Source organism: Neovison vison, chromosome 4, assembly GCF_020171115.1.
Source record: "Neovison vison isolate M4711 chromosome 4, ASM_NN_V1, whole genome shotgun sequence".
NCBI lineage: Eukaryota > Metazoa > Chordata > Mammalia > Carnivora > Mustelidae > Neogale > Neogale vison.
The window spans coordinates 213,183,428-213,255,516 of record NC_058094.1 but is presented as its reverse complement, the minus strand read 5'-3'; the positions used below and the strand labels follow the sequence as shown (position 1 = coordinate 213,255,516).

The 72,089-nt window shown below is 41.7% G+C and overlaps 1 protein-coding gene and 1 long non-coding RNA gene across 3 annotated transcripts; one reads left to right on the top strand and one right to left on the bottom strand.

Moving 5' to 3' along the window:
• Nucleotides 1-21,863: 21,863 nt before the first annotated feature.
• On the bottom strand, nucleotides 21,864-49,363 carry BPGM (bisphosphoglycerate mutase). 2 transcript variants are annotated; one of them, XM_044246598.1, is made up of 3 exons: nucleotides 49,282-49,363; nucleotides 35,555-36,217; nucleotides 21,864-23,860 (listed from the first exon to the last, which is right to left on the bottom strand). In XM_044246598.1, the coding sequence occupies exons 2-3, from the start codon at nucleotides 36,153-36,155 to the stop codon at nucleotides 23,679-23,681; spliced, it is 783 nt and encodes a 260-aa protein (XP_044102533.1). In that variant the 5' UTR covers nucleotides 36,156-36,217; nucleotides 49,282-49,363; the 3' UTR covers nucleotides 21,864-23,678. The 2 variants fall into 2 exon arrangements, with proteins under 2 accessions (XP_044102533.1, XP_044102534.1); XM_044246599.1 differs by lacking the exon at nucleotides 49,282-49,363 and adding an exon at nucleotides 36,888-36,955.
• A 272-nt stretch (nucleotides 49,364-49,635) lies between these two features.
• LOC122905088 lies at nucleotides 49,636-63,912 on the top strand. The gene is made up of 4 exons (XR_006384315.1): nucleotides 49,636-49,767; nucleotides 52,337-52,510; nucleotides 53,129-53,272; nucleotides 62,573-63,912. It is a non-coding gene; the product is annotated as an uncharacterized LOC122905088 (long non-coding RNA).
• Nucleotides 63,913-72,089: the final 8,177 nt, after the last annotated feature.

Here is a 72,089-nt window from a genome sequence, read left to right as displayed (position 1 = left end):
CAAAGGAATAGAGGCAACAGGATGGAAGAAAGACAGTTTCTTCAGCAAATTGTTCTGGAAAAACCACACATCCCCATGTGAAAGAATGACTCTAGACACAGACCTTACATCCTTCACAAAAATGCCTTACATTCAAAAAGGATCATAGAAGTACAGGTAAAATGCAAGACCATAAAACTCCCACAAGGCAGCAGAGGAGAAAAACCTAGATGACCTTGGTGGTGCCTTTCTAGACACAACTTCAAAGTCATGGCCCACAAAAGAAATTATCGATAAGCCGGACTTCATGAAAATCAAAAACTTCTGCTCCGTGAAAGACCCTGTGAAGTGAATTAGAAGACAAGCCACAGATGGAGAGAAAATATTTATAAAAGACACATCTGATAAAGAACTATTATCCAAAACAGACAACGAACTCTTTTAAAAATCAAGTATAAGAATACAAACAACCCAGTTTAAAAATGGGCCAAAGACCTGACCAGTCACCTCGCCAAAGAAGATATACAGACAGCAAATAAGCATATGGAAAGATGCCCCACCTCATATGTCCTCCGGGAAATGGAAATGAGATACCACTATACACCTATTAAATTGACCAAAACCCAGAACACTGACACCACCTTATGCTGGTGAAGGTGCGGAGCATTGGGATCTCTCATTCATCACTGGTGGGAATGCGACTTGGCACAGCCCCTTTGGAAGACAACTTGGCGGTTTCTTATAAAACTAAATATACTCTCACCATGTGCTTCAGCAATCACTCTTCTTGGAATTTACCCAAAGGAGTTGAAAACACGTCCACATGAAAACCTGCACACAGATTTTTATAGCGGCTTTATTCATAAATGCCAAGACTCGGGCAACCAAGAGGTCCTTCAGTAGGTGAAGGGGGAAATAAATTGCGGTACGTCCAGACTGTGAACCGTTAAAAAGCCATGAGCTAGCAAGCCATGAAAGGGCATGGTGGAAACTTAAATGCTTATTACTAAGTGAAAGAAGCCAACTTGAAAAGGCCACATGATCTGTGATTCCAACCATATGACATTCTGGAAAAAGCAAAACTATGGAGATGGTAAAATGATCTGTGGTTGCCAGGGGTTGTGGGGGGTGGCGGTAGGGAAGAAGGGATGGTTAGGTAGAGCACAGAAGATTTTTAAGCCAGTGAAAATACCCCATGTGCTATTTATACTAGTGGACATAGGTCATTAAACATTGTCCAAACCTATAGAATATATGATACCAAGAGTGAAGCGTAAGACTTTGCGTTCTTAGATGTTGGGTGGTAATGATAATAATAATGTAGGTCCATCCTTGGAAACAAATTTATCTCTGTGGTGAATGATGTGGATAATGAGGGGCATGTGTGGGGTCAGGGTATATAAGGGAAATCTCTGCACCTTCCTCTCATTTTTGTTATGAGCCTAAAACTGCCCTTAAATATTAGTCTTTTTTAAAAAACAGCCTAGAGGGCTGAAGGCAGGGATGTCTAAAGGCCCTTCCTGGGGTTGGCCCGCTGCCTGCGATAGATCAAGCCAGCAGAGGCAGAGGTGTCCCGTGCAGGCCTGGCCCAGCGCCTTGGGCTGCCGATCACATCTCCTTGTCTCATTTCGGCTTAAACTCTGCCTCTAGCACTAGCTTGCCCGGCTTCCATCCTTGATGCAGCCCTTCAGAAGCAGCTGGAAACCCTTTCTGCCAGGTGTATTTTGTCTGATCATGCATGATCCATGCAGAGGTAAGAACAGAACTAAAAGGCCCTCTGTCTTGGGGAGCAGTGAAAATCTGGGGCCGGGCAGGTGGGGTCTGAGCAGAATTTCCAGAAATAGCAACAGTGGGATTCTTTACAAAGTTTGGTGTTTTGCTTTTGATTTAATACTCTCTTTGCTTCCAGAAGTTCTGTTCTGGGCACAGAGACGTCCCTGTCTTTGTTATATAATGGTTAATCCGAACCAGGGCACACCTCTTGACTGCTCTGTGCCTTGGTTTACCCATCTTTGTAAATAACGCCTATTTTGCCGGAAGCCTGTCATTTATACAGTGGGGAGGGAGAAGCTGGGAGGGAAATAGAAATGGAATGAAGGGCTTCTTCTCCCCCAGTTTACTCCATGGCCAGAATGTAAATAGCAGCCCATTTGGAAAACTCAGCTGCCGGAAGAAAACCAGCGAGCCTGTCAACCCAAACAGAAACAACTGATGTGGTTCTGTTTGGGTCCCTCACAGGGAGCTGCCCCTCAAGTCCAGGCCTCCTGGGCCGTCCTGGGCGTCAGCTGGGAATGATTTGGGCACATCCGGTATGGGCCAAATCTGATCCTTTGGGTAAGGTCTGAAAAAGCAGAGAGGGAGAAGAAAGAAGGCAAATCTATTCCCTTAAAAACTATGCATACCGAAAGCTTGATACTTCACGCTCACCCCTCAAAGCTGCTCGCCTAACTCTGGGTTTGTAAGACACAACATGTTTTTTTCCCCTAATCCTTTCCAAAAATGCGTTCCATAAATTGTTAGCATCCCTGCCAGCGGCCCTAGTAAGCTCACATACCAGATTTAAAGTCAACCCCTTTTAAACCAATGCATCAGTCCTTTGAGTTAAGGGGATATTATTTCCAGATTCCTGTAGCTGCTAGCTCCTTCGTAAAGTGGCAAATGATCATGTCTCTTTGTTGCTATTAATTCTAGAGAGAAGCAGATACAGTGGCAGCAGTGTATGTCTACACTAACTGTGACATCCTCCAAAGCCCCTTAGCACACTCGGAGATGTCCCGAGGGGCCCCCCCACCACCTCCCTCCTGGTTGCACTGGCTCTCTTCTCAGGGCTCAAAACTTCCCTTGTTCAGCATGGTCAAGAAGTTCCCATATACGTTACTATGTCACTGCTATTATGGTATGTTTTATAAGGGAGAGGTAGTGAAGGCGGTGTTTAACACATGGGCTCCAGAGCCCAGCTGCTTGGGTTTAAAGTCCAGCTCTACCACTTAACAGCTGTGTGACCTTGAGCAACTCACTTAACTGCTCTGTTCCTTGGATTCCTTACCTATAAAATCAGAAGAATAATAGTAGTTACTTCCTATACAAATACAAAAAGCAAACTGAGCAGGGCTTGCCAGAGCAAGTTCCGCACAAATGTTGGTTACTGTTCCATAATTTTTCTAGGTGGCACTTCCAGCCATCAACATGGAAGGTGTCTAGAAGGATCTGGGGACAAGCTAAGGTACATGCATAGAATGCAGGGAGACATGCCTAGCGAGTGTGGCCTTTCTGAGCCACAAAGGCTGACAAAGGCTGTAGCCATAGACTATATAGTGCAGAGAGGTCCTCATAGACTCTGGGGATACCCACCCCCCCTTGTTTTAAAAGCCTCTCATTGACAAGGTGAGGGCAGGACTGGTGGCAACCCTGCCCCTAGATTCCCCATCTCCAATCCCAGACCAAGTTCTCCACACTGCCCCGGGGCCGCTCTCAGAAGGGAGAGCTGTCATTCCCAGCACAGAACTGCCCCACACCCAGGGTCTGGATTCATGCCGCCATCATTCTCCCTGTTTTGAATTTTCCCTGCTCTGATCCCTTCACCATCTCTTTGCCAGAGTAGTTTCTCTCAGATACAATTTTCTCTCCCCCCACTCCAATGTTCAAGGATCTGCAGGGCTTCTTTCCTGTATGTGATGTGGCATGGGACGTGCCTTTGATTTTCAGGGAGAAGTAAAGAACCAGTTCCATCGCTTCTCATTTTTTATGTCATTTCTTATTTCCTCCAGTGCTTCATAATTTTCAGGACAAGAGCACAGAACTCCTCTCTGCTTCCTCTGGGTCTGGTGGGAGTGGGGTGTGTGGATGGATGGTAACTTGGTCAGGGAAGACAGGAAGTGTGTCGTTCGAACCGTGTAAATTATCCATGACACGTGGTGGGACATTTGTCATCAGGACCCAGCAGGATGGCAGACATGAAAAAGGACAAGAGGCAGCCTAGGCTAGCAAGGAGGGGCTGACCTGGAAGGCAGATTACAGAATTGTTCATAGAAGATGTAATGGGTAGAGCAGTTCCAAACAAAAGAATTATTAGTAAGAAAGTCCTAGACCTTCCATATATTCTGGCAGCCTGAGCAGCTAAGGAAGACATTTTCTACCTTTTGCGGGGGCATCCCAAGGCCCACAGCACCTTCCTCTGACTCCCATGAGCAGAAAAATGCTCATAGACTATGTGACTTATTCTAGAACAGGATTGCCAGATTCTCTGTAACAGTCCTCCAGCAGAAGATTCTCTTTGACAAACTTCTAGAGATGTTAGTGGCTGTCTCAGGCAGGGCAGTTCAAACTCTCTGGGGTTCTGATGAGGTGCTTCAGGGGGCAGGAGGTGGGGGGCAGGTACTGGGAGCTGGGTGGGCAGGCTTCTGGGACTCCTCCTCTACTTCCACAAGGGCAGCTCTGCATTCAAAGAAAGCATCCCAACTTGGAAGGAAGGAAACCCTAATCCGGGACACTTACTGAGAAAATGAAGCATCAGGGAGGAAGTGACTGGTCCCAGGTTGGTCATTCAGTTAGTTGGTGGCAAGGGCCTGGGGTAGATCACAAATCTTGGGCTTCCAGTGCCAGGCCCTTTGCATCTCACTGTGCTGGGCCACCAACTGTCTCCTGTACATATTGTATCTCAAGTAATGATGCTACGGAATGCTCAAATAAGGCTTTTGAGAAAGCATTAAGAAAGAAAGTGCTCAAATCTCCATAAAGCATACAAAAGATTATCTATTGTCAACAGCCCCATGGGACAAGGATATATTCCCAGCCCGCTGGAAAGGGATTGTTCTCTTTCCTCCCCCCCAACTGAAGAGAAACAAGGCCAACCCTTAGTAAAATCAGCTAGTCAGTAACTTTGTTTTCTCGGTCTTTCTTCAACATAACCCCCTCTTCTTTAGCACCTCTTTCTTCTATCAAAACAGGGAAATCTGCTGCCAGTCATTTTCACCTGTCGTTCAACTTCCTGCCTACCTTTCCATGACAGATGAGTGTCTTCCATGTGCTCTGTTCCTTAGTGGTATTTGCTTTTAAAATGTTATCTTTAATGATTTCATTAAGATTTTTTTGTCCTGTATTAAAGGAATGTCAGGCATCTGGGATGGAAAAGAGGGGAAGACCCTTTTTCTTAGCGGCTAGAAAGATTTTGTGATCATATTAGGTATTCATTCAAGGTACAGCTTAAGGTGGCCTGAGGGCAAATTATATTCTGCTCTTTCAAAGGAAGAAATCCCTCCCTGGCAGTCTGGTTCTCTGAGTAAAACTTAAAGCATCCCAGGCTGATTTTTTTTTTTTTTTTCCAGCCATAGGCTATCTCAAAAGCCGTCGCATACATTTTGCCAGAATTCTGTCTGGTAGGGAGAGATACTTAGGTAGTTTCAGTGCCCTCTCTCCCTGCCCCCATTCCACCAAAAAATCTTAACTTTCTCCTGCCTCTGCCAACTCCCCTGTGGTCTCAAGTGTTCCAGGAAATGAGGAGTCATTCTTTATTTCTTGCTCGGTAGGGGGAGGGCACCATGTGACTCCCTGTGGAAGGGGCAGCAGGGTGGGGAGGGAGAGTGGCTCAGCCAGAGCTACAGAGATCCAAGCTCAGGACTTCTGGGGGGCGGGGAGGGGAGCTGGTTCTGTCCCTGGCCCCTCAAGCATCGCCAGCCTGGAGACTGGCTTCACTTGGCAGGGCTCCACAGTGCCCCTCACCCTCCCCACACATCCGCCTTCCCTAGCTCTACCCTCCCTCCGCCCCAGGGCTCCTGCTTGCATTCCTTCTATCTTCTGGCATTTTTTTTTAATGTCATTTTACTTTGTATTTAATAATAGCTCCGCATTTTCTACTTTATCAAGAAATCATGTGTTCACTTTGGGAATAAAATTTATGGCAAGGTTTGCCGTTGGACTAATTGCCTTTCATTAGCTTCATACTTCTTAATGATTACAAATTGTTTGCCTGTGCAAGAAGCAGTTCCATTCTGTTCTCCACATTTACTAGCCTTCAATTGCAACCAGAAACTGGAAGTCTTGAGTTGCTTGTACTTGGGGAATGAGGTTCCTGGCTTTTTGCATCAGGGTCTGGCCATACTGAGGGTTGGGGAGAGGGTGGGTAATCCTAGATCTTTAGACTTCAAAGCCCAGATGATGGTCCCTGGTCCAAATAAAAAGCGAAGTTAGCTTTTCTAAGCCATTGGCTGTTCTTTGTCTCAGTTCTCAAATCCATAAAGTGGAGTGAGAAAGACAGAGGGACAAGATATGTATATTTAATAACAAGCTACTTGAAAATCATTTTGAAAAACCTATACTTCATATAATGAATTGGGGTTTCAAAAGCAAGACGGAAAGAGCATACCCACCAAAGGGAGCAGCAGAATCAATCCCAATGGAAAATTTGTGCCTCTTTGTGGTCGGAGTCCTTTGGTCAAGAAATGATGACATTACACATTTCTGAAAAGGGTGTGTGTTTTGGACTTACTGAAGTCCAGGTCTCAGCATGATATTCGGGCAAGGCCAGCATTTAACTGCTCTGCAGAATAAAGAGAAGGAAGTGGTCAAGACCAACATTCTTTCCCACCACAGCAGCGCCTCCCAGGTCTGACATTGCCCATGAGTGTTTTCAGACTTGGAATTGGGCTCTCAGCAAAGCCTGTGCCCCCATTGTGCCCTGGGAGATAAGTCGTTCTTTAACTCTCTCTGGGAAGGGTTGGTAGCTGGAGGCATAGGGAACAGGGGCGGTGTGGGGCGGGGGGTGGCAGTCTGACCTGCGCAGAGGACTGGTGTATGCAGCAGCAGCCCTTGGAGCCCATGGCCCGGCCCTGGGGAGCCATGGAAGTTTCTCTCTGCAGAGGGAAGGACAGGGAGTGGGAGATGGACAGGGAGCAGTAGGGCCCCCTGATGAACGGGGAGCCAGACATGGGACTCCATCCTGAGATCACAACCCAAGCCCAAAGCAGACGTTTAACCCACTGAGCCACCCAGGGGCCTCAACAGGCAATTACTGAGTACCAACTGAATCAGCATGGGAGCTAAGCTGGTTGACAAAGAGGCATACACCACACTGACAGTGGCTTAAGAGAGCTGCTATCTGTCTTCCCTGTTACAGAAGATCATTTCCTGACTCAACTTACCTCCCTCACGTTAGTCTGTTTCCCTCTAGGGCAGTGTTGTTCAAGGTATGGCCCAGGCACGGGCGGCTGCAGCATCACCTGGAAGCTTGTTAGAGATTTCCCCACTTTAGAACTATTGAACCTGCACCCTTTTGGGTGAGGCCTGGGAATCTGTATTTTACCAAGCTCTCCCGGTCATGGGATTTTTTTTTTCCTCCCAAAAATGTATTGTGGTCAAATGGAATAGAAATTTACTATCTTAACCATTTTAAACTGTATAGTTCAGTAGAATTAAATCCATTCAGAGTGCTGAGCCGCCATCCCCAACACTCACCTCCAAATTTCTTTTCATCTTGGGAAACTGAAAATCTGTGCCCATTAAACATGAACTTGCCATTTCCCCCAGCCCCTGGAGAATGTTATTCTATTGTCTGTCTCTACGAGGTGACTACTCTGAGTTCTCATAAGTGGAATCATATAGTATTTGTCTTTTTGTGACTAGCTTATTTCACTTGGCATAGTATCTTCAAACTCTGTCCGTGTTGTAGCCTGTGTCAGAATTTCCTTCCTTCTTAAGGCTGAATAATACTGCACTGTATGTACATACCACATTTTGTTTATCCACTCATCTGTCAATGGACATTTGGGTGGTTTCCATGTTTTAGCTATTTTGAATAAGAAAATGGGTGTACAAATGCCTTTTCAGGACCCTACTTTTAATTATTTTGGCCACATGCTCAGAAATAGAATTGCAGAATCATATTGTGATGCTATTTAAAAAATTTTTTAAATCACCATACTGTTTTCTCTAGAATGGGGTTCCCAAACCATACTTGATAATGGGTACTTGGCAAAGGTAGTCTTGGTAGGTCCTAGGAAACATTGAAAGTCAGGCTTCCCCACCGCCAAAGGAGAGGAAAAAAGTGGGGTAAGGAAATTGTTTATTCTAGGAACTGAATGGTAACTTAAACTTTCTTCTGTGGCCAAGCACTCAACTAGACATGTAGACATACTATCCTATTTCATTCTCACAAAACTCTACAAGGTAGGAATCACAGCTGAGTCCATTGGCTTCCCTTTTGTGGTCCAAGGCTAGGTTTTTAACTGGTCACAGACATGCCCACAAAGATAATCTACTGATACTTCAAGCCCAACATATTCAAAATGAAATTCATCACGTTTCCCTACACCAGCTCCCTTCTTTCTTCTTTAGACTCTAAAGTAATACCTGTTTCATTGATTTCTCATTGCTAGCAAATCCTAGAACTGGTGCATTTATGAACAACTTCTCTGTTTCAGTTAAGGTTATTCTAGTCATTCCTGCTTAAAACCTACATTAGTCTATTTGGTTTTTCCCATTTTCTGAGACTCCTTTTAGCCAGTCTCCTGCCAGACTTGTCTACCTCCTTGTCCTCCATCCTTCTGCTGCAGTCCCTAGAGTCCAGCTCCAATGCCACATCCCCCATGAAAGCTTTTGTGAACCCTGCTAACGAACACCAACAGTATCTTATTATTCCCACATCATAACACTACTGTGCATATTCCTCCTAGAACCATGGCTAATAACAAACTTGAGTTAAGTTCCTTAATAGAACCAAGAGCTTGCCTTCATATTAGTACTGACCCCAAATTCCATCCTAAGATCTTTGCCTGTAACATGTTCGGTCCTCTTAGCTATGCTAGCATCTGTAAGAGCTCATCGGTAAGTAGGAGACCAGAGCAGAGCTCCACAGAGATTAAGAAATGTTGATGTCCTCCAAAGTATGCTCCTCACAGGAGATATTTCCCTGCTTATTCCCTACGATCCCCTGAAACTCTAGCCCAGTCCGGCTACTACTTGAAAGTTGCGTCTAAATGATGGAACAGATTTTGACAGAGGGATCCTCTTTTGAATTTTCAGAGTTCAGATGATAATCAGAGGAGAGAGGAATATATTAGCAGAACCATTGGCTAAGCTGAAGCCATATGGCACTACTGCTTTGCCTCAAACAGAACAGTATGGTCGATGTGTATATTTTGACTAGGGGGGTCAAGGTAACCTCTATTCTAAATCTACCTTATTTATTTATTAGCAGTTTGACATTTGGCAAGTTATTAAGCTTCTGTGAGGCTCAATTTCTTCCTCCTTGGCACATGTAGATAAGGTACCTGTTCTTTTACCTTAGAGAGTTGGGAGCAGAGAGTGAGAAAAGGTATGTGAAAGAATTTAGTAAACTAATATCAGGTACCTTTTGCTGCTGATACTTCAAACTTAATTTGTAATAACCATCATTTATTTAGCTTGTGATTTTGTGGGTTGGCCAGACTGTGTGGTCTGTGCCAGCTTCGTTGATCATGGCTGGGCTCACTCCTGTGTCCTTGGTGAACTGGCAAGCCGTTTAATAGGTGGGAGATCTAGGTCAGCGTCAAATTACATGTCTAGTGGCTGACAAGCTGTAGGTTTGGGTGGCAGAGGTGACTGTGCCATGTCTGTCTCATCATCCTGGAGGTCAGCTTGGGTTTCTCCAAGCTTCCAAAGTTTTTCCGGGTTCCAAAAGAAGACAAGCTCCATAGTGCACAGGCTTCACAAGTCTCTGCTAGCGTCACTTTCCTGACATCCCATTGGCTGAGCCCCGAAATCAGGTGGGGAGTCATTCAAAGTATCCTGGTAAAGGAGCATGGATGGATGGATACAGGAGAAAAGAAGAATTGATGGCCATTTTTGCAATGTACTAGACCAGTGCCAATTGGGATAGCAGGAGCAGATGTTCTAGAACCGTGTCCAAAGTCATGGCTGGGAGCTACAGGGTCTGTGCCCAATGGCAGGGGTATTGGAGTCCTTGCTGGAGCCCTTCCACTCTGTGCTTTGGGTGTTATTCTCAGTGGAGTGGACCTTCCAAGCTTAATTCTCTGGCTTTCCCAAGAAGTCTGCGAGGCACTTGATATCCTTTAAGAAATTTGTGTTTTGTTCAGGCTAGTGAGAATGCTTTCTCCTGTTTCTGACTGAGGATCCTGACACTGATAGTTTCCAAAGGCTGGAGCACTATGGCTTTAAATTCCCCATACTGAAGAAGGCACAATGTTTGTTTTACTTTTCGGCAACTAAAATGTTCAGCTCGCCTATTCCTATGTGTGTATTCATATAATCCAGCTAGACTTTAACACACAAGGTCCAGACTCCCCAAATATCAAAGCAGATGGTTTGAGAAAAGAAGGAAAAGTGAATTCTATTTGTCTCACGGAGAAAAGCAAACCCTGAAATTTTGTGTGAAAAAATCTAAGCTCTCTAGCTCCACTCACTGTTCTGCTGGACTTCTTGGTGGCACCATATTCGTTTGTAAGAGAATGCAAATGGGATTTGCTTCACTGGACTACCTTTGGCCAGTTTTAAACAGACCTCTCAATTAAAAAATTTTTTTCAAACTAGCAGCAGTATGGTGTAGCAGTCAAGGGCATGGGCGGTGGAGGTAGTGAGCCCTGGGTTTGAATCCTGAGGCAGTTGTATACTAATTTTGTGACTTTGGGTGAGTTCCTCAGCTTCTCTGAGGCTCCTCTGTCACATCAGAATGTTTCCTCCCACTATTGCTTCGTGGATTTAATGAGATCTAAGACCAGGCTTACTTTGCATTGGAGAATCCTTTTGGGAAGTAATTTATGACAACTGTATGATAAAATTCAAAATCCAAATTTTAAATTCGGTACTTTTGCTACTTTTGCAAGACTTTGACGATCATAAAAATAACCATCGTCCTTTTCGTTTCATGCTGATGCTTGTCATGACATCATTTCCATTCAGAAGTTTAGAAGTCTTGGGACTCCTGGGTGGCTCACCGGGTTGAGCGTCTGACTATTGATTTCAGCTCGGGTTGCGATCTCAGGGTCCCGGCATCGAGCCCCGCATTGGGAACCACACTCAGCGGGGAGTCTGCTTGATATTCTCTCCCTCTCCCTCTGCTCCTCTCCCCTACTTTAATACATACACACTCTCTCTCTAAAATAAATCTTTTAAAAAAGTGTAGAATCTTTCCCTTCATCTCTTTTTTATATTGTGCTAAAAACACATGACATTAAATTTATCGATGTAACCATTTTTAAGAGTACAGTTAAGTGTATTCACAGTGTTGTGCAGTGGGATCCCTGGAACTTTTTCAGTTTGCAAAACTGAAACTCTCATTAAATACTCATTAAAAACTCATTAAATACTAGTTCCCTTTCCCTGTAACCTTTCTAATTTCTACTTCTATGATTTTGGTTATTTTAGATACTTCATATGAATGGAATCATACAGTATTTTCCCTTTTCTTTTTTTTTTAAGATTTTATTTTATTTATTTGAGAGAGAGAGACAGTGAGAGAGAGCATGAGCGAGGAGAAGGTCAGAGGGAGAAGCAGACTCCCCATGGAGCTGGGAGCCTGATGTGGGACTCGATCCCGGGACTCCAGGATCACGCCCTGAGCCGGAGGCAGTCGTTTAACCAACTGCGCCACCCAGGCGTCCCAAGTATTTTCCCTTTTCTGACTGGCTTATTTCACTTAGCAGAATGTCCTCAAGGTTCATCCATGTTGTTGCAGGTGACAGAATTTCCTTCTTTTTTAAGTCTACATAATATTCCATTATATGTATATATCACATTCTCTTTATCCATTCATTTCTCAGTGGACATTTGGGTTGTTTCCATCTCTTGGCTGTTGTGCATAATGTAATTGACAGGTGTACAAATATCTCTTCAAGATCCTGGTTTGAATTCTTTTGGATATATACCTAGAAGTAGGATTTCTGGACCATATGGTAATGCTATTTTTAATTTTTTTTAGGAACTTCTATACTGTTTTCCATAATGGCAGTACTATTTTACACCCCTGCCAACAGTGCCAAAGAATTCTCTGCATCTTTGCCAACACTCTTTTCTGTTCTTTTGATAGTGGCCATTCTAATGGATGTGTGGTGATATTTCAGTGTAGTTTTGATTTGCAGTTTCTTTTCTTTCTTTGTTTCTGTGTGTCTGTCTTCCTTTCCTTTGCCCTTCCTTCCTTCCTTCTTTCATATAGGGGGAGAGAGGGGTTGGCAGAGGGAGACAGAGGATCACAAGCAGGTTCTATGCCCCGACACAAAGCCCAACTTGGGGATCTCAGGGTCACAACCCTGAGATCATGACCTGAGCCAAAATCAAGAGCCAGACACTTAACTGAGCCACCCAGGTGCCCCTTGATTTGCGTTTCTCTTGTAATAAGTGATGTTGAGCAACTTTTCATATGTGTTGGCCATTTGTATATTCTCTTTGGAGAATTGTCTTTTCAAGTCCCTGGCCCATTTCTAAATTGGGTTATTTGTTTTTTGTTGAGGTTGAGTTGTAGAAATTCCTTACATATTTTGGATATAACCTCTAATATATATGATTTGCAAATATTTTTTGCAACCATTTGCAACCAAATTTTGCAACCAAATATTGCAACCAAATATTTTCAACCATTCTATAGGTTGTCTTTTCACTCTGTTGAGTGTTTCCTTTGATGCACAGAAGTTTTTACATTTCATATAGTTCTGCCTATTTTTACTTTTGTTGTTTGTGCTTCTGGTGTCATACCAAAGAAATCATTGCCAAATCCAATGTTCTGAATCTTTAGCCCCACATTTCCTCTAGGAGTTTCATACTTTTAGTTCTTATAGATAGGTTTTTAAACCATTTTGAGTAGATTTTTTTTTTTTTTTAGATTTTATCTATTTATTTCAGAAACAGAGACCACAAGTAGGCAGAGAGGCAGGAAGAGAGAGAGAAGAGGAAGCAGACTCCCCGCTGCGCAGAAAGCCCAATGCAGGGCTTGATCCCAGAACCCCGGAATCATAACCTGAGCCGAAGGCAGAGGCCTCAACCCACTGAGCCACCCAGGCGTCCCTTGAGTTGATTTTTATGTGTGGTGTAAGGTAAGGTCCAACTTAATTCTTTTACACTTGGATATCCAGTTTTCCCAATACCATTTGAAGAGACTGTCCTTTCCCCATTGTGTAGTTTTGGCATGTTTATCAATAATTGTTTGACCATATCATGCAAAGCTCTCTTCCTGGGATCTCTATTCTGTTCCATTAGTGTATATACCTTTTTTTGTGGCAGTATTACAGAGTCTTGTTTCTTTGTAGTATGTTTTGAAATAAGGCAGTGCAAGGCCTCAAGATTGCTTTGGGTATTATGGGTCTCTTGAGCTTCATTTGTAGGATATTTAATTCTGTTCCTACAAAGAATGCTATTGGGATTTTGATAGGGATTGCACTGAATCTGTAGATAACTTTGCATAGTACGGACATTTTAACAATGTTAAGTCTTCCAATGCATGAGCACAAAATATCTTTCCATATATTTGTGTCTTCCTTAATTTCTTTAAGCAATGTTTTGTAGCATTCAGTGTGTAAGATTTTCATCTTGGTTAAGTTTATTCCTAAGTATTTTATTCTTTTTGATTTTATGATAAATGGGTTTGTTGTCTTAATTTTCTTTCCAGATTGGTCATTGTTAGTGTATAGAAACATAGTTGATTTTTGTGTGATTTTCTACCTATAACTTTGTTAAAATAATTTCTTAATTTTAACAGGTTTTTTTTTTGGTGGAATCTCTAGAGTTTTCTCATAGAAAATTATGTTGTCTATGAAACAGATATAATTTGACTTTTTTTCTTTCCAAATTGGGTGGCTTTTATTTCTTTTATTGGCATTAGAGTAATTTTGGCCTCATAGAATGAGTTTGAAAATGTTCCCTCATCTTCAATTCTTTGGGAAAGTTTTAGAAGGGTTGGTATTAATTCTTCTTTAAATATTTGGTAGAATTTTCCAGTGAAGCCTCTGGTCTGGACTTTCCTTTGTTGGGAGGCTTTTGATTACTGCTTCAATCTCTTTACTAGTTTTATGTCTACTCTGATTTTGTTATTTCTTATGAGTCAGTGTTTGTAGGTTGTATGTTTCTAGAAATGTATCCATTTCTTTTAAGTTATCCAATTTGTTAACATAAAATTGCTCATGGTAGTCTTTTACAATCCTTTTTACTCCCATGACATCAGTTGTAATGTCCCTTCTTTCATTTCTAATTTTAATTATTTGAGTTTCATCTCTTTTTTTCTGAGTCTAGCTAAGGATTTGCCAATTTTGTTGATATTTTCAAAACCCATTTCTTGGTCTTGTTAACTTTTCTTTTGCTTCTATTCTCTGCTCGATTTATCTGTGCTCTAATCTTTATTCTTTCTTTCTTTCTTCTTTTGGTTTAGTTTGCTCTTTCTTTTGAAGTTCCTTGAGATGCAAAATTAGGTTATTGATTTAAGATCTTTCTTCTTAATGTTAAGCATTTGTCACTATACACTTTCTTCTTAGTACTGTTTTTACTGTATTCAATATCTTTTGGTATGTTGTATTTTCATTTTACCTCCAGATTTCTTCTAAATCCCCTTGTGATTTCTTCTCTGATTTATTGTTTCAAGTAAATTGTTTATTTTCATATTTTAGATGATTTTCCCATTTTCTTTCTGCTATTGAATCCTAGTTTCATTTCAGGTGGTCAAAGAAGATACTTTGTATGATTTAAATCTTCTTAACTTTGTTAAGACTTATTTTGTGGCTTAGCATGTGATTTATGTGCACATAGAACTTGAGAAACTTGAGAACTTGAGAAAAATATGTATTCTGCTCTTTTGGGGAGCAGTGTTTTGTATATGTCTCTTAGGTCCAGTTGGTTCCATTGTGTTGTTCAAGTCCTCTGTTTCCTTATTGATCTTCTGTCTAGTTGTTCTATCCTAACTGAAGGGGAGGTATTAAAGTTTGCTAATATTAATGTATTGCTGTCCATTTCTACTTTCAGTTCTCTCAATGCTTTATATATTTGGGAGGCTTAACCTCTCTTTAAAGATGATAGGATTTATGATTCTCACAAGGATCGTATTTCACAACAGTGAAAAGTAAAACCTTGCCTTGGGGAGACTATGCTCAAATGGCTGAAGCTCTTTGTGGCCAGAAGGGCTTGGGCTGCTGGACCACTCTTCGGCTGAGAAGACCTTCCCCGTCCCTCTCTTTTTCCATCCCTCTCACCATGGCCCAATGTAGCATCTGCCTACTTCTCTAATCCTATCCCATGATGCTTCACTGCTCATTACTGTGCCCAAGCTACCTTAGCCTTAGCTTATCTACTTCTTAAATACCCCTTTCTGCCTTAGCACTCACACAGACATACGCGCATATGCACACTCTGACATATACACTGTATCATTCAAGGTTTGGTATGTAGGACATCTTTTCAGAGAAGACTTCCATAGCCATTCTTGATGTTTGCTGGGTTTCAGTCATATAAAATGTCTATGTATTTTAAAATACTTTTTGTTTTAAAGGTATAATTGTCAGGTTATATAAAACATACAAAACATTCTATGTATGTTTGTTAGCTTGATTGGTATTTTAAAATATTTAGACAAGTAGCATGTTGGCCACCACTGTGCTCTTGTACCGAAGCTCACACCCATTCAAGATGGGCCTGTTATAGAAACAGAATTATTTATTATAGTAGAACATTGAAAGCATCTAATTTTTTTCCTTGTTGGGACATTTAAGTTCTATCCAAATGATGGGACAATATTTATCCATGTATTAAGATAGTTTGAAGCCCATGAACCATGGAGAAATACTTATGATTTTAAAAAACCCACAATGGAATGTAAACTAAGAATATATCTATGTGAAAAAATGCAAATGCATATAGGATGAAATAGCTCTCAGGATGGGAGGATTAAGGGATCCTCTACTTATTTTCAGAATATTTATACTGCTACATTTAACTCTATTATTTGATTAAAGGGCAAGAACATGAGTCATTAACCTGTTTCCACACCATGATGGCAGCTGCCCATGGAGAAATGCTCAGAGCTGTCAGGCCACTTGTCTTCATTTGGCTCTCTGTCCACCAGCAGCCGGGTTTCTCCATCTGTGTGGACCGACGGGAAGACAGCCACAGAGCACGGTACAGATTAAGATCAAATATCTGCTAGACGACAAATATTTTGAACCTATAAAAATGAACAGTCCAGGACTCAAGGGGTATATGTTTTTGAAATGTTGGAGAGTAAATATTCATGACCTTGTCTGGACCTCAACTTCAGGATGCGGGGGACTTGAGATTCATTCAGTTCTCCTGACACAAAGAGAAGGGACAAGGGGACAAGTGAGGTCCGGCATAGGTAAGTCAGGGACCATAAGGGAGCCTAAGAGTCCCGAGGGATAAGCAGAGACTAGGCAGGCAAGGAGCGGGGTGATAGAGAGATGATGAGGGCAAAGGCAGATCCTTAAAAAGGTGTTGGTATCCCTGAACGCCTGCATTGTGTTTTGTGTGGCAGAACTTTTGTAAAGTCATCTGACAAATTTTTGGAGAGGACTGGTGAAGAGCAAAAGTAGAAGGAGGGAGCTCAATGTCTGAAATGTTTAAAGAGAGCAAAGCTGAGGACGTGACCCAGAGCCTGAGCGGGGAGGATACAGAAGAGATGGATTTGAAAGGAACGAGGAGAGAAAATCAACAGGACTCTGTAACTGATCAGAACTAAAGTCAGGGTGACGGTCAGGATGCTGGCTGAGCATCTGAGTGTGTTGGCAGGACCACGGTTGCCAGACACCAGCAAGACTCCAGAAACCAGCAAGGACTTGGTATTAGTTTATATTTTAGATTAAAAATCTAAGTTTGCATTTATTTATGTCTCTTTCCCAAGTTACAATCCCATGAGGGACCCTGAGGTCTCTATTTACATTTCGTGTTTACATCCGCTGAGCTCTACGCTTACATGATCAGGGAAAGAGATCCTACAATCCATTCCAGGCCTCTTTAGCCATGACCTCTTGTAAATAGAACTAGGTTTGCAGGCAAATCCAGAGGCATTTATGAGCAAATACTGACCCCCAGTGTCTGGGTGTAGAAATAAATGTTAAATAAGGATTAGAAAATCAAGATTTTAAAAATACCAAGACTCTCCCAGGAGAGTACCTGGAATTCTGCTACAAATCATGTTCCCTACTATCCAGTTCAGAATCCTAGTGTGCTTCAAAAACTAAAATGCTGACCAGCTAACCTATGGCCAGTAGCTGCCTGGAAAACTCTAATGGACATGCTATAGGACACGTGTCAGAATGGATTAAGGGCCTCAATCCAGGCGGCCAGTGGGCACTTAACTATGTGATGCACTTTACCCTCTTTGTTCCAAGGTCCAGTTTCAATCACTCCAAAGAACCTTCTCCCTAACAGGGTAGGTTTTATGCAATAATGTTACTAATAACCCTCTGATCCCTCACTGAGATCAATGTTATGTCAAATGAGGTTTCCTTGCAAGTGGACATGAGGCAGCATGGTTGATGGACATTCCCTTTGCAGTAGCTGTGTGGCTAGAGTGAGTTCATGAAAAATCCTTGAGTTAACTCTGAGGCTGCAGGTGCCTTATTGAGAAAGTGACCACTTAACATCTTGGCCAAAAGTTGCTAAAGTTAATCTTGGGCATCTATCTTCTTCAGACTGGAAATTAGGTTTAGTTCTTTGAAGGTGCGTTTGTATCACATCCTGGGCTATGCTGAAGTCTTTAAAAACTTGGCTGTTCAAAGAATTAAATGAACAGGTTGAGCAAGAAAACTGTCTTGAGGGGTAGGGCTTCCTTCATAAAAATTGGATATTTTCACGAACTTTGTTTTGTGAAACAAAGCCTTCAGTGGCCAATCACAATATAAATAAAAGGCACATCTTAAGTACCAGCACAATCCATTTGCGTGTTGTTTGGGCAGTGAGAAGTCATTGCTGGCCTCTGACCCTCAGCGGTCTTAGTAGAAGGAGGCACGGAAGAACGGTAGAAACCCAAGGCTGCTTCAGAGTCACATGGATTCAGGGCGGGGCTAGGCCACTGAGATGACTGACCCGAGGAAGACTGGTGACCTTGCTCCTGCACCAAGCTGAAGGTCAACGAAACATGGGTCCAGACAGTACGTATTGGTTTTGGAGCCAAATGGTGACAGTAAGAAGGAATGGCACCCTCAGGCAGTAAAGGAGATTAAACTAGTAGGTTTTGCATCAGGAGGGAGAAACTCCATTTACTCTTTGCTCTACTACAAGGGAATGGCAATCAACACTGTTCGTGAGTTGCTCTATCAACAGAAAGGCTAATTGTTGGTATAATGCCTAACCATAGCCCCAAACAGAATGAGGGTACTTGTTTCTTGACAATACAGACCCAAGAAGTTCCTCTCTTACCTAACAAGGCCAGAGATTTCAGGAAGAGTGAAACTGCACAGAAAGCAGGACACCTTTATCCAGTCAGTACAGAGATGGTTTTAGCTGCTCCTTTGTCCATTTTTTCCCCCCTCCTGTCACTTTAGTTTTCCTGGTTTCATTTTGAAAACTTTCAAACCTACAGAAAAGGTGGAAGAATAGTACAATAGTACATTATACATTCTTTGCTCAGTTTATGGATTGTAACATTCACTGCATTTGCTTTCTGTCGCTCTCTAAATATACAGCAACATTGTTGGCCAAACCATTTGAATGTGAGTTGCAGACATAACACATCACCCTTAAATTCTGCAGCCCCTAAATGTCCTTTATAACTTTTAATTAAAATATTCAGTTAGAGTTCAAATATTGAGGCCCTGATCCAGAACGTGATGGTATTTGGAGGGAAGGCCTTTGGGAGGTACTTAGATTTACATGAGGTCATGAAGGTTGATCTCCCCCATGCTGAGATTAATGTCTTCGTAAGAGGAAGAGACCAGCGCCCTCCCCTCCACTCTAGAGCGAAAAGATATCCGTCTGCAAACCAGGAGGGTTCTCATCAGGCACTTGATCTTTGGTGCCCAGTCTCTGGCACTGTGACATATGTCTGTCATTTAAGCCACCTTGCCTGTGGTTTTCCGTTACTGCAGTTTGAGCAGACTGAGACAAATGTCCCATAATCCATGATCATCACTCTTTTCTTTAATGGCAAATTATCCCAAATTTGGCACTTGAAGCCAATTTTTGTGTCCCCTCAGTTTTCGGGCATTTTTTTCTTTTCTGACTCAAGATGTTCTAAGCTCCCCTTCTACTTTATCTGTCTCAAACCTGGAAATGACCAGTTTCCCAAACAATCCTGGGTTCTGTGGAACAGTAAGTAGAAAGCAAGCTCGGGACTGTAGGCGTGCTCATTATTAGTATATTACTGCTTCTAGGTCATTTCAGAGGACAGGGACAGAGCTGGGGGTGAGAGGAGGTGGTGTTAGGGAGAGAAAACACACACACACACACACACACACACACACGTTCATATAAATAGCTCCAGTTCAAAACTGATAAAACAGCGTTCTTCTTTATCTGCTTCCTTGTTCTATCTCCCTTCTCCCATAGTGAGTAACCTGATTTACAAGAACAACAAACTTACTCATTTCTTAAACGTATGCAATTGGTTTCAGAATTATTTGAAATAGTTTCAGGAACATTTTCATCTTTAAAACAGTTGAATTTATCATCAGAGTCACCAAATCATCTCGCATTATTCAGCAGAAATCACACGTAACAGACTAACAGGTCTCCAGACAGCAACCAGAGGGAATACAGACTGTATGCCAGCCAAGACTCAAATTGGACAACTTAACAAAGGCTGCCGTGAGGTTTCTCTGAAGTACCGAGAAAAGGCAAAGTTCAAAACAGAATACTGATGCTTCCATTCTTACAGTGAAAAGACTACTTAAGCTGTTTTCCTTTTTGGAATCTATCCCACTCGCTTGATGTTTGGCATTTATTCCAGAATAATCCAGTGCAGGCCAGGGAAGAGGGAGGGGATCTATACAGAACAGGGGTCATAAGTGAATGAGGTGGCAGTTGGGGGCTAGACGGGCATAGGAGTGTTCTTTGTGCTATTTATAGTCTCTGTTTTTGTGGCTCTTTAAAGCTTTTTATAATAAGAAGAATTTTTAGATAACTTTTTAAAAATGTATTCCTGCCAAATCAGAGTAAGTGTAAGCTTAAATGGCCAGCTCTGACTTAAAAAGCAAGAGCTATGTGGCTGTATTATGGATACGTAGGAAGAGAGGGTGACACTCTAGCTTACCTCTAGAACATTGTCCAAGAAAGTTAAAGTTTATTTTGGCAACTTAAGATCCCAGTGTCTTAAAGGGTAGACTATACAGCCAGATAATCCTCCAGTAAATAAAACGTGACAACCTGTGGAAAAAGAGTGACTTTCATTCTCCCTATCACTTGGCCAACTAACTTTGTCATAAGAGGGAGATTGAAGGACTAAAATATTCTAATATTTTGGATGTTTCATTTTTCCTCTTGGAATCGGTGGTTTAAATTCCCTTCATAGTCCAGTGTGTTAGACTCTCAGGCCATAGCCAGATCTGCTTGTGAGATGAGCCATGATTTAATACTACAAACAGTATTATACAAGTCAGCCAAAAACTTGCAAAATTCAATTATGCAAAACACAAAAGCAGGAAACATAATCAGGAACAGCAACATTGAGGCAATCTGAGTATGTTTCTGAGGGAAGAAGAACCTAAGAAAGGCTTGTCGGGTACCAGGGAAGCTGAACTTTGAAGAGACTGTGGCTTGCAAAAGCAAGCAAATGAATTAAAAATGACACCAGGGAATGACGAAATCTCTGTCTAGGAAAAATGCTTCCCCTAGCCCATTCTGTCAAAAGCGGTGAAGGGTCAGGGGGAAAAAAAAAAAAAAGAACTGTAACTACATGAAAGAAGGAGTGGGGAAATATTTGACCTTTTTCTTCTCTCTTCCCTTGGGGCGGCAACATGGCCAGTCAGGGTTCTGCGTTTGGCCACCAAGCTGGCCAAGTGCTGCCCCCTGGGGGTTGGTTTTAACAGGCTCATGCACTGACCCCCAAATACATAAATACATAAATAAATCCCACCCATCCCTCCCACTGCCAAAAATCTTTAGAGCATAGGGAGGCTTCCCAGACCAGAGGACCAATAACCACCACCATTCCTGTGCACGTGCAGTAACAGCAGTCAAATAAAAGCGATCATGCTCCCACACGAGAAATGGCCTACAAGTCTTGGACGAAACCATCGCGTTGAGATTGCATTTAGACATCTTTCTTGCACCTCTTAGCGAAGGAAAATGTATGACGCGGATGTATTCTCCTCCAGGGATGCTTTGTTGTCGGGGCTCCAGTGTTAGATGACACGCAAACCTCCATTTTTCTGGAGAACTCCTGCTCTTTTGGAAAAAGAAATTCATGGTGTACTGGGATATGGTACTCGTCTGAGATATTTAAAAGTTAAAACTCCAGGAGGAGCACCTTGCTCCTTCCCTCATCTTACCACACTCATTCTACACTGGGACAATTATTTCAGCCTGGCAGAGGACATATGTCTCACTGGCTCCAGGACTAGCCCAACCGGGCAGCAGGACGGTGTGCCCTCTCTCATGGCCAAATTTCTAGACAGGCTATCTACCACTTTCTTTTAAAAAAAAAAAAAAAATTCCCCCTCTTTTTGTCTCAACTTCACAAAGAACAGAAGGATGCCAACATTAGGATGCAGGTTTCAGTCTTCAAGATTTCTACATCAAAAATTCTGGATATCTTGTAAACCATGTGAAGAAAACAGGTATATTAGGTGGTCTAATACAGGTGAACTGTTGGAGTTGTTAGAAATAATTGTGCATGTTTAAAAAAAAAAATCTGGCTGGCTCAGTTGGTAGACTGTGTGACTTGAGGTTGTTGAGTTCCACGGCCGTGCAGGGAGTAGAGATTACTTGAAAAATAGAATCTTTAAAAAAAATAATTTTACATGAGGTTTTCAGAAATGTCTCATTTATTTCAGCCAAGATCTCAAAAACAATAAGCCAAATTATAGCAGAAAAGTGTGGGCAAAAATAAACCCTATTGGAGGAAATTGGCAAGATTCCAAACTGCCTGGTTCTGAGTGTAGCTTTGTGTGTAGAAGTAGATCATCGGGCCAGGGGGTACCCTGGGAGTGAACATCTCACTGCAGGACAAGGAAAGACTCCAACTCTAGGGTCTTGAGCCACATTAAGATACGGTCACCGGTTGGGTTAGAAAATTCAGAGGTCAGTTCCAGAGACGAAACTGTTAAAGAATGGTATTCTAGGAAGATCTGATCTCTGAATTCACTGGTTAAGCAACTGGACTAAAATGAAGGGCTACAGTAGACACCACGAGTCGGTCAGAAATGTAAAGCATCCACAGTCCAGCTTTTCTTCCCAGCCATGTTCATTGCCAGTGCGGGAAGAGTCCTACTGTAAGGACTAAATGAAGACCAAGCAGTAGCGAGGGTTCTAAATTAGTTTTCTTCTATGGCCATTTACCATACAAACAGATTAATCTGCCAAAGGAAAAAATCATGAAAAACTGATAAATAGCTACAATTTTTCCCACATGACTTTATCACTGAAATACAGGTCACCTGCCTTGAAATAAGGCAAGAGTTTAAAGAAAGAGGACTTGCATACCCATGATGTTTAAAAATATGATCTAGAAAACAGGGTCATTGAGATTGAGAAGTAATCCTGTCTGTTCATGGCCTACCCACACTGCTCTACGCTATGTACCATAATTGTTTGCTCTCAGCTGGTGAATAATTCATGTACAGGACAAGCCCCAATGTACCATATTTTCCCTGCTCACGTGATAAAATTACGTGCACTATATTCTACCTTCCCTCAGATCCGGATGTTCAATTTGTAGAGAATTGTGAGTGTCCATGCAACTCTGTGAGTATCCCAGGAAGGTTCTGAGCCAAAGACTAGTTCAGATGCCTTTGCTTAATGTTCATCACATATATGGAGATGCTTCGGGGATATTCATTTTTTGGTCACAGACCTTTATTTTTAAACCAATTTTAAGTACCCAAAGATTGAAGTTTAACAGAACAAAACAAAAGGAGAACACAAACAGCTAGGGCTGTGTCCATGCTGCTAATTCTAGCAGCCAAAGGGCAATCCTTCCAAATGTCAAAGAAAGAATGTCTCTGGACTAGAGACAAGGCAAAGGGCCTTATAGTTTGTTGTTGGCTTTCTTGAAGAAACCCATCTATGATATCCCCCATTTAATGGGCCTCTGGTTTTAACTGGAAAAGCATCCCTTTTCCCAAAGGAGAAGTCTGATAATAAATACTTAAGTAGAGCATATTTCTAATATACCTTACTATCATCCCAGAAAGTCTTAGTAAATATGAACATGAACTACTTACTAGAATAAGTAGTGTCTCTCAATAGTGACTCAGTAATGACGTATTGAATGATGAAAACCTTAAACTTCACCTCTACTTGTTACTCTCCTATCTTGGATATTTAGGACATTGATTAAGCCCTTCTGGTTACTAATTAGCCCCACAACACTAACTCAAATAGGACTATCAGGAGAGTTCATCCTACTCATGCCTAGTGAGTACTCATGCCTACTCAGGCATCCTAAAGCCTTTATCTGAGCAACATAAGTTACGTAGTTACCTATATAAACTCTACCCCATAGCCCAGTTCTGGAAAAACAGGGGGAAAAAAAGAGAGAGAGATCAGCACCCATAAAACACTGCATGCCACTTCTTTTGCAGCCATTCCTAGCCATTCCTAGCCATCAAATGGGAAAGCCTTCATTTTTCAGCTCGTTTTTTCACTTTTCCTTGATCATCTATTTTCTTAATGGCAGCTTGGATAGCTTCTTGGTCACCCAGGAACTGGTGGGGCCCAACAGCATGCAGGTTCTCATCCAGTTCCAGGAGAATGGGGACTCCAGTGGGTAGAGTAATATTGATAATGTCTTCATCAGAGATACCTGTAGAACAGATAAGACATTGAAGGTAATGTAAGAGGAATTTCTCTTCACTTGTGTAACTGCATGGTGTTTTTTTTTTTTTAAGATTTTATTTATTTATGTATTTGGGGGGGCCAGAGGGAGATGATCTCAAGCAGACTCCACACCGAGTACAGAACCTGATGCAGAGTTTGATCCCTCAACCCTGGGGTCAAGACATGAGTTAAAATCAAGAGTCGGACGCTTAACTGACGGAGCCACCCAGGTGCCCCACTGCACATTTATTGAGTCCCATAATAGCTGCAGGTCTGGAAATATACCAGATACTGGGAGGGATTCCAGCTATAGGTCCTGGAAGGAAAAAACTTCCCAGAAATTAGATTAAAACACCTTAGACAGAGAGTTGCATCACATCAAATTGTAGTATAACAGATACCCTTCAGGGCAACCTGTTATTCCTTCATGTTTCCCATCTAACTCTTGTTGGAAAACCTTCATAATAGCATTAGTCATAACCGCCAAAAAGTGGAAGCAGCCTAAATGTTCCTCGAGGGATGAATGGAGAAATTAACTGTGGTATAGGCATATAGTGGAATATTATCTGGTAATGAAAAATAATTGAGTGTTGATACATGCTAAACATTGATGAATCTTGAAAACATTATGCTAATGAAAGAAGCCAGTCACCACCAACTGCATGTTGGATGATTGCATTTATATAGGAAAATATAGAGTGAGACAAAGAGATTAGTGGTTGCCTAGGGCTAGAAGGAATAGAGAAAGTTGGAAGTGACAGCTATGTATAGGGTTACTTTGGGAATAATGAAATTGTTCCAAAATTAACTGTGGTGATAGATGGACAATTCTGTACACATACTAAAAGTCACTGAACTGTACTCTTTAAATGGGTGAACTGTATATTATGTAAATTATATTTCAATAGAGTTGTTAAAAAATACTAAACAGAACCAGAGAAGTTAAATAAAGCTTCTCAAATCACAAGACTGTTAAAGCAATAAAATTGGACCCGGGTTTTTTAATTCCAAATCCCAGGACTTCAACCCTGGTTGTCCAAGGCTACTTCCATGACAGGTTAGGGAGAGAGGAGAATGTCTGTATCCCTGCTGTGCCCCTGTGAAGGGCTGGGTACTAACTGTAGCAGCTAGTGTTCTCCTGTTTTCAGGACTGGTAAAGGGCATGAACAGATTTCTCTGAGCTCTTTGAAACAGCTAACACAGTGGGATCGTGATGGGTGGGCCAGGTTTAGGGGTTGTGGTCTGTGACCTTAGAAAAGAGTTCTAGCTCTCTGGAAAGGGGCTGGAGCACACATGGGGCTCTCTTGTTTGACCATGGCCCCAGATCTAGCCAGATCTCAACAGGTCTTCTCTTTAGTAGCACTGCCCTCAAGCTCATGCCTATGGCTTAGATAACAATCCAGTTTTGTGTAGGACTGAATCAAAGAGCCAACTCAACAAAAGCCACGAGTACTAGAATATTTCCCCTACAAAGGAAGGAGAGCTCAACAGAAATAGAAACGTTTCCAATAAATAAAGTTGACATTCCACTTTGATGACTACTCAAATCGTTCACACGGCAGACTAATTACTTACACATATTTAAAATACCTAGACTGGTTAATAATCAGTCCATGAGACTTAAGGACTGAAATTTTAAAATAGCAAATTAGGAAAAATCACAGTGAAGCCATTACTCATTACTTGATTTTGGCATAAGCCACTCTTTGTCCTGAGAAAAAGTTAAGCAAGCAGAGGTCCTAAGGCTAGAACAATGCATCTGCACTGAATTAAGCCAAACTGAATCAGTACTATATTATGCAATACCATATTATAAATTCATTAACTGGAACATCATATGAAGTTTAAAATAAGTGGACAAACAGCACAAGCCTGTCTGATAAATGGCTTAGATTTTTTTATCTAGCATCCAAGAATGTATTGAAGGCAATCATTGGAGATCTCACTCTGCAACTACCTACCCCTCTCTGTCTCTCCCCCTCCACAACCACCCCGTCTTGAAGCCCCAACCACTGTCTTTAATTCTTTTCTTTTCTTTCTTTAAAGGGCTTGAACACAGGGCTTGAACTCATGACCCTGAGATCAAGACCTGAGCGGAGGTCAAGAATCAGACTCTTAGCCGACTGAGCCACCCAGGCATCCCTGTCTTTAATTCTTGAACCTTCACAGAGGAGCATCTAGGAGTTAACTGCAATCAGTCTACATGACTGGGACATTTCAAGTAAGAAATAATGAACATTTATGGTAAGTCAAAAGGGTAACTCAATGCCACTATGGAGAGAAAGTCAAACGATTTCATTTTCTGCATACAGGATTAACTTAAGGAAGTCAAATCTGCACCTGTGAGCCCCAGTCCTCAAGTCAACACAGCAAGAACAGGAAACACAGCCAGATATTAAGATCACTGTACATATACGACAGCACTCACACTTGACCTTCTGTTAGAGGTGGCTGTGCAAATGCTTGCTTCTCCTACCAGGGTTACAAACTTCCTCGAGAACAGGGACCATGTCTCATCCATCCCTGTGTCACCTATCATCTTAGAACAGTGCCTTGGTCACTGTGAGAATTTAGTAAATGGTTTGTTCAACTGTAAAGAACCCTATTATGTGTTGGGTGCCAGGATCCAGAAATCATTTAGCTCTATGATCCACTATTACAACTGGTTACATTATATGAATCTACTTCTTAATATATATACAAGCAATAAGGAATAAAATATTAACTAAAAACTCTACTGCATAAAGCCTATACACGAAAGCACGCTGAAGACTTTGCCAGAGGTATGGTATTGGCCGAATTTCAGAATAAGGTCAAAACGGAGACAAAATCTCCTCAAAAGTAAAGATTTCGTGTGTCCAATCCTAGAGGCTGTATCCTGCACCAAGAACCTTGGTGAAAGATTATGTTTCCTTTATAACCTTACTAAGAAAAGAAGAGAGCTGAGAAGGCTCTTAGCCTTGAAGAAAAGGTTGTTTATATTTAGAGCTAATAAACAACTCAAATTAAATTCGTCCTCCATATAATTTCTTTGATTTCCTCTAAAAGGTTTGCTTAAAACCTTTGAATCTTGGGAAATAGGAGGGAAGATGTTCAGGGAGGCAGATCTGTCACAGGATGAGAGTAAACCCCAAATACATAGTGCATATTTTTGGAATCTAGGAAAAGAGGGAAACCACTTTGATCAGCTCATTGGACCGGGAGGTGCCACCCCAGCCCCGAGGTACCTCTCCCAGGCAAGTAAGTCACAATTCAAACCCCACCAATGGGCGATTTGCAGGGAGAGGTCTGTATTCTGTTGCAAAAAATAAGAGCTGATACAAGAGACTCTCAATTTCATAGATGATCTGCCTATTTTAATTAGAATTCCTTTAGGGTTGGAGGCTATTATGTGCAACTTAAAGACAGGCTGGGGAGCAACTGGAAAGGGGTTATTTGAATATTGTAATGTGATGATAGGATCACAGCCTCTAATTTAGAATAAGGCAGAGGGCAGAACCCACTCCACATTGAGTTTTATTGTGAAAATAGCCTACAGCTTTTAAAAGTGAAGGTTTTTGTAAATCAATGATGCTTCTTCTAATAAGAGAAAGCTTAACCATACCAACAGGCAAGCATTTGCTCCACCAGAGAGAGGCCCGAATTTGCTGCTTCTGAAAATATCCTGCTAAAATGCCAAAGGTGATACACTCCTCGGCCCCGCCCCCACAGCTGGCCCCAGCTGACCTGCCCTCCCTGGTTCTCTAATTTCGCCTCAAGGCTTCTCTGCCTGGCCATGTGTACAGCTGCACACAATTCTTCAGGGATCAAGCCTGTCGTTCATGAGTCTCCTGCACGCCACTCTGATTCCAAACTTGAGACTGCCTAGCCCTGTGCTTGAACCCAGACTAAACAATCCACTTCCGCTGGCAAGAGGCAGACGACATCCAACGTTCCAGTTCAGTCCCGGGCTTTTCCTTCAGTGTGGGCCAGCAGGAAACAAACAGGAAGTGACTATGCCAACCACAGAGAAAGAAATACACGCCTGTCTGGAACTCTACAGAACAGGATGCTCTTAGATACTAAGCCTGCGTCAGGAGCTTTCCTACGGGGCTGCTCTGGGAGAAGTGGGTCTGGATGCTTTGGCCTGGACTTATTAGCCCAGCACTGATAATCGTTTACACTGCTAAAAATAGGTAAAGCCATCCCTTAGGTAGGCATTTTCTTACTATGTAATATCTCCTGAAGTCTTCTTTGTTCTGAAAGTATTAAGAGCTACTTTCAAGTTAAAGGTAATGAAATCTCCCCAGTGATCTACAATTGAAAAGCAGAGATATTAAATAAGTAATTCACAGGGTAGAGACTGTCCCGATCAGGCAAGAAGTGTATGCTGGGCACTGACCTGTGGGTCCTGGGTTTGTAATTCCTCTACGAGAGTGTTGCCTTGCTCTGAATCAGTAACCCTTGCCTCACTGTACTGTGCGTTCTCCTACGTTGACCTATTACTGGGCTGGCTGGTTATGAGAAGGATAAAAAGTCAGAAGACCCCATGATGACTAGAGAATTTGGTGGCAAGTAAGGAGAAATCATTCTGAGGCAGAAAAACCTTTACTAGAGGAACTCACAACCCTAAGTACAAAGCTTCGTGGTCCCACAGCTTATAGATAATTCATGAAGATGGGCTTTGACTGGCGATCCCCTATGCTGTCCATGGTTTGGGTGCTGAGTAAAGACAGAACCAGTTGCTCCCGAGAAAGCATACCGGTGCCCTCCAGGTTAGTTTTCAAAGGCAAAGGTAGGTGCATGTAGCAACCTTCCTTTAATTCTACTATCTGACAATCAAACTAATCTAGTCTATTATTTTGTGCACCAAAAGGCATGGTCCCCATTGGGGCAATGGTCATTTTGCTGGATAAAAGCAAGACTTTTAAACTGAGGTATAATTTATGCACAATGAAATTCACCCTCCTGGGTGTACAGAATAGTTCTACGAACCCTCCAAATTTCCTTGTACTGCTTTGCAGCCTACCCCTCTTCCACTGATCTGTTTTCTGACCCAATAGTAGTGCCTTTTCCAGAATGGCAAATAAATAGAGTCTACAATGCCTGGTTTGTTTGTTGCTTAAAAAAAAAAAAAAATAACAGATATTTATTTCCTCACAGTTGTGGTGATATCATGGTCTGAGGCCTCTCTCCTTGGTCTGTACATGGCTGCCATCTCCCTGTGTCTTTGCGTGGTCTTCCCTCTGTGTCTGTGTCCTGATCTTTTTGGGGGGACACTCATCGTGTTAGCTTTGGGGCCAGCCTAATGGCCTGTTTTACTTAATTACCCTTTAAAGACCTTATGTCCAAATACAGTCATATTCTGAACCACCAAGGGCGAAGACTTCAGCAGGAAGGTATAATACAGCCTTTTGAATTCAGCATCTTTCACTTGGCATAATACAGCTGAGACTGACCCATGAAGTTAAGATAGATCAGTAGTCTGCTCCTTTTTATTAAAGCAGTTTCTTTAAGCAAAAGACCTTAGTGATCAATGATTGGTCAAATGAAATAAAAAATATGACCTAGATACACCAAACAGCAGAGTAAAACACAGGGTTGAAACACAGCTTTCCAGCCGGGGCAAAGCCTTGTGCTAGTTCCTGTATTAAACAGGATATGAGGTAAAATGCCTAGAACTGCGCTTAGCACACGGCATGCACTCCAAATAAGGCCACCTTTATAGCTGCACTAGGGAACACCACACACAAACCACAATGTTAGGGTAACAGCAATAATAATTGGAGACTCAGTTAGTTGCATCAAATTAACTTTTAATGGTTTACCTGCCATGGATACTCTTGACTCAGCTTCTTAAAATATAGTATTCCAAACAAGAAATAGATCAAGGGAAGGGCTACTTTTCAGGAAAAAAAAAAAAAGTTGAAACAAAAAAGCCCAGGGGGTAATCATGCGTGGAGACTCAGTGAACTGGGTTTGGGTGGAGTTCAGGACTCCAACTAATTATCATGATCATGGCTAAGTCACCTGAGGTCTGTCTGGGTTTCTTTTTCCTTCAACAGCACCTGTGTTCTTCTTCACAAATGGAAGAAGTGTCAGTCAGGACTCGACTGCTTATAGGGTAAAGTTATAGCACAAAGAGCTGAGAAACAAAATAATGTCTTAACAAACGGTAAGTGACTCTTAATCTCACAAAACAAACTGAGGGTTGCTGGGGGGAGGGGGTTGGGAGAGGGGGCTGGGGTTATGGACATTGGGGACGGTATGTGCTATGGTGAGTGCTGTGAAGTGTGTAAGCCTGGCAATTCACAGACCTGTACCCCTGGGGCTAATAATACATTATACATTTATAAAAAAAATAAAATAAATTTAAAAAAATAATGTCTTAAGAACCAACACTCTTCATAATTGAGGTAGATACAATGTAGAATAGATGTGGAACACTAGGATACTTTTTAAGTAAAAGATCATAAGGCACTTAGAGGTTTCAGGGTAAACCAATATTCTAAGTGGTTATTTAATAGGATCATCATCCTTCCTACCCCGAAGTTCTAGTCTTTAAACAATAACATATTTGTGTGATATGATGGTATGCTGTCAGTTGGATTCTACCAACTACCACACTCCTCCCCAGCAGGAAGTAACAGCTTTAAGTCTGTCAAACAGTTTAAAGACAATACATAGAAACATTGCCCAGTTCCTTCAAAGGATCCTGTTTATAGAGGAGAATTTGATATAAACATATCTAGAAAGCATGACTAGGACTCCAATGAATCTACAATCACAAGCATTCTTATTTTTGTAATCAATGCAAAGAATTCAGCAACTTTTGTGTTTATAGGAAGTATGGAATCTGGGCATAGCCAATTCAAGGATTCATTCCTTTTTTGCTTTTTTTAAAAGATTTTATTTGTTTATTTGAGAGAGAAAATGAGAGAGAGAGCACGAGAGGGGGGAGGTCAGAGGGAGAAGCAAACACCCTGATGAGCAGAGTCCGATGTGGGATTTGATCCCAGAGTCCCGGGATGGTGACCTGAGCCAAAGGCAGTTGCTTAATCAAATGAGCCACCCAGGTGCCTAAAGAGTCATTCTTAATACTAGTGAAGGCTAACATATTTATAGTAAGGTGACCACATAATTTATTAATCAAGTGGGGCACTTCTGAAAGTGAAAGGAAAGGCTATTAATAATTGTACTGGGATGACAGCTATTAACCAGAAAACGGTTAATGGTGATATATATAGTCATGTAACTTTACAGTAAGAATAAATTGGCAAGCAAGATGGTAAATTTTATGATACATTTTTAACACACTAAACACATATAATCCCCAGTAAATTGCAAGTAGTCCTTACTGTCAGATAAAAATCTCTATTTTTCCCCCTTAAAGTAAAGGAGAGTCACCTAATATTTTGGAGTCTTAAAGAGTTAGCATCCAAATTCAAAGGAATATTTTCTTTTAGTTTGGGAATTTATCAGGTACCACATTATGCCCTATAGCTTGGCTTCTGAAGGTCAGACATGCGAGGTAAGAGGACTCATGTTCCTATTCCAGTGATCATGTACATTCAGAATAAACTTAAAAAAAACCTAAAATCCCATTAATAGAAATGACATGGGAGAAATAACACATGATTTCTTCTGATCTTGGGAAAGTCACTTATATGTAATTCTTAGAGCTGTGACGTGGAATACTTGCATCTTATTTTTCAGTATACACCACAGCAGATATCTCTTAGTGGAGATTGGTACTTAGAGAACTCCTAAAATAAGACGCGATAACTAACTTTCCAAGTGATCCTAAAATCTAGTTTAGTCCATTTTATATACATGAAATAATCTCTTCCATGTTAGATGCAGAAGTCATTATAGGAAGTCACAGGGACATCAAGGGGCTCCATGAATCTTAACAGCACCACCACCAGGGGGTACTACAGGCCAAAAAGGAACAAACTTGTCCTCCTACCCAGGATGGCTGAGCCAAGATTACATACCGGCCTAAGGACAGACCCCCATCTTCCCAGCCACTCCATTTGGTTCCCCACCTGTGGGCCTGGGCCAATAGTACATTCTGGATTTTCTGCATTTTTCTCCCCTGAATGTCTGCCATCCTCCCTGGTCACCTGCCTTCCCGTTTCCAGTCCCTGCCTCCCTCCTCTACACCTCCCTTGTCCTCCGCTGCAGACGTCAGCCAACTCCACACCTTTGCCGCTTTCATACTTCCGACTAGAATCTCCTCGTACCAGTTACCTCTTCCGGCATGAACACAGCTCTTTTAAATTAATTATCTCCCAAATAAACACATTTTGTCTAAGACCTGTTTATAGTGAGAGGGATAGGAATTATAATTTAAGGTTGCTTCAGTTTCAATAAGCTCTGAAAGGTGATTTAGTTCTACACATTCAACTTTAAAAAAAAAAAAAAAAAAAGACCTTCAGAAGAAAGTTAAAATGAAGCCTGAGAACCAATGTCTGCTAATTTCTCAGTAATCCCTATATCCCTATAAATCCATTTCTGCTTTAGTGGTCAAAGCTGTATTTTATTTTTATTTTTTATTCTGTACTCCACATCTATGCATGCCTACTTTGATAGCATCTCCATATATTTGCCCCGAAATCTTTTTTTCTAGGCCAATATCAAATCTTTTCATCTTTCAATCCCATTGATTAAACTATTTTTGCAGCTTTAATTAGATAAATGACATACCATACCACTTACCCCCATAAAGTATACAGGTCGATGGGTTTTAGTACATTCAGACTTGTGTGACCATGATCACAATCCATTTTAGCATATTTTCACCACCCCAACAAGAGGACCTGTACCTAACTACAGTCATTCTTCATTCCACACCCCCCACCACCTTGACCCCAGGTCTAGGAAACAGTCTGTTTTCTGTTTCTAAAGATTTGGCCACACAGACACTTCATTTAAGTAGAATTGTACAATATATGCTCCTTTGTGACTGGCTTCTTTTAGGTAACAATGATTTCAAAGTTCACCCATGTTGAGCACATAAGACCATTCCATTTGTTTTCATTGCCAAATAATAGTATATTGAATGGATATACCAAATTTAATTTATCTAGTCACTAGGTGATGGGCATTTGAGATGCTCCCATGTTTTGGCTCTTATCAATAATACTGCTATGAAGGTTTGTGTCCAAGTTTTCATGTGGACACATGTTTTCATTTCTCTTAAGTACTGTTATGGGTTGAACTGTATCCCTCCAAAAAGGTCTGTTGAAGTCCCAACCTGAGAAGAACTTATTTGGAAATAGGGACTTTATAGAGGTCATCATGTTAAGAGGAGGTCTTTGGCCCTAATGTACTATTATTTGTGTTCTTACAAAAGGGGGAAATTTGGACAAGGAAGAGAGAGACGCATGGGGAAAACACCAAGTGAAGACTGAGGGCCACAATGATGCATCTACAAGCCGGGGAATGCCAAAGATTTCCAAAGAACACAAGCAGCTAGAAGAGGCAAGAAAGGATTCTCGCCTTGAGTCTTTAGAGAGAATATGACCCTGCCAACACTTTTCTTTAGGACTTCCAGCCCCCAGAACTGTGAGAAAACGAGTATCTGTTGTTTTAAGCCATGCAGTGATTGATACTTTGTCTCGGCAGCATTAGGAAATGAATACAGGTAAATACCCAGGAGTAGAATGAGTAGATCATATGGTAACTGATGTTTAATCTATCAAGAAGCTGCCAGAAGCTGTTTTCCACAGCAGCTACCCCAAGTGATTGTTTCTTATTAGTGGTTTCAAAACCTTCCTCAAATGCAGAAAGTGAGCTTTCTGTGGATAACCTTTCCCTCCCAGGTGGTTTGGCCTCCGTCCCCACCCTGGGGATAGTCTTCCTCACCACCATCTGTAAAACTCCCTATTTTCTTTAAGAAAAGAACAGTAACAAATCGTGATGTCACCAATGCACTAATAGAATGGGGGTATCTAAGATGAGCTATGGCGGGGGATGCAGAATAATCTTAAAGACATCTAAGCCTGAAGACAGTTGAAGAATAAATGGTGTTAACAGTAAGACATCGCTTTTAAAGGGATGATTTCCTAGTTAAGACAGGAACAAAAAGAGGATCCCAAAGGAGATGATGGCGTTTTCTTTAGGGAAGGGAGCTTGGCCACGAAGAGCTCTAAGGCCCACCTTTGGAAAAAAGGAACTGGTGTCGTGGGACGGAATACATCTTTCGGCAGAAACTCTGAGACTCTCAGTTTCAGTTTGTCGCTATCCTAAGAGAAGGCTCAACTCTTCTTCAAACAATAAAGTACTATAGTCCAGTAATGATGAAGTTATTTGTCATTTAATCCAGTATCTGACTATTCTGAAAGAGGAAGAACAGAACTCTTTATAGAGTTGAGTAAATAAGATACATACACAAACATACACCAACAGACTGAGCACCATGTCTAGCCAGTAACGTTTTTAATAGCCAATAAAGTCTGTAGAATTTAGATCTCTGCACAACTAATGGATGCAGGTACAGGAGTAATGATTGATGGCTCCTGGCCATGTTACTTAAAAATCAGGGGTAAAAACATATGCTAAAAAGCTTACAATGAAATCTCATAAAGATCACTTTGTTAATAACCTATTTTCACTTATTTCACAAACAATGTCAACCTCTTCATTTCTCACCGGCTCTTAGAGAAGGGTAAAGCAGAATGGGAAGGGGATGTTGGAGAGAGGATTCTAGTATCATGGGTTAGCGGCTGAGAGTGCTAACAGACAGGAAAACGGTGGACAGAGCAGATCACTCAAAACGCACAGCTGCCTGGGATTACTTAGTGAAGGGAGAAAGGGGAAGGAGAGACCCTCCCGAAGGTGTCACAGGGCCATCACTGATGCCCAAACTGATGCCTCAAGAGTTCATTTAGTTCCTGTTGCTCAAGAGGAAGATAACAATAGTGTACATTTTGGAGTATGTTTAGAATACAACATCAAGTAGTTAAAATAAAATGGAGGCAACCGATTATCTGTAATAAGCTGTCCTTTTCTTTTCTTTTCTTTTCTTTTCTGTCTCCCTAACTTTCTCCCAAGCAATGACTCAGCCTGATCTGGAAAGAGAGGGCTGGAACAAAGGAACTGTTCAAGAAGGCCAGGTCTGGAACACCATAACTGTTTAAAGTTGGAAGAGCATGGGCAAAACCAAAGTCTAGATAATTTTATTTATCTGGAAAGACTCAAATAAATAAACTGGCTTTACATACCATTTCCACAGAAATGTATACCCTTCCTAGCCTCCCTAAAAGTTACTATAACAAAAGTCATATAATCTTTTAGATCAAGAGTCCTCCAAGTGGAGTACCCCAAGTAGCAGTATAGGCATTACTATAAATCATCTTAGAAATGCAAATTCTCCAGCCCCCCTCCAGGCCTACATATCCAAAACTCCAAGGATGGGACCAGCAATCTGTGGGAGAACAAACCCTCCCTCCAGGTAATTCAGATGCTTGTTAAAGATTTAGAATCACCGCTGTCTATAACATGAATGTGAAAGGCACAGGGGTTTTGATTTATAGAACAAAATGATTCTTAAAAGACTAAAGAGGCAAAAAGGAATAGGAAAGAAAGTCTGTCATGTCAGTTGTGTATTGCAAGTTCAGAAACCACATCTCTTCTAGGTTAAGGCTCACGTATAACACTTAGCAACCTTTAGGAAGTAGTAGCACAAAGATGGTACCTTCCAGATGCTTCAGGAGAGCTCTGCTGCTATTTCCATGAGCGGATATCAGAACGGTTTTGCCACTTAATACTTCAGGAGCAATCCTTTCGTTCCAAAAGGGAAGGAGTCTCTCCAGAACATCCTTTAAGCTTTCAGATCGGGGAAGCTGATCCACAGGGACGTCACACACTTTATACCTCCGGTCATTGTAGATTTCATGGTAGAAAGGGTGCGATTCCTCAATGGGTGGTGGGGTCACATTGTAGCTTCTTCTCCAGAGCCTCACTTGTTCTTCACCGTGATTCAAAGCCATCTGCTCCCTGTTGAGGCCGATCAGAGCTCCATAGTGACGTTCATTTAGACGCCAGGAACTTTCCACTGGAACCCACTCCTGCCCCAGCTCTTCCAGGATCAGCCAGGCCGTGTGGATGGACCGATTAAGGATGGATGTGAATACGAGATCGATCTCCAAGTTTAGCGCTTTGAGTTGCTTCCCACAGTTCCGAGCCTCCTCCATTCCTTCACTGTTGAGTTTCTGATCCACCCAGCTACAAAAACGATTCTCTTTATTCCAAGCACCCTCTCCATGTCTTAACATAATCAGTTTGTACTTGGACATCCTGATGGCGGAATTTCCCTTAGCACTTTCAGGTAGGCCAATACTCAATGACAGCAATACATCTAGAAAGAGAAAAAACAAAAAGTATATTGTTACATTCTTCATTCAACTGACTCCCGGGAACGGAAGCACAACTTTACAACAGTCGGTGTCTGAACTAAACTGAAGTCACTCCTTTGACCAGATTTGACATCAAGAGATCAGACACCTTATACGCTATGGCACATACAGGCATAATCCTACAAATAATTCATTATGGGGAACCTAGTCAACTTAAATTTTCTGATGGCGAGACAGTATGTTAATTGCATGATGTAAACCAACAGAACACATCATTGTAATGGCTTGCTGCATTTCTGCCAGATAAAATGGCCTTCCGTGCTTACAGAAGAGAGGATTTAATGGAATGAGTTATAGATGTCTAAAAGGATGACTAGTAACTGGGAGTTCCCAACTTCTAGCAGCTGACTCCAGGTCAAAGGCATCCTCCTCACTTTGTTTTTCTTCTGGTGAAAAAAAAGAAGTATTTACCAGTCTTGCTTTATTATAGAAGTTAAACACGTTCATTCAATGACTCCACCACACTGATCCGGGATATAAATCACTACTAACTGGGGGCAACTAGCTCTTCAATGCCATAAGCTCCATGACCTAGACGAAAATCTAAGGTTCAACATTCAAACAACACTAAAAGTGATTTAAAGCAACATTAACGCTGAACGCGGCACTCACCGAAATAATCTCACCGGGCTCAAGATCGAGCTTTCGGCAGGCATAAATCCGTAAGCCAAACAAGCTATCAAATGCAAGCAGCTCAGAGATGCTGCCTGTGGGAACAGATTAGCAGGAGCAGGTCTGCGGGAGTGAGAGGAAGCACGCTGATAAGGAAGCCGGGACTCCTCCTCCGTGGTCCTTAAACTGTCCCACGGAAGCCAGCCACATCTCAGTGGGAGAGTCTGGTAGAATGCCACAGACAACTTTAAAGGGTTTCGGAATTCCCTAAGTTAAGCTGCTGGCGCGAAGCTCTGCTGGTCCCACTCTGTCCCCTGGAGATTCTGCTGCCTTCGATGCTGGCGGAGCCCCGGCCGCCTCAGGCTGCCTCCACTCTCCTTGCTGTGGACATACTTATACTGACAGATGCTGCTCCCTTTCCTTGCCCACTGCCTTCCATTTCCACCCTCGGGTTTTCCACCCTGGGGAGTAGAAATGATAGGAACATCGGGGCCCGGTCCTCTGCCATTCTTGGCAAGCCCCGTTCTGTGCCACTTACCCTGTGATTCACCCACGGTTACATAACCATCAGTGACAAAGTTAACTGGAATCTAGGTATCTAGTTGCTTCCTTTCTTCAGTAATTCCTAGAGATTCTGATGGGAAAAGAGCCTTTACCATAAGGTTTCATCTTATTTCAGGTGAAGGCAACCCAGGAGGACCTCCTGAGGGAGGAAGCGGACTGAGGTAGTCTGCAAGTAGGTGAAAGATGAGGGTGGTTGGGCTTTGAACTTTCTTTCTTTTTTTTTTTTTTTTTAAGATTTTATTCTTTGTTTGACAGGGAGAGACAGTGAGAGAGGGAACACAGCAGGGAGAGTGGGAGAGAGAAAAGCAGCCCCCCCCCTCGCCAAGCAGGGAGCCCAATGTGGCAGTTGATCCCAGGACCCTGGGACCATGATCTGAGCCTAAGGCAGAGGCCCAATGACTGAACACCCTGGTGCCCCTGGACTTCCATTTCTTTTTTTTAAGATTTTATTTATTTATTTGACAGAGAGAAATCACAAGTAGGCAGAGAGGGAGGCAGAAAGAGAGGGGGAAGCAGGCTCCCTGCTGAGCAGAGAGCCTGATGCGGGGCTGGATCCCAGGACTCCAAGATCCTGAACCGAAGGCAGAGGCTTAACCCACGGAGCCACCCAGGCGCCCCTGGACTTCCATTTCTTGTCAAGCATCAGGTCTGAAGCTTTATTGCACAAAAAGCAGGAAGCTCCTGGAAGAGACTGGGCTCAGGGCTCAGGCGAAACCATCTCCCAGAGCTGAGAATTTCTGGAGGGAGGGAGAGCGATGCTTCTGCCCTCCCTCAGCACTCCTTCAGGGATGGCGGAAGAAGAAAGAACAGGATGAAAGACATCTGGGCAGCATTTTGCTGCGTGATTACTGGTGCCCTGAAGCAGAATAACCATGAAGCTAATGAAGCTCAAGCTTCAGGCTCCTTCACTTGAACAAACTCCTTCTGGGGCATTGGGAGAAACCAAATAATGAATGTGCGTGCGTGTGTGCACATGTGTATGCGTGTGTGTGTTTAATTTGCAAAAGAAAGACATTTTTTGTATTGCTTTTTTCTTTTAAGAACCCAATTCACCAAGTAGTAGAAGCTTCTGATCAGTCAAAAACTGCATTCTCCCCCTTGTAACAGTTACTGTTTTGGTTTTTGCTTCTGGTGGAGAAGGGGGATGGAGCCTTCCCCCTTCCCTCCATCCCCCTAAAGAGAAGCCCCCTCAACCCTTACTCTGTCTTGTCAAGGGGGAAGCCCCCTTATGCTAATGAAGCTATTTTCCCTTCAAATGGAAAAGGACATGTTGGACAAATTCTGTAAGCATTTCTCCATTGTCTTTGATTATGAACTATATCAAGAGAACAAAATAAAGCAAGAACACGAACACCCAGGCACTTACTGCCAAGCTTGGCAGTATTTTAAATCTGCTCTATTTGCTTGATTTGTTTGAGAAATAGAACAATTTCTCTGTTTCCAGTCTTCCCCCCAACCCAGGCCCCCAATACATACACTGGAGCAGAGAAACAATACTATAGCCAGAAAGACTACACAAATACCCTTCCCTCACTCTGGCCTCCAGGGGTGGATACAGGATAAGGTACTAGACTAGTGCATCTATCTTGGGTAAACAAAGTTACTTCCTTCTCTCCACCTTGCTGCTATCAATTGACTTCCTAGTTAATTAATGCTGAATATTTACAGAGGAGGTGTTGAGGTTTAGAGCTTGTAATCTTTAAGATTTTAATCACCATGGGAGCTGGTATACCAAGTGTTTACCAACTAATACACAGCAGCACAGTCAGTCTCATTTCAAGTTTCAGGCAGGGGCTGCAAACTCAAACGTCTGGGGCCAGACAGAGGGGAAGAGCAGTGACGCTGGGCCACGGGGGTGATGGGAACCTTAGAGAACTGTGGGGACCACACGGGCTTCTCTGATGGATGCGACTCTTGTGTAAATGGACAGAGCTTTTGCATAAGCCCGTCTCACTGAACCAAGGGTCCCATTCTTAGGATCTTTCTGGGGAACAAACAGAAGATGGAACTCCTCAAAGTAAACACTGGAGAGAATGTAAGAATGTAAGACTTCGAGTCAGACCACAGAGAACCTATGAACTCAATTTTGTCTTCCGGCTAAAAAAAAAAGTCTTCAAAAAACATAAAAAGGGCCATTTCCACTCTTAAAAGTTCATATACAGCTAAAAGGAGAAGCGACTACTTAGCTCCCCCATTTCTCTGTGAGGCTGAGGAACTGGGATTCCCGGATCTTCTAATTTTCAAGAACACCAAAAATGCAGCTTTTTAATGTGACATCTGATATTAATACTGCTGACTAATTTAAATATATTTGAAAAATATGAGCTAAAGGAAACATGTCTGGAGGCTAGATTTAGTCTGCTAACATGTGAACCGTGACTTCCAAAGAAATCTCCTCCAGGCCGCAGATGAAGGGAGAGGCCACCATACCCTGGGAGATGGTCAGACCCCCAGCCTCCAGGCTCCAATCCTGGCTTTCCCTGCTTTGTCTAACACCCTCTCACCTCCACATGTGCCGCTCTCCTTGTCTCTGGCCCTCCTTCACCAAACCCTTGGCCAGGGCCCTGCAGAGCCCAGCTCTGGAATCAAACTTCTACTCAACTTTGTACTCTTCCTGGAATGCTTCTGCCAGCTCTGAGCTTTAACCCAGCTGAAAGTGAACTGAAAGCAAAACGGCCTCTCCCAGGTGTCTGCTTCCCCATCTTGTCCGGGGTGTTTGTCCTTGGATCCTGGGGCCCAGGCAGGTGATGAGTGCGGTCCTGCTCCCTCTGGGTCCTGACCAAATGCCTCCACCCCCACCATCTTTTGGGGCGGTGGGGGAGAAGCTTGGATTCTGAGAGTCTTGCTATATTCAGATGTAGCTCTCATGCCCTCACTGATTAGCTGCAAACATCCTGAAAAGTGAGCACCCTATTTAAATTCCCCAATCAGGGGCACCTGGGTGGCTCAGTGGGTTAAAGCCCCTGCCTTCAGCTTAGGTCATGATCCCAGGGTCCTCTCTGTGCAGCAGGGAGCCTGCTTCCTCCTCTCTCTCTGCCTGCCTCTCTGCCTACTTGTGATCTCTCTGTGTGTCAAATAAATAAATAAAAGCTTTTAAAAAAAAATAAAATAAAATCCCCAATCACTTTCAGTTGATCTTAGGATAAAGTTCAAAATCCTTCATGTGACCTGTGAGGCTTTGGTTTTCTTTCATTTCCTTGAGCATGCCGTGTTCTTTCTTGCTTCAGGACCTCTGCACACACTGTACCCTATCCAGAACCCTCGCCCAGCATCCCCCCCGCCCCCACAACTGCCACCTCAGTCCCACTCAGCTTTAGGTAACTTCTAGTCTTCCTTTAGATCAGCTGTGTCCAATCAAAATACACTGTTAGCCACATACCTAATTTCAGATCTTTTAAAAGCCATGTTAAAAAGGGAAAATAAATAAAATTAACTTTAATAATATATTTTATTTAACCTTACAGTTTCAAAATATTATTCTGACCTATGAGCTCTATAAAATTCTTCATGGGGTATTTTACACTCTTTTTTTCATAGTAAGTCTTTGAAACCTGATGTGGATTTTAGCTGTAAAGCACAGCTCAACTTGGACCAGCCACATTTCAAAGGCTCATGTGACCAGTGGCTACCATGTTGACTGGAACAGCTTTAGAGCTGAGTTTTAAGGTTATTTCCTCTAGGCCAGTGGTTCTCAAACTTGAACATACATCAGAATCACCAAGAGAAGTGGTTACAAACGAGTGCTGGGCTTCCCTTCCAAGGCCTGACGGAGTACCTCTGGTATGGGCCTGAGACTCTGAGCATCTAGATTTCTAACAGGCTCCCATGCGATGCTGAGATACTGCTGGTTTGAGACCACCTCGGCTCTATGCCAACTTCTCTGCCCTTCCTTCTTACCCCCCCAGAAGTGGTCAGTCCTGCTTGGTCTACACTCTTGAAGCACCCGCTCTCTAACACTGGGTCCAGTTGTGATGGGTCACTCGTACGGATTACTTGTTCAGCATCTCCGTGCTCTGTTACACTGGCAGCTGCATCCCACGGCAGGCCTCACTCACCACCCGCTCTCCACAACCTAGTGTGACATGTGACACATGCTGGGCACTTAGTAGGAAGGTGTGTTGACGGAACCGAAGTCAACAGAAGTGATTACATTGTGCTAATGAGCCCAAGGCTTGGCAGTTATGAGTGGTAACCGCCAAAGTAAAAACACTCAGTTGGCAGGCCTGAGGGGTTAGGAGGCCTTAATCCGAGCATGGCAGCGTATTTAATGGCAAAGCCAAAGCCAGTCATGATCATCTGTTACATTCCTGGATCCTTCACGGTTTAGCGTATTCACGAATGGCCAACATCTCCACAGAGCTGTGGAGACTCCAACTGACAACATTACACTATATGTTAACTAACTAGAATTTAAATAAATACTTGAAACAAAACAAAAAACAAAAACCCAAAACCTGAAAGACAAACCAATGAAACACACGGAGCCCCTAAGTGGCCAACTGGAACTGCCATCCACATCCGCTGCCCATACCCATGCTCTTCCTCCTCACCATGGAGACTTCAGAGTCTGGGTTGGAGTATCCAGGCTCACTTGGCTTCACTTCACAGGACCATCTCCAGTCACAACTCGTTCTTCCAAACCCAGGCAGTCGTTTCATAAAATGCACATAAACAAGGTGAATGTGAAGGAGGGCTCAGCTTATGACTGCTCTGGGGCAAAACCTTAAGGCACAAAGTCAAGTGGGCAATTTACAAAGAGGTACCACACTATGAATATACACACCCCACCGCAAATTAAAAACTTTTTTTTTTTTTTTAATACAGCTTTGTTTTTTGTGTTGTTTTTGGTAAAGCTCACCGCTCTGGAGTTGATTCTCAAGATGCCTCTTTTATCCCTTGGCAAGGGGTTACCAGCACCTGAATTAAGCACTAATTTTAGTCAATGATTTACTTCATACCAGAAAAGGCCACACAGGTCACTGAATTAGCATACCCCAGGGTTTCTTCCTTTTTTAAAAAGATATATTTATATATTTGAAAGAGAGAGAGAGAGAAAGCACACTTGTAGGGAGAGGAGGGGCAGAGGGAGAGGAAGAGAATGTAGAACAGGCTCCCCTGCTAAGTGTGGAGGCCAACGCAGAACTCAATCTCATTACCCTGACATCAAAACCTGAACAGAAACCAAGAGCTGGGACACTTAACTGACTGAGCCACCCAGTACCCCAAGGTTTCTTCCTTTTTAAAGTATGGTGTTGCTCAAAGAAAAAAATTACTAAACAACATATCTTTTTTTTTTTTTTTTTTAGATTTTATTTAATTTGACAGAAATCACAAGCAGATGGAGAGGCAGGCAGAGAGAGAGAGAGAGAGGGAAGCAGGCTCCCTACTGAGCAGAGAGCCCGACGCGGGACTCGATCCCAGGACCCCGAGATCATGACCCGAGCCGAAGGCAGTGGCTCAACCCACTGAGCCACCCAGGCGCGTGACTCTGTGTCTCATCTTCTCACCCCTTCCTCTTTGTTTTCCCCTCCTTCTGGCCATTATTTTTTCAGTCCTCTGACACCTAAACTGAGCCTTAACCACTCTACTGAAATGGTCTCTCAAAAGACCACCAATTAGTTATGTCTTACTAAGTGAAGACCATCTTCTCTCAGGACTCATGCCTCTTTGATCCCTCTGAAGCTGACTAACTCAATGGAGAAGTTAGAATTATTCTAAGATTCTGGTGCTGTGTTTCTCTCTGCTCCTCTACTGTTACATCCTAGTCTTGGGTCTCAGCTCTTCCATTATTACATCCTGGTCTTGGGTCTCTGTATTTTCCTATCCACCACTAACAGTACTATCTATGATGATGAAGATAGCATATGACATCACAGCAGCCAATATTCATGGAGGGCTCACCATATGTTTGGGACTATTTGAATCCTCAACCACCATTCTATGGAGAAGGTTCTATGGTTACTCCTATTTTACAGAAGCAGAAACTTAGAAGGTAAGGTCAGCTTGACCAAGGTGACACAGAATACAAATGGCGGGAGCTGGAGTTCAGTCTCAGGCAGGCTAGACCCCCAAGCCTACCCTTTGACCTTGAACCACACTGCTACACCACCACATTGGCACCTAAGTCTCTGTCCTCAGTCCTTGGAATCTTTTCTCACTACTTTATTCACATTAAAATGGCCAATTTACAAACTGACAGCCCCAAATATTCATCAGTCTCCCCAGTCTAGTCAATTAACTCATTCTTTAGGCATGCAAACCCCATTTGAACGGGGTATAATGCAGGACTGGGAGGAGTACAGAATCCAACAACTAGTTCTTCAAGGAACTGATGGGGAAAAGGGATGTGTGTGTGTGTGTGTGTGTGTGTGTGTGTGTGTGCATGCGCGCGTCTGTATCACTAAAGCAGAAAGTAATCCATACCATGAGAAAGCACTTCATTCATAAGGGAGATGGAAAAGGGGAGATTATTTCTGAGTAAGGCTTCATGAACATGGTACTATTTAAGCTGGATTTGGAAAGATGTTCAAGACGTAGATTTATAGAAAAAGAAAAACGAATTCTAGCCTAAAGGAATACTGAGTAGAGGCAAGGGAACAGGTGCATATGGAGAATGATGAGCCATTCAAACTGTCTGGAGTATAGAAAGGGTCACCACACCTCCACGTTTGCCTAGAACAGTCTTGCTATAAGTCTGTTTCCCCAACATAATTATTATAGGGCCCCTTTCACACCTCAGTGTCCCATATGGAAAATTATATGATCTCTATCCAAAGCACAGGGTATATCAAGGAACTAGGAGGAGACAAACCTAGAAAGATAAGATTGATAGTGCCCCTACAAAAGGCCTTATGCCAAAGAAGATAGGTTCTTCTATAAGTATTGGGACATCACTGAAGATTTAATAATGTGTATTTTAGGAGGATAAGGCAGGGACGCCTGGGTGGCGCAGTTGGTTGGATGACTGCCTTCAGCTCAGGGCGTGATCCTGGAGTCCCGGGATCGAGTCCCACATCAGGCTCCCAGCTCCATGGGGAGTCTGCTTCGCTCTCTGACCTTCTCCTCACTCATGCTCTCTCTCACACTCTCTCTCTCTCAAATAAATAAATAAAATCTTTAAAAAAAAAAAAGTTTTAGGAGGATAAGGCAGCACTTACAAACACAGAATGAGATGGGGAAAACTACTGATATGAATACGTGAGAGGTTTTTGCAATGATTCTGGTAATATATAATGAAGACCTGGACCAGGATAATGGCTGATGAGATGGAATGAAGGAGACAGATATGAAAAACACTACAGCTTAGCTGAGGTGTTGGCAACTTTTTCTGTAAAAGGACAAATAGTAAATTTTTTAGGCTCTATGGTCTCTGTTACAATTGCTCAATTCTGCCACTGTAGCTGAAAGCAACTATATAAATGAATAAATGAAGTTTTATTTCAATGAAACTTTATGTATGGACACTGAAATTAGAATTTCATATAATTTTCATGCCCATGAAGTATTGTCATTCTTTGATGTATTTCAACCGGTAAAACAAAACAAAACAACAACTTAAAAACCATTCATAACTTGTGGGCCGTACAAACACAGGTAGTAGACCAGAAGGCCTTAGTTTGGCAAACCTTGGCGTAGCTGGATACCATTCTCAGACCTACTAATCACATCAGCATTTTGAACCTTTAAGCATCCTGTCATGGGATAATCTCAGAATTATTAAATCACCTGATTTTATTCTTGGCTAGAACTGCAAGTACCTTGAGTAATGGAATCCCATTCATAATTGTTTTTATTCCTCACAAAAGACAATACCAAGCACATTCAAATCAGTTGTTTACTTCTGCTTAATTGGTTTAATAATGGGTTCAAGGTAAAATTATAGAGAAAAAGTATTCATGCTGTTAACCAACTTCAAAAATATGTCATTCTGACATGCTTTACTTCTCTCAGACATCATCATCGTAAATTGTCACAGTGCCTTGCACTTCAGGAGAACGTAGGCTGGCTCAGTCAGGCATACACACTGAGAAGCTGGCTGAGCAGTAGAGAGACAGGTGATTCAAAGGAAACACACTATGCAGGTGGACTATTTTCAAAAATTTCTCACTATGTCTATGTATAGAAATTCCATCTCAATTGCCTACAGAGAAAAAGATATTCTTTCCATAAATGTCACCGTAAAACTGAAGTTAATTTTTTTTTTTTTTTTACCATCCTTTTGTCAAGGCAAGGCTAGGCTGGAGAGAGTAGGTGGGTAGGGGGACGGGGACTGGTCCAAATACACGGCATTGCATTTACTGAGGTTACTTCTACCATATTTCCAGGACCTCTAGATAGTTTCAGTAAATGTAGCACTAGACAACCTTGCTGCTGCCTCCTACTCTGTCCCTCATCAAACCATTTCCTTTCACACACCTTCCCTCCCCCCCACCGTAACTGAGGCTCATCCCATCTTTCAAACTAATGTTCCTGGGATGTTGCTGCCTCCCTTCCTTGGGTGTCTGAAAAGTAGTATCTAATACTCTAGTATAACGACTCATGAACAGGCAAGGAAAATGAAAGGATAAAGATCAGTCTAAAAATAAAAACTTTGTTTTCTGCTTCTAAAAACTGAGTAAGAAGTGTGATCAATGATAGAATGTTGAAGTAACATAAAATAGGGGATACAGAGCCAGAGTTGCTGTGATCAAAAGCTTCCACTAAATATTAGGTATTCAGATGCCACCCTTCACCAGTCAGATGTTTTCCCTAGTCCAAATCCTCATTGCATGGCTTTGAACAACTCTTAATCTAACTCTAGAGGAATCTAATTCTATAAAAGATAGGCTGGCGTATTCGAGGATGGAAAAAAAAGGTTAATCATGTTTCGGATAAATTAAAAAAGGAACAGTTCTCGGGGGAAATGAAATCCAGAGTTCAGTTCCTTAGAGTCAAAAAAGCTCAATTTTAGAAGTCTGAACATGACTGTATGTAAAAGTACCTTGTGTTCCACCACCTATTACTTTCCCTAAAGCTTTACAGTAACTTTTCCATCTGCGCTCTAAGAGCAACTCTTTCCCAGGAGGAGCAAACGCTATCACTTCCTGGTGCTTTCCAGGCACCATAGCCCTGGTCATTCGCCAATTTTACCTCTACCAGCAGCCCCTACTGATCCCTTGTTACATGGATAGCAAACCATGCATGTAGACCCCCATTCATAGGGAAGAGATCTACCTGGGTCATGTGATGAGCGCTTGCCCAGGGCATGCCGCTTGTTCCAGCCTGTGCGGCATCACCGATGAGCCCAATACCCACTCAGGACACCTCCTTCCTAACTTTGGTTACTTATTTCCCCCCAGATAATAGCTTTTGTCCACACAAGCTATTGCCACCGAATCCCAGAAGTTTGAGGTCTAGAAACCTGGACATTAGTCCCGGCTCTGCTACTTACTGATGGTGTGGTGTTGATCAATTAATTCAAACTTTCTGGACCTCAGGTTCCTTATCCATAAAGACGGGGATAATTGCTGTTCTCAAGGGACTATTAGGGAGACTAAATGAGATTATGGTGAAAAAAACAACAACAACAACACTCTGCCGAAGAGTAAGAGGCATTCTGGGTTGAATGGAGCAGACTAATGAAAACTCACCCAGACCTCTGGCCCCTGCAATTGATCCTACCTTGCTGAGGTTTGTGTGGAAGTAAAAGCTGGGAATAAAGTAAAATGAGAAGGGGGATACAGAGAAAAAACTAAATTAGGTAGTGAAAGGAGAAATACAACCAAATGTTGTTTGTGCTGGGGGTGTGGAGAGCTGATGCTAAGACACAGCTCTAGAAGCATACCAAATATTAAGCACTATTCTACAATCCAAATGCTTTAATCAAGTGGCTAAGGTTTCCTCTACATTTCATAAAGTTTTTTTTTCAGTATTTGTGGCCAAATTTCCGTGTAAGAGTTTTATTATTAAGTAATACTTTTAGTCTTATTTCTCCATGTAAACATTCTCTCACACCAGATTTCATTCCAAGGATGTTCAAGAGACCTATTGGTTCAAATATTTGTGTCCTCTGTTCTCTGAGCACCGGACCCACAAAAACTGAACGCACAGCTGAATTTAGATGTATCGGTCATTACTTAAAATGAAATATGCCACTTAATCTCAGCCAACCGTAGAAGGCAAAAGAGGAAGAGAGACTGGCAGATCTGCCCAAACCCTGGGAAGACTAATAGGTACCTCCGAGTGACAGAATAAAGGAGGACATTTTCTGCCACATTATACTCTGTATAATGGTCATTCTGTACAATGACCAAATTTTCTACAATGATCCTTTGGGTGTGGCTTAAAGAGGGGCACAAAAGAACAAGTACTACCCTTTGTAGATGGGAACGTTTATTTGCTGACAGGTTGGCCCAGAATTTACTGCTATGAGACTTTTGCTTATGTACTTGTCATGGAAAATGTCTAATCATCTTTATTTTAAAACAGACTTTTAACATAAGCATGGCCCCTCCAAAATAATTTGCTGCAACCTCCGCTTTTTTAAAGATGCAAAATTTAAGCCAGAGGGTTGAAAAGATTTAAGATTACACAAATAACAACAGCTTCCACACTAAAACCTGGGGGTCCTGACTTCTCCAACTCAGAGCTCCTTCTGCTATACCATTCGCTTGAATTACATTTCTCTAAAGTCCACCACCGTGGGGACTAAGGAGTGCACTTGTGGTGAGCACAGGGTGACGCATGGAAGTGTTGAATCACTACCTCGTACCCCTGAAACAAATATAACACTGCGTGTTAACTAACTAGAATTTTAAAAAAACCAAAACAACAACAATAAAAAAAAACATAATAAAAGAAAGTCCACCACCATATGAGGGGCATCTATGGTGGATGAGGAAAAAAAAGATGGATAAAACCAGGGGCCAGGGGAGCCTCAGGGGAGAGAGTTTTAAACCAAAGTACACGCTGACATGTGTTCTGCTTTCATTACAGAAAACTGTAGTACCTCCTGGTGAAAGATGCCATTCGATTTCCCCCACCCAGAGGCTGCATTTGGTCAGTTCGCGTTCTGGTTACCACTCACAAGCTGTAAAGCCTCCGTCATTTGGAAGGGAGGTGGTAGGGGAAGAGGAGTATAATAAGTTAGCAAACAACTAATTATCCTTTAACTTTACTTTTTCAAAGTAACTGTGAACTGTACTTCCATGATGCATTTCTCTTGTCTCTCTACTCATACAGCCCTCATCCCTTTGAATGGAGGAGAAATAGACTTACTTTTCTTTTCTTTTTTTTTTTTTTTTTTTTTAATTTTTAGTGATTCTAAGAACCTGTGATTTAGCTCGATGTGAGAGCTACGTGAAACCACTGCAGTTATTCGCCTCTTTCTCCTTCCTTGGCATGCAGGCTTTTTCTATCTACTTAGACGGTTAGGGCCAGGTCTGCCATCGCCCTAATAGAGTGGCGGTGGCCCTGAAAACACCCGAGTTTGCTTCCAGGACCCCTGCTCCGCTACCCTGTGCCTCATACGTCCGGGAGAGACCAGTTCATCCTTCCCTCCAACTCCTGTTTGTGCTCGCCGTCACGACACCACGACCAAAGCGCAGTCCTCCTTTCAGCTGACAGATCTGTGCGTCCCAGAAAGGCTTATTCTGAGGAAGGGACCTGAGAGAGACCTGGGGAGTCAGTGAGGGTGGGGGCTCGAGCGGCGGACGAGGGAGCACTAGATTCCCTCCAAAGACGGAATCGGGGGCGTCAAGAACTGGCCTTCCTGCACTCCAAATTAAAAACACCCCATCACTTAAAAACAGAAATGTTCGCAACCGCAAAATTCTGAAACAAAACCACTCACCTGCAAAGAGGCCAGCAGCAGCAGCAGCCGCTCCTCAGCGCCACCGAAGAGCCAGCTCCTCCTACAACTCATCACGGCCGCCGGCATCGACGCTCTTTTCTAGCTCGGGAGCCCAAAGGGGAGGTCCTAGCCCTCTGCGTATTGGAAGGCCCAGCTGTCACTCACTTAAGGCCCCGCCCCACTCCCGGGAACAGGTCTAGGTCTTTTCCGTTTCCCAAATCCCCGGGGTGGACGGCTAGGCTCTGATTGGTTCTCTGAGGAGACGAGCACACTCCAGGACCAGTAAGAAACTGACATCGACTGCCGGTGGGCGGGCTTGGGCCTGGGGAAGTAGAAAAAAACAAAGCCAGGAGCCTTTCTCGGTCCATAGAGGAACGTCAGGCGCTGGGAGAGTTTAAGTCGTTGAAGTGGTAGAAAGCGTTTCGGGTGGCGGAGGAGATCCCTGCCAGTGCAGAGAAGCGTCCGCGGAATCCAGGAAGTGATGAGGTGATACCTTCTTTTACTCCTGGGAAGTTTCAACCAGGGGATGTAGGCGGGAGTTCGCGCAGATGAAAGCTCTTGCTTTCCTTGTGGTTGTCAGTCTTAAATCGTCATTAAAGCGAAAGGCTTTAAAGTGTCTGATTTATGGGCAGTCACTCGACCCCCCCCCCACCGCCTTCTCTTAGTACTTTTATAGGGACTCACCTTAGGCAATTCCCTGACACTGTTTTGGTGGGGGAAGAAAAGTGATAAGTGGATTGCGCTTAAAGCTTATAGAACAATTGAAAGGAGAATGGAATGGAATGAGGAGGAGAATTGTAAAAACTTGGAGGCCACAATTACTGAACCCGAGAGACCCATGAAAATACCCAAAGCCTGGCACAAGGCCCTTTTTGCGCATCTAAGTAGGCTTGAACTCTTACCCCACAAGACTTTGAAGCAAGTTTCAGAACTCTTGGTTGGGTGAGAAAAGGAATTGTATGTTTTTCTGACCACGTGGGAGATCGCCCTTCTTGATTTCTAGAAGCTGTCCTACCTAGTGTTTAGTGTCTTCTTTTGAGTTTTTCCTGTTTCATCCCCTTAACAAGTTCAGTAGGTTTTGTGACCGCCAAGCATAAACATAAGCATAAGTTTGAAAAGATAATCTTTCCACGTTTTAAACTCTGTGACATACTGCGTATTGAATCCATTAGTGCTTAAGTGTTTGTAGTTAGTTCTTCATCTCATTTATCTGTCTTAGAGTATAACAGTTCCTCCTGGGATCTCAAAGAAACATATCTTCACTTCTGGAAGAGCACAGATCCAAGGCCCTACAGGTCCCAGCAGGTGATGGGTCCCACCTTGTGATAGTTGGAATTTTTAACTTGCACAAGATCGACTATAGTCAGGTTAGAGCAACTGGAGGAGGCAGCTTCCAGTCTCGCCGCCCAGGAATGTGGCTGCCAAATCCTATACTCTTACTCATTTGTTTTTCCTCTTCTCCCTATCAGATGGGGACAAAGTGAGGGGAAAACTTTTCTACTGTAGTGTCACCTCAGAGGTCCCTACTCAGTGCCCATCATCCCTACTCCCGAGGTAAAGACAATCATACATGTGTCAGAGTCTTGGGAGCATTTGACATTTAAGGATACTTACATAGGACTTAAGGGCACCTGCCACTGGATTTGGTTTTGTTGTTGTGGATACCCACAGAATGCTAGCTTGTCACATAGAACATTAACAATATCAGACATCACCTGCCTTTTAGAATCTCATTGTACAGGTGAGCAATTTGAAGTTTAAGAGATTTATTCACAGTTACATAGCTGGTTGGGGACAGAGCTGTGACAAGAACCCAGGGTTACCAATTCATAATTCTGAGAAAATGTCTCTTCTTCCACTGCCTCCAACCCCCCCAAAAAAAGCAATAGTTTTTTGTTTGTTTGTTTGTTTACTCAAGATTACTAGTGTTAAAATTAGTTTCCATTAAGGCCGGTCAGGAGGAATTTAATTCTGATATAGCAAACAGCATAGATAGGAAAATAACTGTGTCTCAGTTCATTACTTTACTTTCAGCAACTGTTGGTGTAATCCTACTTTCATCCAAGCAAGGAATGAAAATGCAGTAAATTATTATAGCTATGTTGTCTCTTTGTTTTTCTGTTATATGTGTGTGTTAGTGTTAACACATGTGGTAATTAAAGATTGGTAGTGGATTGTCTTATTCAGGACCTGAATAAAATACTTTTATGATAGCATACATACCTGGCCCAAATAATTTCACAGCTATTTGTACAGAGGCCCTGGCCTTTGAGGTGGGGTTGAGCTGGTTAACCAAGCATCAAAGCATCTACTGACCTAGGCTATTCTGCCTTTTTCTATCTTGGCAGAGCTATTGGTTCCCTCCCCTACACCGTCCCACTAGCAAACTCCCGAATTCTTTGGCCCTGTAGCCAATGTACAACTGTCTCTTCGTCTTCATGGTTATCAGGTCACATCATAGTCTTGTTTGCTACTAGTATCTAGTGTCCCACCACAGCCTACCTTCTTCAGATTCAGATTAAAATCTAAACAGGATGGTAGACTTATGTTTGGCTTCCACCATTGCCCTATTAAGTACAGGTGGCCTCTAGTGAAACCAAAAGCTGAAAATGCTCTCATGAATCAGTCGTGTAGACCCACCAAAGGGACTTTAAAGCCATCTGTCCCTTCATTTCACAAGTGAAAACGCAGAATCCTCCTCTCACAGAGTACTGTGAGGAACAACAGAGGCAATTTTGAAACAGTTTTGTAATCTGTGAAGCGCCTGACGTCAGCCATTTTCGAGCACTGGGAACTTGGCCATGAGGCTTGACCACAGCCTACGTCTTTATCTGTGAAATGGGGAGAAGCTCTAAGTGACTAATGTGAAGATTCAATGCCATAATACAGTGTCTACCTGGTACATAGAAGGGGCTCAATAAATGGTAGTTATCCTGAACAGTCACAGGAAATGATAAGTGTAAAGTGTTCTAACTATTCAGAAGGACTCTTATTTTAAGAACTCAAGATTAAATTTGGGCCTTGTGCTTTCTCCCCCTTTCCTGCTCTCAAGCAGAGACCTGAACTCCTGCAGAGGATACAGGAGGTGACTGTCAGGAGGCAAAGTGGAGAAGTACACACAGATCTACCGGCTTAGCCAGGAGCCACCAGTATTGGGAAGCTTGAACAATGTGCAATTTCCCTATTCTAAGTCTCGACATAGAACATCATCAGGCAGGAAGAGAGCCAGGTTGATTTTTCTTTTTTTTCCATTCTCCATTCGGGGGGGGTGGGAACCCAAAACTCTTTAAAAGGTGGGACAAGGGAGAAAGGGAGGAAACTTGTAGATAATCAAGAGGCACCTTGCCCCTATACAAATTCTTTACCTCACTGCTGAGGAAAAGGCCACATTTCTTTAAAACACTTGTTTTTCTGTGGGGATGAACAAAAAGTCACAATTTCTGCCCAGTGGAATTGTTGTTTAATAGCTGTGTCATATTTACATATTATAACTCTATGTTAAAAAAATACTACATTTATCATATAAGGCTTAGAAAAGAAAAAATTTAAAACCCCCGTAACTCTACCACTCAGAATTTATCATTGACAATTATTATTTCCTTCTGTTTTCCCCTATAAATCAATTATTTTAAAAAAAGGAATCTATAATATATATACTATTTTATAGCCACATTTAGTTCATTTATCATGAACTGTCCCCCTCCTTTTCAATATGTAGTTCCATCATGTACATGTGCCTTCCAGTATTATGTCTCACTCTTCAACTCATCTGCTACTCTTGGACATTGAGGGGTTTTTACTTTCTTGAAAAGATTCAGGGATTTAAATGGGCTGCTTCTGTCCCCAGGTGACAAGGTGCTCTGGGAACGTCTGGTGAACCGAAGGGACTGCCTACTGGCCACAGTTCTTTTTCAACAAGGCTAATGATAATGGTGGCCAGGAATTTTTTTTCTCTCTGCCGGGTGTTGCAGAACCTGAACACTGAGGCCATGTAAGTCTGAAAGTTCCAGGAAGGAGGGTTGCCCTTTGACCCCTGCTTCCCTCAGGGTTTCCAGTTCTTTAACCTGAAGAAAAGGAGTTTAAGTGGCAGAAAAGTGGGGGAGGGAGTAGGAGTCAGGTCTCCATTAACAGAACCTTGCCAGACTCCTGGCATTGATATATCCTTTCTATAGATGAGGAGACTAAGGCTCAGAGAATTTGTCAAAGCCCCAAGAGCTCATTAGCGAACCAGAGGTTGACTCCCATGCTTGGCTCTGAAATTTGGACTCTTCCCATCAAGCTTCCCACTGTTTCTGAAAGCTAATGGATACAACTTCCTTCTTTTCTTTCTCTGTGAGGAATTTGTTGTCAATCTTCTAGGATATATTTGTTATCTACTCCCTAAAAAAAAAAAAAAAAAAAATCCCCTACTGTCCAAGAATTCCTTCCATCTGTGGATTTTCTGAGTTGGCTCACTCTTTGCCTGAAGAATATATCTTCAGGGTTTTTTAAAGATTTATTTATTTACTGGAGAAAGAGAAAGAGCTCAAGCAGGGGGAAGGGAGGAGGAGCAGAGGGAGAGGGACATGCAGACTCTGAGCAGAGCACAGAGTCCGATGTGGGACTCAATCCCACAACCCTGAGAGCAAGACCTGATCGAACGCCAAGAGTCAGATGCTTAACCGACTGAGCCATCCAGGAGCCCCAGTCTTCAATGTTTGGTGAACAGTCAGATGACTTAGCTTTTTTCCTACATATTGCTTATTTTCTTATGTAAGTGACCTTACTGTATACATTGGAAGGTCAGAGTCATAAAAGGAAGGTCTTAAAACCCTGCAACAATTTTTTTTTTAAGATTTTATTTATTTATTTGACAGAGATCACAAGTAGGCAGAGAGGCAGGCAGAGAGAGAGGAAAGGAAGCAGGCTCCCTGCTGAGCAGAGAGCCCGATGCGGGACTCGATCCCAGGACCCTGGGATCATGACTTGAGCCGAAGGCAGCGGCTTAACCCACTGAGCCACCCAGGCACCCCAAAACCCTGCAACAATTTAACATTATACATAGTTCCCTTAGCTTTTGGGAGTTCTGAAGTATGACTGTGCATGTGGATATGTGTGTGTGTGTGTGTGTGTGTGTGTGTATGCATATATGCATATATTTACTTTGTATATGTATGCATGTGATATGTAATGTGACTTGAAGTATGATATGTATGACATGAAGCATGTGTATAACAATGAGTCTGTTTTTCTGGTTTGGCTCATAAACTGTTTCTGGAGGAAATTCTGAAAAAGGTTTTCCAGAATTGTTTGGAGCCATGAAGCATTCTTGAAATGGGTGTATAACATCCCAATCTGACACTTTTAAGCCAATAATGCTTATTTGGAAGTGTAATTTCTAGAACATTTTGTTACAGTCTCTTTATACAATCTTACCTAAATCAGTTTCAATCAAGGGCACATGTTTTAAAATAACCTTGTTTCCATTCCTCCTCTTCCCCGCTGCCACCCCCACGCTATCAACACCCTAACCCAAGCTACCGTTACCTCCTGCCTGGAGTTTCTCAGTAGACTCCTAACCAAATTTTCCTGATTCCACTGTTGCTCTCTTAGGCAGCCAAGGTGGTTGGAGGAAGGTGCCTGGATAGCTCAGTCCATTAAGCCTCTGGCTCTTGATTTCAGTTCAGGTCATGATCTTGGGGTTGTCAGATGGAACCCCAGCCCCCTTCAGGCTCCACACTCAACAAGGAGTCTGCTTGAGATTCCCTCTTTCCCTGTCCTTTGCCTCTAACCCCCTTGCAAATAAATAAATCTTTAAAACAAAACAAAACAAAAAACACTGCACTGATTTCCCATTGTTCCTAACGTTGGCCTGCCTTCTTTGTCCCTAGGACCACTAGGCCTTCGTATGTGTACTTTCCCTCCATAGAATGCTGTTCCCTCCCAACTTAAAGCATAGAACAATAATCTAAGTTTCCTAACTCCCAGGCTGACTCTCTAATGCAAGTATATTACTGGGGACTAATAATTATCCAGCAGGAAGAAAATATGATTTGGAGGTTCAAAAGAAGTGTAAGAGTGTGGGCTTGGAGCCAGTCTGCCTGCGTTCAAATCCTGGCTCTGTTCTGTACTAATCATGCAAACTTGGGCAACTTGTTGAGCATCCTGGCCTCATTTCTTCTGTTGTATAATGAGCACAGTAAAAGTTCCCACCTTACAAAGTTGTATTATTTATATAAGTTAACACATGGAAAGGAGCCCAATAAATTTTCACTTTAAAAAGTCTCTACGATACATTAAAGACCCAATATTATTTCTTATGTATAGAGTAAAATCAACCTTGCTGATATTCTCTTGTTTTCTTCTGGAGAAAAACAGACAGAGCAAGCAACTGGGAGGCCCTCCTCGGGAAGGGGAAGGCTGGTCCTAGCAGATAACGTTGCAGGGGCCACACTACGGAGAGTAAGGCATATGATTACTTATGAAAACAAGTGCCAGGCCACAGATGCCAGTGTATTGAGATAACATGAAGCTAGGGGTTTTTAAAAATACAGAGCAGGGGGGGGATTACTAAAGAAATCTAAAATGGTATAAAGAAATCACAACAGCAAACATAGAAACTTATGGTAATTTCACTTGTAAACAAGTCTGTTTACAAGTGAAATTACCATAAGTTCTAAACCAAACCTTGTTATGTAAAGTATCTTTTCCCTGTGTAACAGACTGTTTTATTGTTATGTTAGTCACTATACAGTACATCATTAGTTTTTGATGTAGCGTTCCATGATTCATTATTTGCGTATAATACCCAGTACTCATTATAACATGTACCCTCCTTAATACCCATCACTGACCTACCCCTTACCCCTACCCCCCACTCCTCTGAAATCCTCAGATTGTTTCCCAGAGTCCATAGTCTCTCATGGTACATCTCCCCCTCTGATTTCTAGCCCCCTTCAGTTTTCCCTTCCTTCCCCTAATGTTTTCCATGCTATTGCTTATGTTCCACATATGAGTGAAGCCATATGATAATTGTCTTTCTCTGTTTATTTCCCTTAGCATAATCCCCTCCAGTTCCATCCATGTTGACGCAAATGGTGGATATTCATCCTTTCTGATGGCTGAGTAATATTCCATTTTATATATGAACCATATCTTCTTTATCCATCTGTTGAAGAGCTTCTCAGCTCCTTTTACAGTTTGACTGTTGTGGACATTGCTCTAATGAACATTGGGGAGCATGTGGCCTTTCTTTTCACTACATCTGTATCTTTGGGATAAATACCCAGTAGTGCAGTTACCAGGTCATAGGGTAGCTCTACTTTTAACTTTCTGAGGAACCTCCACACTGTTTTCCAAAGAGGCTGTACCAACTTGCATTCCCACCAACAGTGTAAGAGGGTTCCCCTTTCTCCACATCCTCTCCAACATTTGTTGTTTCCTGAGTAATTAATTTTTGCTGTTCTAACTGGTGTAAGGTGGTATCTCAAAGTGCTTTTGATTTGAATTTCCTTGATGGCTAATGATGTTGAACATTTTTTTTTCACATGTCTGTTAGCCATTTGTATGTCTTCTTTGGAGAAATATCTGTTCATGTTTTCTGTCCATTTTTTGACTTGATTATTTGTTCTTTGGGTGTTGTGTTTGAGTTCTTTATAGATCTTGGATACCAGACCTTTATCTGTAATGTCATTTGCAGATATCTTCTCCCATTCTGTGGTTTGCCACACCTTTGATGTGCGAAGCTATTTATCTTGATGAAGTCCCAGAAGTTCATTTTTGCTTTGTTTCACTTGCCTTTGGAGATGTGTCATGAAAGAAGTTGCTGTGGCCAGTGTCAAAGAGGTTACTGCCTATGTTCTCCTCTAGGATTTTGATGGATTCCTGTCTCACATTGAGGTCTTTCATCCATTTTATCTTTGTGTATGGTATAAGAGAATGGTCGTGTTTCATTCTTCTATACATAGCTGTTCAATTTTCCCAGCACCATTTACTGAAGAGACTTTTTCCATTAGATATTTTTTCTTGATTGTCGAAGATTAGTTGACCATAGAGTTGATGGGCCATTTCTGGAGACTCTATTCTGTTCCATCGATCTATGTATCTGTTTTTGTGCCAATACCATGCTGTCTTGGTGATCACAGCATTTGTAATATAGCATGAAATCAGGCAACATGATGCCCCTAGCTTTGTTTTTGTTTTTTCAGCATTCCTCTAGCTATTCAGGTTCTTTTCTGGGTCCATACAAATGTTAGGATTGTTTGTTCCAGCACTTTGAAAAATGCCATTGATATGTTGATTGGGATGGTATTGAAAGCATAAATTCCTCCAGGCAGCATAGACATTTTAACAATGTTTATTCTTTCAATCTATGAGCATGGGATGTTTTTCCATCTTTTTGTGTCTTCCTCAATTTCTTTGATCAGTGTACTGTAGTTTCTAGAGTATAGATCCTTTACCTCTTTGGTTAGGTTTATTCCTAGGTATCTTATGATTTGGGGTGCTATTGTAAATGGAATCAATTCCCCAATTTTTCTTTCTATAGTTACATTATTAGTATATAGAAAAGCAGCTGATTTCTATGCATTGATTTTGTATCCTGCCACATTACTGAATTGCTGTATGAGTTTTATTAATTTGGGGGTGGAGTCTTTTTGGGTTTTCCACATTTAGTATCATGTCATCTGCGAAGAGAGATAGTTTGACTTCCTCTTTGCCAATTTGAATACCTTTTATTTCTTTTTGTTGCCTGATTGCTGATGCTAGGACTTCTAGTACTATGTTGAACAATAGTGCCAAGAGTGGTCATCCTTGTTGTGTTCCTGATCATAAGGGAAAAGTCCTCAGCTTTTCCCCATTAAGAATGATATTCACTGTTGGCTTTTCATAGATGGTTTTTATGAAATTGAGGAATGTTCCCTCTATCCCTCTACTCTGAAGAGTTTTAATCAGGAAGGGATGCTGTATTTTGTTTTTTTAACAGAATGTTTTCTGGTGACTTCCAGAGCTTTCATTTCTATAGCTGCTTTTTTTTTTTTAAGATTTTATTTATAATTTATTGGAGGGAGAGAGCAGGAGCAGGGGGTGGAGCAGAGGAGGAGGAGGGAGAAGCAGACTCCCCACTGAGCAGGGAGCATGATGTGGGGCTTGATCCCAAGACCCTGGGATCATGACCCGAGCTGAAGGTAGATGCTTACCACTGAGCTACCCAGGTGCCCCCTTCTGTAGCTACTTCTAAGTGCTGTTTTGTGTCCAGAGAAAAGCTACTTTACCTATAGCTCTGTGACTCCAATGTGAGTGAGACAAAGCTCTTCACATTCCCCATTTGAATCTTCACAGAATCATTACTACTTAAATTTAGAAAATAGCTTGACTGGCTTTGTTTATCATGAGTTTTCAAGTGTGGACTAATGAGACTAAGCAATTCATTATCAGTCTTGTGACCATCAGTCAGTACCAGCAACTGAGCATTGGTCTTTTTATGCCAGTTGAGTACCATAACTAGTTCCTGACATCATCTCTCAGTGAGCTGTCAGATAAGAGAAACAAGGGAATCACCTGTTGCTAACCACAGGATGTAAAAGTTTGCAAAAAAGGTTATTCTGTAAACTAGTTATGATTTATAAGGTGAATAATGGCAAAGGCACCAATGCTGAGATTTTTGACATGCTGAAACTTGGGATTACTGTGATCCATGTTTACTCAGTGCCAGTGGAAGCAGAGAATTGCAATGCTGAATGACCTACATGTATTCATCTTTGGAACTCTAAGCAAGTGTGTAAAGGCCAGGCATCTATATCTTGCTAAAATTTCCCTTATTTTTTTTTAATTTAATTTATTTTTTTGTCTTTTCAATCTTTTTAAAAATTTTTAAAATTTCTTTTCAATGTTCCAGAATTCATTGTTTATGCACCACACCCAGTGCTCCGTATAATACATGCATAATACCCACCACCAGTCTCACCCAACCCCCCCAACCCCCTCCCCTCCAAAACCCTCAGTTTGTTTCTGAGTCCACAGTCTCTCATGGTTTATCTCCCGCTCCAATTTCCCCCAACTCACTTCTCCTGTCTCCCCATGTCCTCTGTTTTATTCCTTATGCTCCACAAATAAGTGAAATCATATGATAATTGACTGTCTCTGCTTGACATATTTCACTCAGTATAATCTCTTCCAGTCCCGTCCACATTGATACAAAAGTTGGGTATTCATCCTTTATGATGGAGGCATAATATTCCATTGTATTTATGCACCATATCTTCTTTATCCTTTTATCCATTGAAGGACATCTTGGTTCTTTCCACAGTTTGGCAATTGTGGCCATTGCTGCTATGAACACTGGGGTACAGATGGCCCTTCTTTTCTCTACATCTGTATCTTTGGGGTAAATACCCAATAGTGCAATTGCAGGGTCATAGAGTAGCTCTTTTTTTAGTTTCTTATGGAATCTCCACACGGTTTTCCAAAGTGACTGTACCAACTTGCATTCCCACCAACAGTGTAAGAGAGTTCCCCTTTCTCCACATCTTCTCCAACACATGTTGTTTACTGTCTTGTTAATTTTGGTCATTCTAACTGGTGTAAGATGGCATCTCAGTGTGGTTTTGATTTGAATCTCCCTGATGACTAATGATGATGAACATTTTTTCATGTGTCTGTTAGCCATTTATATGTCTTCTTTGGAGAAGTGTCTGTTCATGTCTTCTGCCCATTTTTTGATGTGATTATCTGTTTTGTGTGTGTTGAGTTTGAGGAGTTCTTTATAGATCTTGGATATCAGCCCTTTGTCATTTGCGAATATTTCTCCCATTCCATGGGTTGCCTCTTTGTTTTGTCAACTGTTTCCTTTGTGTGCAGAAGCTTTTGATCTTGATGAAGTCCCAAAAGTTCATTTTTGCTTTTGTTTCCTTTGCCTTTGGAGACATATCTTGAAAGAAGTTGCTGTGGCTGGTGTTGAAGAGGTTACTGCCTTTGTTCTCCTCTAGGATTTTGATAGCTTCCTGCCTCCTGTTGAGGTCTTTTATCCATTTTGAGTTTATCTTTGTGTATGGTGTAAGAGAATGGTCGAGTTTCATTCTTCTATACATAACTGTCCAGTTTCCCCAGCACCATTTATTGAAGAGACTGTCTTTTTTCCACTGTTTATTTTTTCCTGCTTTGTTAAGGATTATTTGACCATAAAGTTGAGGGTCCATATCTGGGCTCTCTACTCTGTTCCACTGGTCTGTGTGACTGTTTGTGCCAGTGCCATGCTGTCTTGGTGATGACAGGTTTGTAGTAAAGCTTAAAATCAGGCAACATGATGCCCCCAGTTTTGTTTTTCTTTTTCAACATTTCCTTAGCAATTCGGGGTCTCTTCTGGTTCCAAATTTTAGGATTTTGTTTTTTAAATTATTGGTGGTTGTTTTTTTTCTAGAGAGAGAGAGCACTCATGCAAGAGCAAGGTGGAGGGGGGAGGGGCAGAGGGCAAGGGAGAGAGAGAATCCCAAGCAAGTTCCACACCCAGTGCAGAGCTTGACCTGGGCTCCATCCACAACCCTGAGATCATGAGCTGAGCCAAAATCAAGAATGGGATGCTTAACCAACTGAGCTACACGGGTGTTGCCCTGAAAATTATTTTTAAGCCTAATAGGAAAGATCCTGTGTTCTCAGCTCCAACCCCAATAATATTGGGCAAAATATTAATAACAGACCAACTTTTAACAAAATATTATAGAAAAATTATATTTTTTAGTCCCCCAAAAGGTAAATTTAACAAATATATGCATACTTTATTATATTAGGTATATAATATATAAATATATATATTCCTCTTTACTTAAACTCCTATATTTCCTTATGCTTTGTAACATCTCTCTGCCTTCTCTAAAAATAGAGGACAAAGAAGTGCAAAAAAGGAAAAGGAAAAATGAAAAAACAGTAAAAACTTTAGAAATGCACAGGATCTGTTCTCAACCTGCTAATCAAAACCAAAAGTAACCAATTATTCATTAAATGTCTTCTAATGTTTAGGAAATTGTGGTAGGGGGGCGCCTGGGTGGCTTAGTGGGTTACGCTCTGCCTTTGGCTCAGGTCCTGAGATTGAGCCCCCATTGGGCTGTCTGCTCAGTGGGGACCCTGCTTCCCCCTCTCTCTCTCTGCCTGCCTCTCTGCCTACTTGGGATCTCTGTCTGTCAAATAAATAAATAAATAAAATATTGAAGAAAAAAAAAAAGAAATTGTGGTAGGGGGAGCCTAGGTGGCACCCGGATTAAGCATCTGCCTTCAGCTCAGGTCATGATCTCAGAGTCTGAGGATGGAGTCCCCTGTGAGGCTCCCTGCTCAGCAGGGAGTCTACTTCTCCCTCTGCCCCTTCCCCTGCTTGTGTGCTCTCTCTCTCTCTCTCTCTGTCAAAAATAAATAAATTAATTAAAATTTTTTTAAAAGTTAGGGGAAAAATGAAATTGTAAGAACTTTGAATAAATTGAGTTAACAATGCTTTTAGTGCCTACCATGAACTGTGGTAGGAGCAAGAGGTTTAATTCTAAATGAAGCAATTTCCTTGTCCTTAAGAAGCATGGCCTAATAGGAGAGAGACCCAACTCATGAGTTGTAAATTATAGCCCAACAAATATAAATGCCAGTGAAATTATTGAGGTGTTTTGGTGGAAGGCTAGGGGATGCTTAAGTGTGTGTCGGGCAGGCTCTGGGGGAGCAAAGACATTGGCAGTGGGCCCGAGTGCCCTGCAGTGTGTAATCCCTTCTTAGTCATTCCTTGTCTTTCACAACCTTGATGTGTTTGAAGAGTACAGATGATTTTGTCAAATGTCTCTCAGTTTGAGTTGCCTGATGTGTACTCACAACTGACCTGGGGTGATGCACGTTCGGTGAGAATACCACGGAGTACTGTGTTCTTCTCATACGGGCTTCAGGATGTTGACGAATCTTATGATCAGTGGTATTAACCTTGATCACTTGCTTTAAGGTGGTTTCTTCCAAGTTTCTCCACTTAAAGTTACTGAATTTCCCTTTGTCATTAATAAATATCTTGGGACAGATATTTTGAAAAGTTGCAAACTTTATTTCTCCACAAACTGACCCACTATCTTTGTCATCTATGGTTGGAGCATGTCTGCAAGCATTATTATTGTGGGTATTTCATGGTAATTTTATATATTTCTCTTTCCTTTTACACTTATTCAGTCACATTCTACTGTAAGGAAGAGCTATGCCATCTTCCTCACTTAATTACTTTTATCAGTAAGGACTCATGGATATTTATTATGTTTATGGATTAAACTCTAACATTGTGGTGATTTATCTTGCTGAACAGATTGTTCCAGCTTTGACACATGTTCTTACTTTCTGGTGCCACAAGACATTCCAGGTTCATCTCACATGTTACCCGTCCAGGCCCTGGAATCAACAATTTCTGCAAGGAGCTCTGATTCCTGTCTTACTTAGAGTGGTGTTTGGAAACCAAGATCTGAGCACAAGATGTGACACTGGCCAAAATTTCTGACAATTACAAGTTGATGAAAATTCAGAGTAATTGGAATTCATATGCTTATGAGAATTGGTACAGTTGGTTTGGAAAACAATTTAGCATTAGCTAAATACCAGTAATTCCATTGGAAAAACTCTTGCCTGTGTGCAACAAGAGTGCGCACAACTTTGTTCAGAACCGCACAAAACTGAGATAACCCAATGGCCATCGGTCAGAAGAAAGATGAATAAAGTGTGTTATATTCTTCAAGCAGAATCCTTTAAAGCAGTGGAAATGAAATACAGCTACACACACCAACATGAGTGACTCTCAGACACATAATACTGCCCCAAAATGAGTATCTGCAGTATGACTCCATTTACTTAAAATCCATCCACATGCAAAATGACACAATATGGGCATTTGTAGGGATGCACAAATGATCAGATGAGAAAGCTGAAAAGAAAAGGGAATGATAACTACAAAATCCAGGATAGTGGTTACAGGTAGGGGGTGGGAGGCAGTGGCCTTCAGAGGTATTGGTAATATCATTTCTTAAGCTGAAAGATGGGTTAATGGACACTTGTTTCATTTAGGCAGGCATATATGTGTGAAATACTGCATAATGAAGGAGGTAAGGAAGGAAAAAGAAGAGAGGAGGAAAAGAAAGGATGGAAGGATGGAGGGAAGTAAAGAAAAACAAAAAAGCATTCCTGTATGTGGTATCTTAAGATCTAGTTAGTGGTAGTTCAAATTCTGACATAAAATATCTCTTTGGCTTTGGACGAATCACTATACTTCTCTGAGACTCAGTTTTCACACCAGTTAAATGGGAATGATGTACTTTGCCCTCTGTGCTTCCCCGTGTTATTGTGAGGACAGAATGAAATACTTGTACCGATTAAATAATACTTCAAAAAAGCAGCGAAGTCTTCAAAAACATAAAAGAAAAAAATTGGGGCGCCTGAGTGGCTCAGTGCGTTAAGCATCAGCCTTCGGTTCAGGTCATGATAAATCACTAAAGAAACTGCAATCCGGTTCTACTCAGCCTAAAGGAAGGTAAGAGAGTAGACAATGTTCATGTACATTGAGACTTTACCACTTTAAAACCTACCCCAGGGTGCCTGGGTGGCTCAGTGGGTTAAGCCTCTGCCTTCAGCTCAGGTCATGATCTTGGGGTCCTGGGATAGAGCACCGTGTTGGACTCTCTGCTTGGCGAGGTGAGGGGCGTTTCTTCCCCCCCTCTCTCTGCCTGCCTGCTTGTGATCTCTTTCTCTATCTGTCAAATAAATAAATAAAATCTTGGGGGAGAAAAAGAAAAAAACTACTCCAAATCAGCTAAGCATACACAACTTCTGGAATTTCAGATCTCACCCTGCCTCACTCCACACATGTACATTTCCTCCTTTCCCTCTTAACCTCCTTCATCATATATTTTCTATTTATATCTCTGAAATGCCTTGACTGTAATGCACAAATGAGCTTTTTTCTGGGCTCTAACTAGAACTGTGTTTCTCATTTAATCTTGGGTAGTATCATTCCTTATCTACTGAAGTTAGGAGTTGAACTATCACCAAAATAAAAAAAAAGAAGAAGAAGAAGAAGAAAAGATTTTTGTCCTTAATAGCAGAAATTATTTTCTTTTAAATACACAATAGAGGATTTATTTTCATCAAGAAAATGTGCTTCTTTCAGCAAACAAGGTTATGTATGAAGTCATCAGTTTTGTAAAAGGCGAGGAAGAAAACAACTAGTTCAAAGAGGGCATTTTCCCCCCTTCTTTTTGGCATGCAATGTTGCATTCTTGAATACTTCCTATCAAGTCAATTCAGTGATAGAGTGTGGTGTAATATATAAGCATGGCTTGGAGTCAGGAGACTTTGGGTCTACTCCCACGATTTACTAAACTAGCTGTGTGACCTTGGGATAAATTGCTTAAAACTAATGTAGGTTTGAGGTGGCGGGGGGGTGGGAGGTTGGGGTACCAGGTGGTGGGTATTATAGAGGGCACAGCTTGCATGGAGCACTGGGTGTGGTGAAAAATTAATGAATACTGTTTTTCTGAAAATAAATAAATTGGGGGAAAAAAAAAGATGATAGCTATTATTGTTTGTTATACCAGGTTTCAAGATACTTACAATCATATATTGTCCATTTAATAAAACCATCTATGTGCTTAAAAAAAAAAAAAAACTAATGTAGGTTATTTGTCTGTGAATTTAAGATGTTAACTGTGTGACCTTTAAAGTTGTAGGCTTTCTCTGACGTGGAGAGTGAAACTCTTCTCCTAAGCCATAGTCTTTGAATGGGTCTAGAGTGGTCCCAGATCGGTCTCCTCCCTGTCCTGGATCCATGAGAGAATAAATATAAATCCTCCATTGAAACCTCCTGATTTGTTAAAATTAAAAACAATCAAATATAATTAAAAAATTGGGGCGCCTGGGTGGCTCAGTGGGTTAAAACCTCTGCCTTCGGCTCAGGTTATGATCCCAGGGTCCTGAGATTGAGCCCCGCATCGGGCTCTCTGCTCAGCAGGGAGCCTGCTTCCTCCTCTCTCTCTGCCTGCCTCTTCGCCTACTTGTGATCTCTGCCTGTCAAATAAATAAATAAAATCTTAAAAAAAAAAAAGATCCTTTCCTTAAAAAAAAAAAAAAATAATAAAAAAATTAACAAACCTTCCATGAATGAAAATCAGGAGAAAACAATAACTGAGAATTTAGATATTGAAACTATCAAACAGAGTGTAAAATAATTGTGGATCAAGTCTTTCAGGAAATTAAAGATGGAATGAAAACTGAAAAGGGGTCAAAATACAAATCTAATAAAAATACCAGGCACATTTGAAAAAAACACTTAGAACATTTATAGATATCATATAATTATTAGTGGATGAGTTGAACAGCAAGATATATGCAGCTGAAGAGAGTTAAATCTGAAGGAAATATGCTTTAACACATAGATAAATAAATATGGAGGAGATGTTTAACTACATGGAGAGTATAATGAATAAGTATAACATATCTAATTTGAGTTCCAGGAGGAGGAAATAGAAAAAAGGCAATATTTGAAGACATAAAGGCTGAGATTTTCCCAAAACTATTGAAAGGACATGAATCCACAGGTAGAGAGAACAGGGGTCCAAAACAGAAGCGATAAATAGAAAGTCCCATCCAAATATATGTTAGTAGAACCAAAGAATACCAAAGACAAAGAGAAGATCTTAAAAGTAGACAGAGGGGAAAAAAGTAGGTAATTTACAAAGGAGGACATGTAGATATCAATTTCTCAATAGCAACAGTGGAAACCAGAACACAGCGGAATAATATCTTCAGAGTTCTGAAGAGAAGATGACTTTTGAGCTAGATTCTTGGATTTAGCAAAACTGTTTTTCAAGGAAAAGTCAATAAAGACACTTTCAGATAAGCATAGATTGCATTTGCAACCAAGAAACCTTATGTAAAGGAATTTTTAAAGAATGTTCTTTGAGGCACCTGGCTGGCACAGTCAGCTAAGCGTCTGATTTTTGGTTTTGGCTCGGGTTATGATCTCAGGGTTGTGAGATCACACTCCACGCTGAGCCTTGGGTCTGTTTAAGACTCTTTCTCTCCCTTTGGTCCCCCGCTTTCTTTCTCTTTCAAATAATAAATAAATCTTTTTTAAAAAATGAATGTGCTTTTAAAAGAAGAATGGTTCTAAAAGCAAGATCAGATACCCACATGCAAAAGAATGACGTATACAAAAATTAGCCCAAAATAGATGAAAGACCACTAAAACTGTAATACCCTTGGAAGAAAACATAGAAGTAAATCTCCATGATCTTGGATTTGGGGATGGTTTCCTAGATATGACACTAAGAGCACAAGCAACAAAAGAAAAAAAAAACATGCTGGCCTTCAAAATTGAAGATTTGTGCATCAAAGCACATGATCAAAAATGAAAGAACAGAATGGGAACTATTATTTTTAAGTCATGTAAATCATGTGTCTAGTATTCAGGATTTAGGAAGAATTTCTACAACTCAACAATAAAAAGACAACCCAGTTAAAAAGTGCGGGCAAATAATCAAATAGACATTTTCCAAAGAAGAGACACAAATGGCCAACAAACATATGAAAAGATGTTCATTCGAAAAATGCAAATCAAAACTGCAATGAGATGCCCACTTCATGCTCAGTGGGATGGCTATAATTTTTTTAATGGAAAATAACAAGTGTTGGGGAGAATGTAGGGAAATTAGAACCCTTGTACATTGCTTGTGGGAATTTTAAATGGTGCAGCTGCTATGGAAAAAATTTTGGTGGTTCCTTCAGAGGTTAAACATAGCATTACCATATGAACCAGTAAGTCTACATCTAGTTATATACCGCCCAAATTGAAAGCAGGTATTCAAACAAATACTTGTACACAAATGTCCATAGCAGCACTATTTACAATAACCACATTATGCTGAGTGAAAGAAGCCAGACACAGAAGGTCACATATTATATGAGTCCATTGGAAAGATCCAGAATAGGCAGAGCCATAGAGACAGAAGATCGCTGGTTGCCAACGGCTGGGGAGAGGAAGGAATGTGAAGTGACTGCTTAATTGGGACGCAGCTTCATTTGGGATCATAAAACTGTTCTGGAACCAGATAGAAGTGATGGTTGCACAGTGTTATAAATGCACTGTCACTGAATAATACCCATTAAAGTGGCTAAAATTGTGAATTCTATGTTATGTGAATTTTACCACAATACAAAAATCAGGGGTGCCTGGGCAGCTCGGTTAAGCATCTGGCTCTGGATTTCAGCTCAGGTCATGATCTCAGGATCGTGGGATCAAGCCCGGTATGAGGCTCCATGCCTAGGCACAGATGGGCCTTAAGATTATCCTTCTGTCCCTCTGACTCTCCCCCCACCCCACCCACACGTATGTGCTTTCTCTCTCTCCCCTTCACTACAAAAAAAAAAAAATTTTTTTTTGCAGATGCACAGAAATTAGCAAACATGAAGGTAAATCCAGACATTGTGTAATATAAGTGATGATGACAATAATGTCTCATTTCTGTGGTTCCAAAAATGAAAATTAAAATCGTAGACAACACAAACATGTGAGTTGAGAAAGGTGTAATCAGAGAATTAAAGTCCTAAAGAGAGACCCTATGAGAGCCATTGGCTCTCATACTGTGATTGACAGTAGCAAGTGTCTTCTGCTGTCACCCAGTGTACACACTTTGTATATGACCAAAACCGAAATTTCACAAAATAGTCCTTGCCCTAACTATGTATGTTGTACACCATTTTCTAATCTAATTAATTTCATTTTAAAAATGCGAATTGTGTCCCATTAGGTTTATTTCATAAACCAATAATGTATTATAAAGTGCTACTTAAAAAAAAAAAACTGGTATAAAGAGGGTGTGATGACACCCATGTAAAGATGTGAGCCAGAAAAAAAAAAAGGAAAAAGTCTTGAGTTGTTCAGAATCTGCTCTGATTCTGGGTCAGCAAGCAAATGCAAATGGTGAATTGGAAGTATTTTCCTCAATCTTTTGACGATGTCCCCATATTCCAGTATGGTAATCTCCATGGGGCAAAAGTGTGTTTCTACTAATGCACTGGAAACCTTTTTTTTTTTTTTAATTTATTTATTTGACAGAGAGAGATCACAAGTAGGCAGAGAGGCAGGCAGAGAGAGAGAGAGGAGGAAGCAGGCTCCCCGCTGAGCAGAGAGCCCGACGCGGGACTCGATCCCAGGACCCTGAGATCACGACCCGAGCCGAAGGCAGCGGCTCAACCCACTGAGCCACCCAGGCGCCCTGCACTGGAAACCTTTTGAACAATTCTGAATTTGTGTAGTGTTCTGTAAATTGCCAAGATAAAGTTCTCTTGAGTTACTCGGTATGGATGCAGCTAATGGAAAGAATTTCATATTCATTTCAAATTCATATTCATAGGCAGAATAGTGTGTCTCAGTTTGAAGAAATCGGAAGATCCGAGTGATGGTCTTACTCTTGTATCTTGGACAAGTGACTTCATTTGTCCTGGTTTCAAGTCTCTCATCTGCAAAATTAAAGGGAACTTTAAGTTCTTCCTAAAAAGGAAATCTGTAATTCATCTAACAAGTCTACACAAACCCCTGATTTCTCTCTCTCCCTCTCTCTCTTTCTCTTTCTCTCTCTCTCTCTCTCTCTCTCTCACACACACACACACACACACACACAAACACACACAACCGCACTGCATCAAGATGAAGGAAATTTAACATAGACTCTTATGAAACATTCACAACATTGGCATTAATCTTTTAAAGTAGGAAGTGATGAGAGGTGGTGATTTATTGAGCATAGTGTATATTTTCAGACATGATTTTTTTTATTTATAAGACACGTATAGCTTTTGAAAAATTAGTTGTTGATTGGGTGTGGTGTATTTTAGTTACTGCAATTTCAGGAGTTTTACCAGGTTAAAAAAGGGGATTATACTGGTCTGAGCCTGTACCAGTAAATACGTCCATATTCCATGGTAGCTAAATGGCTCATGTTTAAATGCTGGTTCCAGCTGCTGCAAGATACCTCAAGGAACCATATTTGGTGAGTTATGTTTACACGTGAGATATAAATGTCTGTTTTTCCCGCCACAGCTTTTTGTTCATGTTAGCTAAGCATTGTAACCATCCGTGCTCTCAAGTGAGATGTGACTAAGAGATTTGGTGTCTTCAGTCCACCGCTGTCTGGAAGCTTCCTGCTAGATGAACGAATAGAAAAGACATGCTCCACTTCAACCATTCTGCACTGTTTTTAGTTGCCTGAAAGCTTTTTGATGTTGTTTGCTTATTGAGTTTTTGTTGTTTGGTTTTTTACGTGTGTGTGTGTGTGTGTATGTGTGTGTGTGTGTGGAAAATTTCAAACATAGATAAACTGAATTGTGTAATGAACCCCACTAACTTATCACTCAACTTCAACTATGAATATTCTACCACTCTTACTTTATCTGTACCACCCACTCTCCAGCCCCTCTATTTGATTATCATTATTTTTTGGAGTTTTTATGATAAAATTTACATACATTGAAATGCACAGTTAATTGAACCGTTTTCATGACCAGATACACCTGTGTGCGTATGACCTCACCAGAGTTCCATCTCATGAGAAAAAGTCCTCCTCCCTTCCTGGGTGACTTCCCCGCATCCCCCAAAAGCAACCAGTATTTTTTTTCCCACCCTAGATGAGTTTTTGCCTACTGTAGAACTTCATCTAAGTGGAAACATACAGTATTTATATTCCCTTTTGTGTCTGGCTTTTTTTCTCAGCATTAGGTTTGTGAGATTTGGTCATGTTGCAGGTATCAGTACAATAAATCATCCTTTTAATACAGAATGATAATGTAATACCACAACTTGTTTACCCAACTCTTGTGGGTGGACATTTCGGTTATTTTCAGTTTGGGGCTATTGTGAAAAAAACTGCTTTGAACACTCTTCATGCAAGTCATTTTGTGAACATATATTCCACTTATCTTGGACAATGACCTAGACCTACAATTGCTGGCTCTTAAGGTAGGTATACGTTTAACTTTATAATGTATTTTTCACCGGTGGTTCCCTTGCCCAGAACACTTACTACCTACCACGACTTCCTAGTTAACTACTTACTCCTTATCTAGTCCTCTTTTTATTGAAAGGAATCCTATCTTCCATAAAGTTACGAGATGAGGATATCAGCCTAAAAGCTCCACGAGAGCCAGTTTTCTAGAATCAGCATCAACTACTGTCTTTTTGCAGCTCCCTGGAACCTTAGGGCAGGGGATACTCTCCTTTCCTGCACCCTCCTCTAAGTCCCAATTTCAGAAATACAAACAGCCCTAGTCATAGTTGCTCATTCAGTTTGACATTACCAGGTACAAGAAGCTTGCAAGTCTGGGACTCATGTGAAGACAGGGACATACCATAAAATCTAAAAGGAAAGTACAATTATTGGCAACAGAAAGCTTATCAGATGTGAAGTGACAAGGAGATGTAAATGGTGTGGCAAGGTACATACTCAGAGGCATAACTGATTATCAACACACTATACTAAAGCTTCCCCTTAATGGGAGGAAACCAAATTTCCAATTACCAGTAAGACTGGAAATCTTGTTGAAGAACAGTGAACATCTTGTCTTCAGTATTTCCCTTTGAAGGGATAATCCCATGGCTTTCAAGCCTGTAGAAAAATAGGGTGGTTAGAATTTTATAGCATGAGCAAGAAATATTATTTCTTTGGAATATGGAATCTAAGTTACCATTGATTAGAAAAGCATTGGATGCTTTTGCTGTGCTCTGTAAAGCTTCTTCCCTGACCTTCTCCCGGTGTCTTCTGAGAAGATAAGTAAAAAATTTTCTCAGGCCTCCCTTGGTCTGACCTCCAGGGACTCCCTGGGGGTCGAGGAGAAGCATGCAAGGATCCTGTGTGGGAGCAAAGTAGGAAAGTGATAGCAGAAGGGTTACAGTTTGTGCTTCTCATATCTTGGCAGCCTCGGTTGCTGGCCTTTGGTTTCCTCCCATTAAGAGGAAGCTTTAGTAGTGTGTTGATAATCAGTTATGCCTCTGAGCGGGTACTTGGACACACCATTTATATCCCCTTGTCACTCAACATTCCTACACATGCTGATAAGTTTCTATTGCCAATACCTGCCTCCCTTCGGCTGAGAGTGTTATCTGACTACAGGAGCATTCTGGGGGCCAGGTGGGCCGGAAGTGCCCTGGAGTTGACATCTCTGGGAGCAGCCTCAAACTCATGACAGATGGGGAGTTAGTGGCTAAGTCCTCCATCTTTCTCATCCTTCAGGTGAGACAGCTCTTGGGTCTGCTCTACACCACTTCCCAGAGTTGCACAGTAGAAGCAGAAATGAGCCCAAGTTCCCCACAGCTATAACATACTCATGAATTCATCTACTGGCTTCCTTCCCTTCCCTGGCTCTTTGCCCCCCACCCCCCACCAATGTTTCCTGAGATCACCTTCCAGATAAACTCTTAGCCTCTGTCCTAGTTTCAGGGTCTGTTCTGAAGAGACCCAATGTAGGCTAGCTTAATATCAAGCAAACTCACTAATAAAATACTGGTGTGAACATATTGTTAGTAAATCTTCTGATACTTGAAATGATTCACATCCAGCATTCCTGAAGACCTAGAATTCATTTCCATTGAGTTTACCAAGGGTTAGCCCCAAAATAGTATTGTTCGAGAATTCTTCTTAGGAAAAGATCTGGTTTAAGGAATAATCTCAAAACCAGGGAAGTGTGTCTCACATATTCGAGTTCAGATGAAGAGTCAGCTACTTGATTTTTCAAAGTAAATTGGTATAATATATAGTATTGTTTCCCAGCATATTAAGATACTTCTG

Coding starts and splice junctions, on each gene's coding strand:
- BPGM (XM_044246598.1), bottom strand. CDS start 36,155: ATGTCCAAGTACAAACTGATTATGTTAAGACATGGAGAGGGTGCTTGG. Junction 23,861..35,554: donor TCTCCTGAAGCATCTGGAAG/GTACCATCTTTG, acceptor TCTGTTCTACAG/GTATCTCTGATGAAGACATT.